The following is a 72089-nucleotide window of genomic DNA, read 5'->3' on the forward strand; positions in this document are numbered from 1 at the left end:
TCAACAACTCAGCAAGGGATAACTTGCCCTTAAGTGCACGATAGGAAACTTGCCGATGCTCACCCATTCGGTCAACCGATAACATGGACCGCGTGTCTACCTTACCCGAAGTCGATCCAGAATCCTGTGGCCCCGGGGCAGACGTGCCAACATAAGGGGGCGGAGAGCGATCTAGTAAATAAAAATCATCGTCAGGATTATTAAGGACAGGATAAAGTGACTGACGGACAGCGTATTGACCCGAGACTTGCAACCTACGCTCTTTCTCTTGTCTCTCCGTCTGTTCTCTTTCCTCCCGACGCTTCGCTTCCTGTGCTCGCACATGATCATTCTTCCGTTGCTCTTTATCAAACAGCGCTTTCTCACGTTTCTCTCGCTCACGCACTTCCTTCACCCATAATCGCACACATTCAAACATGTCTTGACGAGCACGCCGTTTACACATACACTGTTCCACATACTCAATCTTACGCATATCAAACGACCCATACAAAGGCCACCGTAACTCAGGATCCTTTCTGGTGTATTTCCTCCATACTATGCTGTACATTATGGAAGAAAGACCATGCTTCACATACATATCCCTATTAGGAGTCCCCTCTGGGGGAGCTGGAGCAGATTCCTCGAGGTTTAACCGGTTTCCAAAGCAGCAGCACCACTTACGGAGTGCGCTAAAAGCAGGCATGCTCAAAAATAATGCAAAATATGTAGTATTATCAAAAAAATGGCACTTAAACGTTGTGCCGTTCAAAGTTACACAGCTCCGGAGAAATATCTCCACATTACCTGCCTATATGTGTTGCAACGCATATATTCTCACAATAACCAATACAAGATATGAACGGTCATCACAAATCAAACTCAAATAGCCAAACCAGGCTTCAAAACTCGGAGCAAGTACCGTACAATGGTTCTTACCAATCAAGAGTCCAGATTCCAACTGCCAAGCTCCAAAATTCGCCCAAACGGCTGTCACGGCAGGACCGACAGAAGAGGTCTCAGTCGAGGACCGGCGCCACCCAGATGGTCAGCTCGGAAGGGAAGGAAGAAAACCTCGGGATGCCAGGACTAAAGTGCCTCTGGCAGTGATCACATCCCCGGCCAAATTCCTCACCTTCGTCACGACCAATCCTTCGAGCATCCGAGTCGCCGATGAGCCCCACGTGACGGGCGCCAATTGATGAATACAGGCCCCAGCTAGGCCCGCAGGACACAAGGGTTCACTCTCCTGCAATGGAATCTATAAGGAAGTTGGCACGGAAACTGCAAAGTACAAAGACAAAGTTTATTAACCCTTAAGGGTGGTCCTACAATCCATACAACACCCTTCAGTATTGCATAGAGTAGCACAAAGAACTTGCGTACACGGTCCCCTTTTATACACAACAGAGGGGCTCATAAGTGGGTGGATACAACATGAGGCAAAGAATATTACCTTTTATGGTCATTTTCGATACAGAATCAATATATGGGCGGAGCTGACACACTCCTTGAGCCCGCGAAAACATGGTCAAGCAAGGACTAACTGATAACAGATGTGGTCAAGTCTGGGCATGCGCCAGACGGACAAAGGAGCTATTTATAGACTGTTACTAGGCAGATTGCAAGAGCAACTAACACGAAGATAGGACTCTTCTCGTGCTACGCACGTGGAGGCATGACAATACAAAATGGAGTCCAGACTTTAGTCAACATAACGAAAGAGACTTGGTCCTAAAGGGGAATTCATGTCTTTAGTGAATGCTTAATCACACCGTCGTTTCAATTTACAACAACGAGCCATTGTCTCCTTTCAACAAATCAATACCCAGGCTCTATGTGAGTAGGGTTTCCTTGTCCCTTGGTTACATGTTTTACCCAGGCCCTGCAAAACCTTGAGCCTAACTTTTTTTTTAAACTTAGCATCTCCAAATTTTTAAAAAAAAAACTCCACCGGTAAATGTGCCCCCTGAAGCATAGCTAAAAACATCCCTCCTGCTCCAATATTGTCAGGAATTTTCAATAACATACGTGCATGGGGAAGTTGGAAGGCCCAAGCATAAAGCTGAATATCTGGTAGGGCAAGACCTCCCTTCTCCCTCCTGAGTCTTAGCTTTTTCCAGGCTATCCTCAGAATTTGTATCCCCAGACAAAGGAGTTGATATCCCTCTGAATTTTGTCAATTTGTAGTTTCTCAAAGTGAAGAGGAATACAGTTAAAAAAAAGTTAATTTTCGGGAGTATTGACATATTAACCAAGTTGGCTCTGCCAATGATGGAGAGGGGGAGCGAAGCCCAGGTTTTCATCAGCTTCACGCACTCTCTCGCCACCATATTCAAGTTAGTTTCAGCCATCTTAGCTATGTCTTGAACAATGTTTACCCCCAAATATCTCATTCTGGTGCTTATCTGGTGCTGATAATGATTCGCCGCCTGGTTCCAAACCATTATCTCAGTCTTAGCAGCATTAATTTCGTAACCCAAGACTAGTCCAAACTCCTGGGCTTGGCTGATGACAGCTGGAAATGCCATATCTAAATCAGCTGAAAAAATTAAAATTTCATCGGCATAGAGGGCTACCTTCCTCTACCACTCCCCATACTTGAAATGCTGATTGTTGGAACCCTCTCTAAGCCGTTGAGCGAATGGCTCAATATATAAATAAAAAAAGATAGGGGAGAGTGGGCAGCCCTGCCTGGTACCCCTAGATATATTAAAGGGCTCTGTGATACTGCCATTTACCATAAGTCTAGCTGAAGGTCTCCTATAGATAGATTGTATTGTATGACAAAACTTCTCACCAAGATTGAATTTTTTCAAGACCTCTGACATATATGTCCAATTCACCCTGTCGAAGGCCTTGGTGGCGTCTATGGTCATAGCTGCTAAGGGGATGGTGTATGCGGAAGCCAGATCAATCGCCCCAATTAGATCATATGTTAGGTGCGATAGCTGGCGGCCCTTTACGAAGCCCTTCTGGTCTGAATGCAAGATGTCCCCTGCCACTATACCCAGTCTTGCTGCCAATATAGAGGTGAAGCCTTTATAGTTGGCATTCAGTAAAGATATGGGTCTATAAGACCAACAATTAGATGCCACTTTCCCTGGTTTCAGAATCAGGACTAAAGTGGCCTCGTTCCATGAATCTGGCGGGGTCAGTCCTTCTTGCAAGATCTGATTAAAAAGATTAGTCATGGCAGGAATAACCTGGTCCCCTATTACTCTTTAAATCTCGGCTGGTAACCCATCCGGCCCTGCGGCCTTCCCGTTCTTACCATTGAAGATAGCTTTCCTTACCTCGGCACAGGAAAAAGCAGCTGCTGTTCTGGACTAAGGAAGGAAAAGCGGAATATCTTCAAGCCACCTCTTTGCACTATGGTTATCTATGCTGCCATCCTCCTGGTAAATAGATTGAAAAAAGGCCTGAAATGCGTTCTGAGTTTCCTCATCAGTAACTAAAGTGCCCTTATCATTTCTGATCTCCTTAATATAACTCCTTGCTCTGGCCAATTTACTCTTCCATGCAAGGAGTTTGCCTGCTCCTTCTCCGTACTCAAAGTGGGAGTTCTTACTGGCTTCCCATCTTCGAGTAAGCCTGATGTTCAAAATATTTTTGAGCTGGGCTTTTAATCCACTGACCTTATTTTGCTTCTCTTGCAAAATTTCAGGGGGTACTGAGCCTGAGAGATCTACCTCTGCGTCTTTCAGCCTAGCTTCAATATCCATGATCTCTTCCTTATATTTTTTGTTCCTATGACAAGACATGCTAGTAATTTGGCCACGTAAAACGGCTTTCAAAGAGTTCCATACTGAAGTTATTGAGGTAGTACCAGCGTTCACCTCCAGAAACCATTCCACTTCTTGTGAGAGAAAGGAGACTTCTTCCTCCTCCAAGAGTATGGCTCGATTAAAGGACCAAGTCCTGATTGAACTAGGGACTGGGCGTTTCAGCACCAGAAGGACCCCGGAGTGATCCGAGAGATGGGGTGCCAAGTATGCAATATTCTTAACCAGGCTCCTTAATGAGTAACTGACCAGGACAAAGTCAATTCTTGACTGATGCCTATATTTATAGTTACGATATGACACCCCTAACTGCTGCCCTGATCTATCTCTCCAGATATCTGACAAGGTGAACTGTCTCATAGCCCCAAGCAGACAACAGCTCTATTAGTTGGAGTTTTATCCCATGCAGGATTCAAGACAATATTAAAATCCCCTGCCAGGACCATCGGTTCCGGGAAGTGCAATAAATGTAAAAAAAATAGACTTCAGACTAGTGGGGTCGTCGTGGTTGGGGCAATAATATCCAATTAAGGTTAGCAAGGTCTCCATTATGGTAACTTTTACTATGACCCATCTACCATTTGGATCTTTAATCTGAGATAATATATGGGTCTGGCTGTTTTTTTAAAAATAACTGACACCCCTCTATTATGTACTGACTGACTTGTGTTTACATGGGAGCCTACCCAGCTTTGAGACTTTAGCAGAGAGATCATCTCTTCTTCCAGTAAATGAGTTTCTTGGAGGACAATGACCTGCGCTGAAGAGTCCCGTAGGTATTGCAAAATCTTATCTCTCCTTGGTCTAGTGTGCAGGCCATTGACATTCCAGGAAAGAATCTGAATAGAGCTCAGGATGGCTCTAAATTCCCCTTGTCTGCCAGAATCAAGATTTGGGATATCAACTTCAGCAACTTCAACACCTGCACACAGATCCTCTCACTATCTATGCCCCTAACCATAACTCTAGAGTTGGACATATCAATAGTGGCAAAAATGAGGATTTTTGAAAAAAAATCCCCCCACTCCCCCCTCCCCTGCCTCTGTGCCCAAACATCCCCCCACCCATGGAGAACCCTGCCCTCAGTCATCCGGACAGATGAAGTCCAGATAATTGCACCCTGGAGATTCCCACCCTCGTCTCCCCAAAGAAAACATAACCAGGAATACTGAAAGAAAAACTGGGAAAAAGCCAGCCTAGCTTTTACCTAAACAGACCTATAACCGTGCAATAAATGTGAAATGCGATGTGAGAAAAAGAAAAGAGAAAATGAAAAACCTTATCTATATTCATCTTATTCTCTATTTTGTCTTTTATTTATATCATTTTTACTTCTGTGGGACTCCCCTTATTTTTATTTTTTTTAAAGCATGATCTATTTTCTCCATAGGCTTACTGCATAGAGAAATACTTGTAGTGTTCATTTTGTTTAAAGGTAGACTATCCTAGGGAGAAACTGGGAATGGAGGCTAGAGGTAATAATATGAAGATATAGCTAGCCCTACTGTATATTTACAAGCAAGTCTTCGGCCTCCTGTACTGATCTCACGTTGTACATTTTGTTTTTAAACATGATCGTCAAGGAGGCAGGAAATTTAAGTTGGGCCGCAGCTCCTAACTTTTTAAAATCCTCCAGCTTCCTACCCAGCTCCCATTGCCTATCTAACGTAGCTCTGGCCAGGTCTGATCTAATCTGAAATAGAAAATCCTTACCCTTCAATGATTTATATTTGAGAGATAAATTGAGAATCTTCTCTTTCAATGCGTAGGTTTGGAAATTTATAAGGATTTTCCTCGGTTTAGATTGATTTGGATTTCTTCTGAAGGGGTCACGATGGATTCTCTGAATGTCCCGGCACAATTCCTCCTCTGATATCTCTAGATCAAGTGATTCTTTTAAAAGTGTGATCACAAAGGGCTTAAGATCATCTCCTTCACTCCCCTCTGGGACATTCAGTATTCACAAATTATTCCTACGGGAATTATTTTCTAATATTTCCAGCCTGTCCCGCAGGGCCTCCTCGTCTCTTTTAAGGGCTACTAGGTCAACTTTCAGGAAATCAAGCTGCTCTGTTAATGCCCCCACATTAGATTCTAATGTCTCTGTCCTTGTAGTTAAGAGGTCTACTTTCTTATCCAGCGACTCGCAGAAGCTCCTGATTTCCTATTGGTTTGCGACAGAGACCTCAAACCCTTTTTTTATGTCTACCGATAATGAAGCCAAAAGAAGCTCCAAGGAAGAAATCGAATGTGCCTCTGAATTTGGAGCCTCTGAATTCTAAGACTCTGAATTTGGAGCTGTCACTCCTCTGTTCGAGCTTCCTTCCTCCAAAGCTGGACCCTTAGGTGAGATCTGGGGGGTGTCTGAAGATTCAGCTTGAGGTGTCTGATCTACTACCCCCTTCACTGCCCCCATTGCGTTATCTCTCCCATCCAAAGCAGAACTCAAAGTATCAACCGGAGCCAAACCCCTAGCAAGTGTGTGGCCCCCCGACTTTATCTTCTCTGCTTTTAAACCATCTGGGTTAGCAGGTCCAACAGATCCAGGTTCGAGCTCAGTTATGTCTCTTTTCCCCAACTTTCCAACCTCTCCCTGTCTCACAAGGCACAGAACTTCCAGTAGGTCCTTAAAGTACGACCTTAGGGAAGGAGTGATCTTAGGCTTAGCTTCTAAGAAGGTAGCCTTAGATCTAGTTGTTTTAGTGTTCTTTTTTTTAACTTCCCCAGATAAAATGTTGAAGTATTTTTCTTTTCGGTCTTTGATTTCCTCTTAGTGCTGCTATTGCAGTAACCTTTCCTGGTACTATTATTCATAGTATTACCAGCAATTTCCGTACTTGTGTCCAGACAACCCTCCTGTCCATTCAGATGCGCCTGGTCGATGTCCTTCCCGGCAGACTTAGCCCCTGCAAACCCCCCTCCTCCCCTGTGTCTTTTGCTCTTCTTGATACACTTACTATTGCCCAAGGGAGAGGTAGAAGCAAAGGCAGAAGCAAAAGCCAGGACAGGGAAATCCAAATCAGCTGGAGTGCGTCCTACCTGAATGTGGGGCACCCCGCCAACCAACGAACCACCACAATCCTGAGGCTGCTCCACTGGGGACCCCTGCAACAGCGCACAGACTTCACCAGCATCGCCAGCACCCTTCTCACGGCCGTACTCACCGCTTTCCTCAGAGCACTCGACGCTCTCCAGTTTGGCCGCTATGCCCCTAGTGCTGCCCCTGAGGAGATCGCGGGCTGCAACTCTCCGGCTCCTCCTAAGCTCCAGTGCCGCCGTCTCCCACTGCGTTAGGCAGGGAGGGGCGGAAGGAGCGGAAACCGAGCCAGGACTGAGAGCCGTACCACCCCCAACACACATCCGCCGAAAGCTGGCCGCTGGGACAAACAGGAACGTAGCCCGGACCGGAGCCCGGACAGATCACCCAGCAGTTGCCCAACAGAGGAAGCACCGATCAAGAGGTAAAATGTCTTCCCACATTAACCCCGTAAAAACTCTCAGGGGCATATCTACAAGGCGGCGATATAAAATTATCGCCGCTTTTGCGGACGATTTTGGGCCGAAAAGCGGCGATAATTTTATCGCTTTATCAGCAAGGTCACGCTATCGCGTGAAACCTTGCCTTAGCACCAGAATTCCTAACGCCCATCTTTGCATCTCTAATGAGATGCAAAGTGGGTGTTCCTCCCCAGGATAACAGGAGAAAAGTCGCTAAGCGACATTTCTCCTATTATCAAGCCTCACGCAAAGTAGCATAGCGACAAGAAAAGTAGCATTAACCTCTGTTATCGCTACTTTCCTTATGCCTGCTTTGAAACTGACTTAGCCATGAAATCCTATGGAAGGTGGATATCATGGCTAAGTATGTGAGGCCCTATCAGCAAGCTATCAACAAACTTTGTGGGATTATCGCTGGGTTTCCAGCGATAATCTCACGATTGGCAGTTAGCGCTAGGATTTTTATCGCTTTTGAGATAAGCGCTGCTAACAGCACGCTATCTCAGCGATAAAAATCCACGCTAGCCGGCGATAATTATCCTAGCGCTAAGTGCGCTTAGCGATAATTATCGCCGGTTGTTGCTGATATGCCCCTCAGTATTCTGCGCTAAACACGGTTTCGCATGGCGTGGGGGACGGGCAGAACCTCCAAGTGCAGCGGCTGCTCAGCTTGCTGCCGCTATGATCTCCCCGGTAGTAAAGAGGAAAACCTCTCAGTATTCCGCACTAAACACGGATTCACATGGCGTGGGGGACAGGCGGCACTGGCAGAGAATCTTGAAGGTACTGTAGCCAGTACAGACAAACACATACAAAGAGAGATACAGACTGAATATCTAATAGATGTACACAAGGGAACCAAAGGGAGGTAAAATAACAAAGAAGAGGAAGGCAGAACAGGTTGACAATTTAATAGTCTAGTAGGGAAGCCATACAACTACATAATTGATTGCCAGGGATTTGGTCACAGGGCAATAGGGTTGAAATACTCGCACTGCCTATGTCAACCAAGAAAATTTTGCCTAACCCAGAAGTCAGTGAATCCCTGTCAAGTAGCAGTCCTGCCTTTCTTTCCTGCACTCCACTGTCCAGTTCCCCGAAAGCCTCAAACTCCTACCACTGCATAACTAAGAAAACTGAAAAAGTCCATGCTCACACTGCCTAATTACTAACCTGAGCCCTGACACCTAGCCCTACCCATACCCTTACTGATTTTCATTTATTTTCTAATATATAATACCACCAGTACTTTACACCCCGGGCACAAGTACTTTGATGTTAGGACTGGTGCATGCAATGCAGCCTTCTTGGTCTGTTTCTTTTTTTTTTTTTTTACTGTTTCGAAAAGGCAGCCCATGGGTGTCCACATGCACTAAGATGCATCAAAAAACATCTTAGAATAGGTTTTTTCTCTACAGATAAGAACTGAGAAGATAGTTTTCGGTGCATAACTGCTTGTGGCTCACCAACTGCCATTTTGTTTCTTTATTAATATTTTGCAATGTGCTTTACAAACAACAATTGGCAAAAAGCCAGTAGCATTGCCCGTGCAATTCAAAGGTGCAACATATTGGGTTTTACAAACCCTCTGCAAAATAGTAATTGATGCAAGAAGCAACTTTTTTACCTGAGCCAGCAGTCTTCAATGTACCAATTGTAAATATATAAAAGGTAGAATCAAACTACTGGAATTTGAATACAACACGAGACACATTTTTCTCAAGTCACATCAACAGGTATTAAGCCTACTGAGCTACTGCTCTTCCCGGGTTTACAACGCCAACTGGTAAACAGTGTTGCTATTGAAAGTGAAACTTGTAAAACTTGCAAACTTGGGACCTCATTTACAATGAATTGGCATAGGGCAGCAAACAAGTCAATTCGAAAGGGCAGGAATGAATTGTATTTACAAGATACGTTGCATTCCTGTCCTTTCTGCATGCACCAGCACACAATTTGGTGCCTAGCGCCAACGCAGGCACCCTTTTCCCATGGTGCAAGGATGTCTGTGTTGTTATGAGGATTGTTTTTGTACAGGAATTGACACCTTCCTGTACAAAAACACTCTTGGGGGATTTTTCCTCTTTCTATGTAGAAAGATGAAAAAACAAGGAGGAAAACAGATATTTCTCATCGTCAGTTTTGATGCTTTCCCAGTTTTAACGATCCTGGCAAATCTGGGATTGTGTCAAAACCCATCGGTGTTGCGTGGGAAAACCCAGCACAGCACCCATGGAATGCCCCCCTGACGCAGTGTAAGGTAACGCAGCAACTTGGGCTGCATTGTCTTACACCATATCTAAAAGGTCAGGAAAAGTCATGTAAAAGGGATTTTGCGTGATCTCGTAGACATGGGTCTGCACTCTGTGCCGCTGGAGCGTCATAAAATCTGATGCATAGGCGGCACAAGGGACTTGTAAATACACCCCTTGGTATTCCTGTGCTGCCTGCAGTTTGCAACCCGTAATCAGGCAGGTAGTCTCTGTTCACAAAATATGCACATTGATGTTTGTTGCTGCAAAACAACACCATCCACTACAAAAAAAGGAAAGTGAAATAGCCCAACCATAGAATACGATATGTAATATGATGCTAATTGGCCTCTCAGTATCAATTATCACTAATTTATGCCACCGTGCCCTGCAGATCATCGTTACTGCAACTCATACAAAACAAGAGGAGATGATAATCCGCACAGATGGCATCATTATGTGCAGCAATATTTATGGCTAAGAGCAAGTCTCAACAGGCCTAAAATGTTATCCGGTGATCACCAAATCCTGCTCAGCTTTTACATTGGACATGCTCTCGTTCATTTTTCCAGCATTAGTGCTTAGCAAAACCTTGCAGAGATTTATGGGTGCTTATGCTATAGGACAGCACAGTCATTTACTGCAAAATAATGCCTTGAAGAGGAAGGTGACTGATGAGCCCTAGTGAGGTCTGTTATGTGAGGTATTTATCAATCTTATTTTAGGGATTGCTTATCATTAAGGTGCTCGACTGTGGGGGATTGGAGGCGCTAAAACCTAGAACCGTGTACTTGAGCAAATTGTTGTTTGCCTTTTCTCTTTGTAGTTCTTTACTACAGTTCAGAATACACCACTGCATTATTCTTCTCTTACTCGTTGGAAAGAAAACGATATAAGAAACTGAAAAAATGTTAAAGTGAAAACAATATCTGTTTCCACCGAAAATTAGATTCGTCACTTAATTTGGTTCTAAAACGTCCACAAAGAATATCATATTATTAATCTATCATTTTGCAAAGGAGTTCGCTGTTAAATATGCAAACTGCTTAATAATGTAGAATTCTGAAACGCACAGTATAAGAAAAACGATGTAAATCATCATAATATAAGTAACAGCAGACGAAATCAAAAAAACATATTTGTAACTACCGATTCGCTTATTAAGGTGACCAATGTTATTGCACCTTATAATTGCTGCAGTGAGATCGTCATATTAGTAGTAACTTGTTTTCTGTAGCTCTAAATACCCCACTTTTGTCGTTTCTAAAAGGCATTACTATTACATCACGTATTACATAAAGCTCTTTTCATTTATTCGCCTTTTAAGACGCGATTTATATTATAAAACTACCCCTACAGCCTCTTAATCTGAGTCACACTTAGTTCCCGCAAGTAAGTAAAGTTTAGGTGCCCTTAATACCTGTTTTATGAATATGACTTATCATTTGTTTTCCTACCTGATTTTATATTGCGTGGCCTTTTATTCATCCCAGATTTAATGTCAACCGATGGCAGGTCATATTTGCCAATGCTTTATTCTAAAGCGTTTCCTCAATTCATAGAGGCTAATGTCTCTTATCTATTGGCCTTTGGGCCCACCCTGGAAAATCATTTTCAAATAATCACAGCTCAGACTACTTACAATTCACATGAATATGCCTGCCTACATTCATCTCTGTATATTTATAAAGATGGAGTGTGTACAATGCGCAGTTCTGATTAGCTGATGTATTGCCATTGGGAGCTCTGGGTTTTTTAATTAATTTCCAATAACAACCTATAAAGAGTAAGGTGAGAAACTCAGAGTACTGGTGTTGCTCTAACAGAGATCTCTTTGACATAATGACATTAGAGAGGTGAAACATTTTACTAGGCAGCGAAATGTTTTTAAATTCAGAAATGTTGTGTTGGGCAAATTGTTTGACATGTCATTTTGTGATTTTTAGACCTGTCATCCGACTGTTTGCCTTTTGCCTCCCACTTTTTGCTGATTCTTTTTATTGCCATTAGGACTTTGAGCACTTTATCACTGCTGCAAATGTTTCTCCCTTATTTGTGATACTGGTAAGTCCCTTGTAAAGTGGTAGACCATATACCCAGGGCCTGTACTTCAATCACTACTAGTGGGCGTGCAGCGCTCATTGTGCCACCCACACAAGTAGCCTTTCAAACGTGTCCCAGGCCAGCCACTGCAAAGCTTGTGTGTGCAGTTTACTGCCACTTCGACTTGGTATTTAAAACTACTTGCCAAGCCTTAAACTCCCCTTTTATTACACATACGTCACCCATAAGGTAGGCTCTAAGTAACCCTAAGAGCAGGGTGTTATGTAAGTAAAAGGTAGTACATGTACCTTTATGTTTTACATGTCCTGGTAGTGACAAACAGCCTATTTGGTTTTTCACTACTGTGAGGCCTACCCCACTCATAGGCAAGCATTGGGAATTCCTTAATACACTTTTAAACTGTAATTCATGATCCGAAAAGGAGTAGCTTTTTGATATTTCACATTACTCTTTTAGAAATTGCACATTTCTCTGGACTTACTGCTCTTTGAGTCTGACAGCCTGTCTCCAATACACGTATGGGCTTGATCACAGCTACACTTTCGGCATTCCCCCTAGATAGCGACAAACACAGGACGGTGAGGCTCATTTGCATTCTGAGCACTAACCTGCACTCTAATTGGTCTTCCTGGATAGGGAGGAATGGGAAGGGCTGACACTTACACTTCAAGTCTATTTTATATATTGTTTCAGCGGTCAGCCTCACAATAATTTTAAACTATAAAATGAAATTAAAAACAATAACCGTACATCTTTTAAATATATGCAGTGTGATCAACTGGGCGGCATGATAACATTTAGAAAGAATGTATCTGATATCTGAAAGTGCAGGTGCAGGGAAGATATACAGTACTATTAGCTGGGTGTTATAGTAGCATTTGGCATTATATTCAGTTCTAGAACAATCAACGCATTCATCAGAAGTGTATATAAATGCAAGTGCAAAGAAATGTTAAAACATTTACAGGTCATTCAGAGATTTACTACATAAAAAGCATATACAGTACTATCAACTAAGTGGTATAATACCGTTGAGCACTAAATTCCATTCCAGTCAGAACTGTCAGTTATTTCACCAAATGTATCAGGGTGGGTGTCATGCAGTTTGAACAGCAATGGCAGCACTGTGCATAATGGAGTGTGCCTTAGGCTCCTGGGGTTGACTGAATGGGTTAATACCTAGAGTGGTGGGCAGCTCTCTCAACTGGGGCCATGCAGCCCACAAAAATGAGGCCACCGAATTAACGAAAAATATATAATCCGACTAGATACAAAGCGCTAATGCCAATATGACACACCTAACCCTGTGAAGTTAAAAAGAGGAAGCAGCCATCACCACCATGCATAGTCGTATTTTTTACAATGCAAAAGGAAATGGCTTACGTTGTCTATCCTTCCAGACTACAATCACAATTGTCAGATCCAGTGGGGAGCCTGTGAAGACGAGTTAAATAATCCTTTATCGGCAGGATACCCAGCCTATATTTTACTTCACTTGAGTTCACTTGAGTTTGGGATAGATCACATCCAGATACCCAGTTCAAGGCAACCCATGGGCTTTAATAGAATAATTACACCAGATGGATCCGGGCCTTAGTGCCTGGCGCTTTCCTGTCTGCACGTATTCAGAATACTGATATTTGATCCGATCTGCTGTGTTCTGCCTTCTGCTACTGGAATCTGCCCAAAGGTTCTCCATTTACAACTCATATAGAATGTTCTGCACACGTGATGACCATGTATATCCCCCACATTTGTCGCTGAGGGTGGCTTCTTCAAGGATTTTCAAAAATACCGCTGCCTTAGGATTTCTGATCAGCCTAACCCAATAAAGGACAGGCCTGAGGGCTGCTACTTTCAATATAGGGGAAAAAGTGAGCTCTGCATAGAGTGCCAATAAAAGCATGTCCTGGCCTAGCCCATGCAAGGCTCTTATGAAGATTTTCTCGACTACTTGGAGATCGTACATTCATGTACCCCTAGAGTTCCACCCCATAAAGTGCAGCCATCACTGCTCTTTGTTTGTATATTTGCAGGATAACATTAATGTTTCTAGTGCCAGCCTTGTATCTAAACTTCAGGACTGCCCCAGCCAGTTGTTTCAGAACTATGGTTGCCTTCTGTATGTGACTACCCGAATGCAGGTTCAATGTGAATCGGATACCCAGGTAGTCGAACGGCTTAACGGTTTTTAGGGTCACACCTTCAATCATGGGCTTCTGCTTGAAATTGCCTTCATAGTGTTCAGTGCTCTTTCCACCTCTGGTACTAAGATGTCAATTACACACAGCCCCATACAAAGAACTTCTCACTCCAGTTGGATGCCATACGGGCATATGGGGTTAAATATGTATAGGGTACTAAAGTGACAGATCCATGTAGGAGGGCAAATATGGGTTTCTAAGGTATTTACTGCCCCCTTTTCCACCAGTGTTACCAGTAGCCAACAGCTTGTGGTATTTTTACCTTGCCAACCCTCCTTCACTTTTGCCCATAATGCCATTTAATGTAATGATTTCTTGGATTTTAGAAGGCACTTATACTCGCCCGACACACTCGTAATAACAGTTTGCTCTTGGGGGTACAGAGTCTGCGTGCTAGGGCAAATGAGACAGCTCTCTTCATTCTAGAACACTCTTCATTAAACCAGCTGACCCCTGCACTCTGTCTTCCTCCATTAGAGCTGACGGTTTTGGGAGAAATGGACTTAGAACACAGAGTCTGCAACTCATTTACCACCCCATCGTTAGCTGCTAAGATTTCCACGTCACCATACGGTGGGTTCAAGACTATGGCGCATAATTGGCCGGTATGCATTCTAGTAGGGGGAGTTCAAGTAAGTATTTCTCGCAACTCCACCTTATTCTTCTCCTGTCATTAGTTAGGGCAATCACATGTTCATAACCCCTTCCCTTGGATTTTATACAATGGTACACCCCCTTGGGCACAGCTTCAGACAGAGTGCCACATGGTGTGATCGCTCTCCACTCTTTTGACAACTGTTATTGTTATGTTTCATATAGATACCCCAATATAGGCTCAGGTAGCAACTTCACCTTTCACCTATATTCTCCCCTACTAATACACTAAATAACGGTTCTTGGGACCGACCTTTTACCTAGTTACGGTACTGCATACAGGACGTGGGGTTTCCCTGAAAACTAACCTCATCCATTATGCATGAGGCCTCAGATGGCACACAGGCTACCCCGGCATCGACTGTGGATAGTGCAGAAAAACATCTGTGCTCGATTGACCTGATCTGCGAGGTGTTGCAGGGTCCATCATCTGCGATTGCAGGCAACAGTGATGTTGTGTCTTCCAGCCAGGACACATTAACATTTGGCTTGTCATGTGCTGGGAAAATTTGGCTTTTTCAAAAACGACCACATTTGGAATTTTAAACAAGACACTTTTGCTAAATTGCATGGCTTTCAGTCACTCATTGTTCGGACTATATATACAAACTTATTTAGTACAGACTCCTATCGCATGCAATACTTTTCATTTTTTAGCATTTTTAGAAATTTTAAATTTTTAAGCACTAATTTGAATGGAGTTATTAATTGTTTGCGTACAACATTTAGCCATAGAATATTTTAGTAAGTCGAATGAGGGGTGGGTGTTATGTTTCATATAGGTACCCCAATATAGGCTCAGATAGCAACTTCACCTTTCACCTATATTATCCCCTACCATTACACTACATAAGGGTTTTTGGGACTGACCTTCTACCTAGTTATGGTACTGCATACAGAACGCGGGGTTTTCCCTGAAAATTAGCCTCATCCATTATGCATGAGGATGCTTGGAAACTCAGCAGGACTAACACCTCCTGCATATTAAATATGTACAAGGGTCCTTCCTTCCGACATGACACAGCAAGGTAAAACCCATGAGGGTACTACTCCACATCATGCTGAGGTAGTCAGAGGAGAAATGGACCTCCATGCAGACACATTGACATGAGACGCAGAGGTTTCTGCACACAGAAACTCAAGCTCGCAGTGGTCTGACATCCCTTGCGGGGTGTCCATATCAAGACACACTCTCTCACTTCAGGTAATGGTGTTGACTTTATCCTAGAGGGATTCTTGGCATTTACACCTACATGCATGTTCTGTACACTTAGGAACATCTAGTTAGGGTCGCATCATAGGAGAACTCATTTTACTGTCATGCATTTTTATATACTTGCCTGTATTTATTGTTTAACATGATGGTAGAAATCTGCCATCCTTTTACTCTGTTAGTGCTTATAATCATGTATATCTGTTACTGTTTAATCGTTGTTTCAGCACACCTATTTTACACTAGAATGACGCTGGTTCATTAATGCCTATTGATAAATGACCCCACTGTTTATTCTGTGTATCTCTCTGAGACGAAGTGAGCACGAGTGACTGAGCGAAAAGTAATATACTGTTTCCACGATCCTGAGGGAATAAGGGTTGTCATGTTCGATAGTTGCCAAGAACTATTCTGTCCTTGGTAAGAGGGGTTTCTATTGGCACTGTGAGCTAGCTGGTATACGGGCTAACATACCCGGTAGGGGTGTCCAGAATCAGTCTGACACCAATCCTACAGTGTATGTTGTCTAAATACGCAGATGCTATATAGGTTTATAGGAACTACCCAACATTGTGCCATACACACAATCCCACCCCTCTGCGTTCACTATAATATAGTTAATTAGTGACTGTCTTCTACCGTTGTCAAACATTGCCACAGCAAAACTATCAGAGGTCGCGGTTGCCGGACCAGTGCTGCTTCAACCATTACTCCACTTGCCTGTTTGCTTATTTGCCTGCAGCTGGGTTGGGACTCAGTCCCCCAGCCACCATCGATCCTGTGCGAGGGAGGAGTCTACCTCCCATAAAGCCTGCGGTTGCCTCCTGCAGTGCGGGACGTGGTTACCAGTACAGCGCTGCTTCAACCCTTACTTTGCTTGCCTGTTTGCTTGTTTGACAGCAGCTGGGGTGGGACTCGGCTCCCCAGCCACCATCGCTCCTGTGCGACGGAGGAACCTACCTCCCATAAAGCCCGCAGTTGCCTTCTGCAGCACGGGATGCGCCTGAGATGCCCTCGGTCAAAGCCCGGGCCAAGGGCATGCCCGTCTGCACCCATTCGCGGCCAATCAAGGCTGGGCCCAGAACCATTCTCTTGGTTGTTGGGCTCGGATAGAGCGCAGAGGGAGTCAATATAAAATCAACAATGGTTGTGGGAGGGCTCCTGCCCCGCTTTGGATATTGTCTGCTCGAGAGCCTGTACCAACTCTAGTTCTCACTTACAAAAGAATTACATTAATGCTATTTGGGGCTTGGACTGCAGACCGCAATTTTTGCAGACTTGTAATTTTTGGAATCCTGCACCCTTCGTTGGTCTTATGAAGGGGTGCAATAAGTGGACTCAAAACGTGGATGACAAACTGATGACTTACGGAATAAAGCCCCGGTCTCCTAAGGACTCCTAAGTATTCTTTCCTACAATTTCAGCGCCCGAAGGGACAAAATAGCACCAGACAAGCCTGAGTCTAAGAGCGCAGAAGAGGCTAGGTTGGATCATTCCCCTTACATCCCCCCGATATCTCAACTTTAAGAGATCCTCGTATGGTCAGTTGGTTGGTGAAAATAAAAGGAACAGTTACGCAACTTGTCCTGCTATATTTCCTAAGTATACAGTGCTAATAAGTCACTATGGGGAAGCAGAAAGTTTCTGAGGGCGGGATGGGTAACGCCTCTAAAAAGAAATAAAAAAAGAAAGCTTTGAGTCGCAGTCCGATAGTTAGGAGTGGGGTACTGGATCGCATAGACAGTTTATTGTCTGAATGGGAGGATCTTCTTGATCCAGTTAACATGAGTAAACCTTCAAAATCTAATTCCGAACCCGACCGTTGCAGCCTCACAATCACCAAGCAGATGCCAGCCATGTTTAAGAGGGCTATAAGTAAGTGAAAGCAGCCAGCCTATTATCCCCACTAACAGAGATACTAGTGTTTCATTGATCCCTGCGGATCTTGCTTGCAGCAATAGCTTTACAGCGCTTCAGGACCAGCCTGGCTCTCAGGATATCTCTGATAGCCCAGGGAGGATTGCAGTTGTGGAGGGTGGGGAAACTAGCACACACAAAACAAGTCAGAACTTACACCTGGGAACCAAACCCTCTCTCCAAGAATAACTCTACCCACAAACAAAGACAAGCACCCTAGTTTTCTGCAAGGAGCTGTTCCTGGTGAAGAATACCCCACAAAAGCCCCTTAAACACCAGATTATGGACTTGGTTCAGAAAGTTAAAGGTCTCAAAGCACTTGCCAGCATCCTTTCTGACTTCTTAACGTTGGCACTCTCTCAGATTCAACACTAGAAAAAACAGATGGGGAAGCAACTTGTCTGTGTCGCAGGGGCACAAGGGGCTGAGAATTGTCTGAGACAGGCAGGCGTATTAGCAGAGGGGAATGTTAGGCATGGCATAAGGGGTGGGGGCACAAATCACTCTGCATTGCGTAGCAATAGTGACCCTTTGCTATTGATTTTTTCGAGTAGGGTCGCCAATAACTGAGTAGGTCAACGACACCGTGGCAATTTTAAAATAGCTCTACCACCCCTGACAGGTCCACCTACACCGCTGGTAAAGCCATCCCACATCTTTAAAAAATACAGCTAGGGTTCTTGATGTGGGAGAAGTAGTATACTTAACTGATTTCCCAAAACTCTCGCCCAATTATTTTAAAGAAGATGAGGGTTCCTTAATAAGCAAGAGTATTCAATGGATCTGACATGTATGGGGTTGTTGATCAGTAAAAAGGGATGACGTAAAAGGGGCTGTACCCTCGGGGGGCTTCCTTGGATGTGATAGCACTAACATTCTACCAACCAGAAATAGTCAAGAACTTGGTGGTATTTGACCTATGTACCCATCACCTAACCAAATCAAATATCCGTCTCAAGCACAAGCTCCCTGAGATAACCTTATTGGCTAATGCTGCTCTCCCTTTAGCATCCCCACAAAGGAACAGCCACATACACCCTATTGCGCAATTAATCAGGCCCTGCCACTGGCACAGATAGATAGACCCTCCACTCATTCATTATTTGCAATTTTCCCGCTCAGTTTTAACAGGCGCCAGTACAAAGAGGAGTCTGACGAGATCCGTATCGGGGAACTCAGACTCTTGGGCTGGTATTTCATTAGGGATTCACCTTGCACTACACCAAATATCCCTAATGTCATGGAATATTGCTGGGCTAAGGTCTATGACTGTCTCCTCGAACTGGGACACCTATATTGAACAACATGACATTTGCCTATTTCAGGAAAAATGGTCGTAGCCCCAGTCTTTTTCCCAGGGTATGTGAATTCTTATGCCCCGGCAATCCATGGCAGTAAGGGTCGGACATCGGGGGGCTAACTATCCGGATTTGCCAGGACATTAGTCTTAAGAGGCGGGAGCTCCCGACAGAGAGCACAGACATCATTGCCATTCGGCTGTTGAACAGTCCCTAAGGCAATATGGATGTCCTTTATATATATGCAAGATGGGTTAGAGGTGGGAGGAAATCTGACATTATAGCGGCCGTAGATGAGCTTTTGGATAAATATGCAGAAAAATCTTCAATCATATTAGCTGGAGATTTTAATGTAACTTTTGAGCCATTGGACTGCAAGGATAATGACCTGGCAGCTGTATGACCTGGCAACTGAAAGCACTCTGCCTAAAAAGAGGTGTGAGGGCGGCTAATGGCAGAACCTGTTAGGAAAGGGGTTAGCACGTACAATAACAGCCAACATTGTAGCCAAATCAATTAACTCCTTGTTGAATTAAAGCTATGGCACACCCTTACGGACATGGCTGTCACAGAGCGATAGAAGAGTGATCATAAACCACTTAGCTCTACGTACCCAAGAGTAGCCTCTGCTCCGCCGACCTCGCCATGGCAGAGGTCACCTGCATCCACAGAAACAGAACGGGCGGGAGAGCTTTCTCCTACATCGTAGCCAAGACCTGAAACGAGCTCCCCGTGGACATCAGACGCTCGCCAACCCTACACACCTTCAGGAAGGACCTCTTAGACTGATCCGGAGCTGCCCCCCCAGCGCCTTGAGACCCTCATGGGTGAGTAGTGCACTATATAAACCCTGATTGATTGGTTGATATCACCTTGTGCAGCCAAATGATCCAACACATCCCCCTAACTTAACAACTACTAGATACCTACTGGTTAGCAATGATACACGGAGGCTTAAATGGTCTATTATACTGGAAAAACAAGACATTGTCTTCCATCAGCAAGGACGTGGAAGATGCGGCAGCAGAGATGGTGGCTCTCTGCAATAACTCTCAGCCATTAGGCATGATAACTATTGTCCATAATTCCTTATTTGACAGAATGTGATCTTATTTTCGAAGACCCCATAGTGGCAGGGGCTTCCATGCTAAACTCCAACACAATTGGTATAACAAAGAATGTAAGCTAGCTCGTAAACGTCTGGGGGAAGTTATTGGATCAAATAATTTGAGTATGATAAAGAATGCCAGGAAGACATATAAAACAGTGCAGTCCAAGGCAAAAAAAGAGTGGGACGAAGTTAGATGGCAGGAAATGAAATTAGCATGTTCAACGAGTAATCTCCAACATTTTTGGTCTCTTGTAAAATTGGGTAAGGGCGGACACCCCCCTCCCCCAGAAAATCATGTTGCTCCAGAATCTTGGATAAAGCACTTTGTCCTCCAGTATAGCAATATTGATGATGAAGAAAGTGAACCCTTGGCATCTGCCCCTTGCTACCCATCTGATCTGGTATTTGAGCCTGTCGATGTACTGGCCGGCCTTAACACAATAGTATTCCTGCTGATGTCTTTTTATATGACAAGGAGATGTGGGGCAGGTACATAATGCTGTTTGCAAATGCTATCGCTCAAGGCGCCCCCATCCCAGACTCTTGGAGGGGGGCGAAGATTATACCAAGTTTTAAAAAGAGTGACAGATATCTGCCCGGGAACTATAGGCCCGTTAGCCTCATTGATTCGATTCAAAAGGTGGTAGCACGTCTTGTGCTGGGAAAGGTGCAAGAGTGAACAGATGCCAATGATATTTTAACTCCTCATCAGGCTGGGTTCCGCGTGAATATAGGTACAATAGATCAAGTTTTTAGATTTATTTTAATTTGCTGGCATACAGTGGTGCTTCTTTGTTGATTTCAAATCTGCCTTCGACTTTGTCCCACGCAACTTAGGCATGCCAATGGATCAGCTATCCCTTCTAGTTCGCCTCCACGAGAACAATTTTGCACACATACGCTGGGGAACGCAAGGGAACATCAAAGATCCCTTTCCAGTTGAAAAGGTAGTGCTCCAATGGTGTGTTCTGGCCCCAACGTTGTTCTCCCTTTTTATTAATGAGATTGGCAAATTTTATCTCTTATTTCCACTGATGCCCCGTCCTAGCAGATTCCAAGGTACCAATCCTAATGTTTGCTGATGACATGCTTATCATTTAAAAAAACACCTAGTGGTTCACAGGATGCAATGGCATCTTTTGAAGATTTCTGTAAGCTTATAGGGCTAAAGATTAATACAGCTAAAAACCAAACTCAAGCTTTTTAACCAGCATGGATCCTTTAGGGCAGAATTATCATGAAGGGTGTGTCCCTAGAGCAAGTAGATGCCTTTACTTATTTAGGCATTCTTTTGGAGAAAAGGATGAAATGGAGGCCTCATATTGAAACAATGGCATTAAAACACCAACAATTAGCGGGAGCCTTAAGTGATGAATTTAGAGCATCCTTGACAAAACCAGTAAGCTCAGCACTACAGAACTAGAACGCAAAGGTGGTGAGCCCAGTTCTGTATGGGTTGGAACTATGGGGGTTCGAGAAACCGACTAAGGTAGCATATTCAGAGAATAGGTTCCTACAGACACTTACCAGTCTTCCTCAAAGTACACCTACCCTCCCATTGCTCAATAACCTAGGAAGGAATTCGCTGGTATATTTTGCCAGACATCGTCCCATATTATACTGGCGTAGAATATTGAGCACCCCTGAACTGGTCACCTTCGCAAATTGTATTAGGGATCTTATCGAGGTTGACCATTTTCATAAAATAGGCTGGCTTTGAGATATTAAAGAGACATTGATGGGCATTGGTTTATCTAATCAGTGGGAAAAAACATGCAGCACCCAGCTCTTAACCAAAGAAGTTATAAAAGGAAGATACTGGAAAATGGTGGGACAAAATATCATTCGAACGAGTGATAGTTCTACATTGACAGGGAGTTTTTTTTATCATTAAAACCCTGTCCTCGTCTTGAATACTATTGGGATATTATAACAAAACCCCTTGACCACAAACTTTATTTCCAATTTAGAGTGGGTACTCTCCCTCTAAAAACTTTCACAGCTAAATGGTCACCACTTGGAGATAACAAATGTCTTATCTGCATTGTGCATGTAGAAACCTACCGTCATATTTTGTTTGTCTGTCTCGCTTATGCAGCTTCCCGCAAGGTCTGGCTAGTGCAGACCTTCAAGAACTTGGGTACTAGACAAAGTAGTGTTGTGCATAGAATTTCATCTACGGACCCCTCTTCTTGCTACGCAATCCCATTAGCTAAATTCCTAAGTTGGATGTAGTGCATAAGGTCAATATTTGTTGCAAATAGACCAATCAAGCATGTACAGCCAACGGCCTACATTGATAACTGACGATAACCTCGGCACCGCAGTTGCTAGTCTCTTCTGAGCTCAGCTCATGTACATCTATTGTAATTTGCACATTAACTAATTTTTGCTGTCTGTTATTGTATCAATGATAGGATCTGCCTTTTTATCTAAATGATGACTTCAGATTTTATTAACCAAGACTTTGCTCCCGCTTTTATTGGGTGATACCTTTATGTTTCTTCTCTCCTTGAGCCTCGGGGCTGTCCATTTATTATAATGTGCATATTACCCCATTTGCTGGTGTTTTAATCCATATGATCTGTTTTTTAATTGCTCTGTGATGAATTGATATTGACACCTGTATGACTTTTTGGCTGTTTTCCTCTGAGTCTTGGCCCTGCCTACCTATCAAAATGCTCTTATTAGCCACAGTTGCTGTTCCCAGATGCTTTTTACCGTATGATGAAACTTTAAAATCCTTTTTTCTGATGAATTGATATCTTTTATGATTACGTATATATTTTATGGAAATCTTTTTATTGTTAATATTCTATTTTATGTACTAGTGCTTTTTATGACAAGTACTTTCGAAATAAAGCTATTTTGATTGAATACTATCAGAGGGCGTGTGGCTATTAATAAAGCACAGATGGTAGTCTATCAGAAAGTCAGTGAATGGATCACCCTTTTTGGTAGATTTAAAACTTCTTATGGCTGTTTCGGGAATACCTAGGCAACAATCTTGTAACAGTAACTCACTGTTATTGAGAGCATTGGATGGTTGTGTGCTGAAATCTTTGCAAATCATCAGCAAATACTTCCCCCTCTACTCTCTTCAAATGATTTACAGTTAACCACATCCTCCCAGACACTGCCGAGGCAAGAGCCAAAACTCCCCCATATTGCCTGGACCTCTGGGGATCAACCAGATGGAATGTATATATTTACATACACTTCAATTTGTAGTGTTCTGTCCACACACAAAGCACCTATTTACATCCAGGCTTAGCCAGGTAGAGTGGACTGGGTTGAAAGGGAAACTTGTGCACCTCAGAGAGCTCCTTTGAAGTCACCTTCTACATCAAAGGTACTTTGGGGTTTAAGCACTGGGTCTCTGTCCCCCTAAAATCAGACACTTCAAGTTCTTAAACTTAACCTCTGTTAGAAGGACAGCTATGCTGCTTAAAGGAATCAATAGGACTGCTTTTGTGGAAGGGCTGCTTTTCTGCTTGTTGCCCTGCTGACTGTTTCTCCCTGACTCTACTGGAAGGAGAGTTGGACTTTGCCTTCCCTCCAAGTGATCGCCAAGGGCTTGCTGGCTTACATCCTTTTTTCGGAAGTCTCAGGCACATATAAGACCTTTTGCAATTCTGCTGGTGCTGCTGGACTCTGCTGTCTGTGAGTCCTGCCTTTGCCTGAGATACCTTCTCCAAGTTCTGGGCCTCAGAAGTGGATTCAGGAAGAAAATGTTCAAAGGAAGACATTGTCTCCTCAAACAGATCTCAGCTAGGGTCTTATTTGACTTTCTAACACAAGTATGGCCTTGCATGAAATATTCACATGCAATATCAGGCAAGGGTATTTCCTGCAAATGCCCACCCCAAGTAATGATTGCTTTACAGGTGCATTCATGCCAATCTGGCAATATCAGCTCATTTGTCTCCTCTTTCCCTCTCACTCTTGCAACTCCATTTACTACCACATTTTTTTAAGCATGCCTGAAAATCTGTCATTGCATCAGTTCTCAAAATCATGGCAGAGTACTATGTTTGCCAAACTGATGGTCCCCCTACTCTATTTAGAGACAGGCATACCATCATGTTTAAATCGGCGGTGCCCCTGCTGGCCCTGCCAGTGCAAACCTTACAACAACAGTCTAGGGTCTGCCTGTCTAAGCACATCAGACCTTCCACCATAGTTAGAGCAGGCAGTCTGGTGTACTTTATTTCTCTTGCAGACAGCCAAGGAAAGCCTAGCGGTCCCAACCCAAAAATGTATAAAATGACCCTCCACTCTCAGGGTGTCAGGGTCATTAGTGTTTTATTTACAAAAGCAAGCTCCACTTCCACCTGAAAAATGACAGCAGCTCCTTTAACGCATGCTTTTACATTGCAGTTTTCACATCGCAACTACCATTACATCGCATGATTTTACAACGCATGCCATTACAACGCATGTTTAAAAACTACCATTCCAACGCATTCCATTACAATGCATACCATCACAACGCATAATACTTTTGGTGCAACAGTAGGGTAAGTGTTGGATATTATAGGGGTAAAAATTACTATTCCCACTCCAGTGATTGCACCAGTAGGGTAAGTGTTGGATAGTGTTGGGGTAAACATTACTATTCCCACTCCAATGAGTGCAACAGCAGGGAAAGTTTTGGATAGTGTAAGGGTAAAAATTACTATTCCCTTCTATCCCAAAACCCATACCCACCCTAAAACTAAAAAGTCTCCATTACTTACCGTATATTGCGTTGCAATGGCATGCGTTGTACAGGTATGCATTGTATTGGCATGCGTTGTAGTGAAATGCATTGTAATGGCATGCGTTGTAATGGCATGCGATGTAAAGGCATTTGCTTTGTAACAGTTGTGTTGTAAAAGCTGTGCGATGTAAAGACTGCATTGTAATGTATGTTTCCTGGCAGAGATCTCTAAATATGGCAGGCAGTAGTCTGTCAGGGTACCAGAGGTAATGACCTCCACCACCCTAACTGATGGCAGTTTGCTCGCCAAACTGTAAATGAGGCACTTGATGTTTTTGCACATTTTGCAGCAGTATATTTATACTGTGTGCTGCCCATTTTAATACTGCATGTAATACATTTTTTGAACTGTGTCAGCCTATTTTATACAGTCTGCAATATAATTTTAGGTCTGGGTTAGACAATACCACTTGATTTTACTAAAATTATATGTACAATATACTTGATGTTGAACCTGGTCCTCTCTGCAGGGTTACCCCCAAACATTCTGCCTTCATCCGTCCTGTTTTGCTGATTTGGGTTTTTGTTGGCCCTAGGACTCTACGCACTTTGCCAATGCTTGCCAGTGCTAAAGTGCTTGTGCGCTATCCCTAAAAGATGGCAAAATTGGCCAACATCTAATTTCCACATTTCATTTACTTAGAAGTGTCCAGTAAATGATACTAGTGGACCTGCCGCCCTCTTTGTGCCACCCACCAAAGTAGCCCTTTAAAATATGTCTTAGGTCTGCCACCACAGGCTGTAGTGGAGTTTTAAACTGCCATTTCAAACTGGCAAAATAAAACTTTAGCCAGGCCTAAACCTTCCTTTTTATTACTTATAAGTCAACCTTAAGTTTTATGTTTCCTGGCAGTGAAAACTCCTAAAGTAATTTTTCACTGCGGTAAGACTATCTCTGCCATAGACTAGCGCTGCATTGCCTTATTAAATTTAGTAAATGCTGACTTTAGATTGGGAGCATATAGAGATATGCTGTTTAGACTCAAATGAATTATAATTTAAAGTAATTTTAATGGTAAAGCTGAATTTTATGTCACAGTTCTGAAAATGCCACTTTTAGAAACATTTGTGTCCTTTGATAGAGTCCTGGGTCACATGACTGCTAATGGCTCTGCTGTTGGGGTTTTTGCATTCCTCCCTGAAAGTGACACAAAGGGAACTATTATATTTAATGAGTTTTATATAGCGCTGGCTAAACCCGTAGGTATCAGAGCGCTTTACATAAGGTTCCACAAAATTACACAGTACATTAGATTCGGGTAACATCAGTTGCTAGAAAAACATTTCAAGAGCATAGAAGCGAAGATGGGTAAGGGGGGTAGGGGAAGATAGGACAGGGAGACGAAGAAATATCTGCCTGAAGACCAGCTGGGTAGGTGACGGCAGGGGGGGAAATCCAAAGCCATCTCCTCTATGTGTGGGCAGGATGAGAGGGCGCTTAGCTGTACCCTGCCTCGCTCACACTTCAAAGGCTTTGCCTCCAGCACACACAAAGGAACCTGACACCAGCCTCTTGTCATGCTAGACAGTTTGAAACCTTGACAGGAAAAGGGAAGAACTTTCCAGAACCAGATGGGGGAAGGGCAGGGTGTTCTCCACATACTGAAAGGCTTACACCAGGTATATATATTAGACCTGGGGGGAGTTTGCGTGACAAAAGAAGTAGTCCAAGCTACGCGGAGTTCTGTGAGCAGCAGAGTGCATTACCTCACACTGTTCGCACTGATGTTTTTCGCTAGGTGTTTGTCCCATGCTGTAAAATCCGCGCATGCAGCATCCCTCACAGTGAAAGAGGGTGCTGCTTCTTTCTGCTGCTCGAGTAGAAGATCTACTCGAGTGTCAGCTTCCTCGGGGAAGGTTTCTCAATGCACGCTGTAGCGACCATCCATGACCGTCTGCATTGAGAAACCTCGCTTGGAAGCAGTCTAGCGTTTGATTTTCTTCGCTTGCCAACCTATTATTGGCGAGTTTGAGCTGAGTTTTTTGGAACTCCACGAGCTCCGCAGAGTGTGAAAAACTCTGCAAACTCTGCAAACGGAGTGGAGTTCACTGCCCAGGCACCAAGGGTCAGTTGGCTGGCTTTCTGTGTAAGCTGTAGGGGCACAATAAGCACCTTTCCAGCTGACCGGTTTCACTATCCCTGCATGTACCTGCATCTGGTCCTGCCTGAGCCCTGCTACTTGCCTCTACCTGGAGTGTGCCACAATTCCTAAGTGGAACCCCCCCGGTCCTAAACCTTAAACTGGCATCATAGTGTACTGCTCCCCCCATAGCTGTGTGTTATAGCAAATCCAATGCAACACAGGACCTCTCATTGCAGCCCCTTGCAGCTCCTGATTGGCAGCCTCCTCAAACTGATGCAGAGCAACTCAGCTCAATGCAGATCCTCCCATCACAGCCCTCATAGCTCCTCATTGGGAACTGGCTCAGCCCTCCCAACTCCTGAGCATAACTGATGCAGCACGACGGAACTCAGTTTATGACTTCACATTACAGCACCACGCTGCTCCTGATTGCAAGTGAAGCAGGGCAATGTGAATACTCACATCAAAGACATATGGTAAAAATCAGAGTGGGACTACCCTGGTCCCTGTATCCAGCTCATGCAGTATCACAGTCAACCTGAACTTTTGACTGTGTCTCTGTCTGGCATGACCAGATAAACACAGTAGGTATAGTGAGGTGCTTTTGGCACTATTTTTACTAAAAACTGTAAAAATTCATAACTGGTTCTACTGATTGGATTTAATATGTACTGGTGTCATTTTATTTATTTTAATGAACTCTATCTAAATTGGTGTGGGATTTTTCTTGTGTTGTGTTTTCACTTTATTATTGGTAGCGTGCTGCATAAATACTTTACACATTGAATCTAAGTTAAGCCTGTTTGCTTTTATGCCAAGCTGCCAGCGAGTTAAACACAAGTTAATTTAGAGACTTTTCGTTGTTCACCCTGGCAAGGATTGTGTTAAATATTTCAGTAGGGCTTCCACACCTCTCAACTAAAATCCTAATTTCTTACACATACGGATAAGGGATCTCAGTCATCCTCTTTATCCACTTGTCTGCTGTTGTGTCATTCACATATTTCTCCCACCCATTACAACATACAGCATGGAGCAAAGTGTAAACTTATTCTGGCCACTGGTTAACTTAACTGTGAGCGACAGCCTTCTGTTCATTACTATATGCTTCCACACCCACAAGGAGCAAATCAAGACATGCAAAATAATTAATTTCTGAAGTCACATTTAACACGGTGCAGATCAGACCTGCAGTGAGCTCATGTTTGCGAGTCAGTGAGGTTAGAAAAAATAACGAGAAACTGCCCCAGAACAGAGGATAATGCCAGATTTGTTGATGGTGCTCAGAACCGAGTGTCTTCTGAAACCCGCCTCATTGACCAAAGCCATCCCATCTGTACCACGTCACTTCCAACTTTACAAGCACTTCTCCACCAAGGCTGAAGCTTTTTTTTTTAATACTACCTTTAAATTGCCATCAGATGCAGCTAAGTATACCACAAACATATTAGAGCACTCTACATTAGACAAGGTCAGATTCAGCTTTTTTATTTTAGGCACAGAAGATTAGTTGACTTGCCCCGAATCACAGGCTTATCTTTGCCAGGACTTGAACCCGGGCCCTCATTTATGGGGTTTTGGCGTAGGGCAGAGCAGCTAGTCAAAGTGAAAGAGCAGGAAGGCACCGTATCTATCCAATATGATGCTTTCCTGTCCTTTCCCCCTGCGCTAGTGCCATTTCGGCAGCCTAACGCCAACGCATGCACCATGGTGCAAGAGTGCCTGCATTGAAATTCATGGAGGACTGTTTTTGTTCAGGAAGGTGCACCTTCCTGCACAAACACAATCCTTGCATGCTTTTTCCTCTTTCTATGTGAGCTGCAGAGGAAAGACAAAAAACAAGGAGAAATAAAGTTATTTCTCCTTGTTACGCCCCACATCAGCAGGTTTTGGCACTTTCCCAGCTTTACATGGTTTAGTAATCTGGGGAAGCTTCAAAATTCAAGGGTGATACTTGGTAAAACCCATCGCAACACCCATTGAATGCCTCCTGAGTGCAGAGTAAGGCAATGCAGTGATATACGCTGCTGCCTTGCCTTACTCAAAATCTACGAGGCCATTCAAAGCCACACAAAATGGCTTTGTGTGACCTCATAGATATAATTTCAAGGTATGTGCAGTTGGAGCGTAACAAAAAGTGACGCTCCTTGGTGCAAGGGGCTCATAAATATGTCCCTGGTTACTCTGCCCACAGCTCTGGTCGTTAGGCCACAGGTCCTCTCGGACTCGTTATACTTTTTCTCTCCTTGAAGTGTCACATTCTGTGCACCCATCATGCACTGTAATTTTCTCTAATCATGCTCTGTCAGCCTCCTCCGGCCTCTATTTGTTTGCACCCTAAATACAGTTGTAAGTCCTTTGCTATCCAGCTGCTGCATTTCATTGGAGATCCCACAATTATTGTTTTCCCCTCTGTTGCACACCACCAATCTCCCGCTCCATTGTTTTCCCCTTACTCAACAGTATTTTTTGTGTTTTGTTTCCTGGAACGAGGCCTGTGCGATGTGAGACCTTTAAGTTTTTAATTTCTGAAGCACAACTGTTGTGATATTTAGTTACAAATTCTTTTTTCATATTTTCTACATTCGCTGAAACAAGATAGGAAGCAGAAAAACAGTGCTAGGCATGTCCCAGATGCCATGTCTGCCTTATGTATTCTCAGATAATCATGATTTTATCTAGGAAGCATCTAGATGGGTGATAACACTTTTCACTTTATCGCCTGACAGCAAAAAAAAAAAGATAACTTCACTATTACATGTCGCTGTGCTTGTAGTCCCTTCTATGCACGTTCACCTCAGAAAAAGTCAGAGTCATGCCGGTTATTATGCCGTGATCCGAACCTTTCACTCCGTAATGACCTGACACCACAACCCATCTATTATTTAGCTCTATGAACTTGGAGCCATCCATGGACTCTTGTGCTTTCAAATATACTTGATGCCATGAACCTTGTGCTTCTTTGATTTGAGATTTTATAACATATGCCCACTTCTGATGTGATGCGTGCTGCGAATTGGAACTTTATACCTTCTTACAAGCAACTACATACTGATTCATTAGTCAGATATTTCTGAGCCCTGACGAAGTTCTGGCTGGCAACCGGGAACGAAACGCGTTGGCTGTGTGCCAGTTTTTTATGATCAACTTAAATAAAAGAAGTAATTTTGGATACATTTTGCCTGATAGATTGACTTCGCATCGAAGTGCACCTTCCTTATTCTTGAACATTTTGCTATTATCTGCATCCTTGGACGGCGGGTGTTGGAAGCGATTGCACCATCTTTAAAAAGACTGTACATATGGATGTGATGTGCTTAACCTTGGTCAGCCGTTTGCTCTTTTGCTGTTAGTTTTTATCTCCATGGCTGCAAGTAAATTAGAGGGGTTCATATGTTTTGAAGTTTGTCACACAGTTTGTCAGTGTGCAGATGGGAGAGCGTAAGTGTTGAGCGCATATCGGAATGTGCACATTGTCACGTGTAGAAGAGATGCTAGAGTGTGTCTTCACATATGGATGTGAATTAATACATGTGCAAATATAAGTACACTTGCATGTGAGAGCTTATTTGTAGAATTACCAGTATGACAGTGCATCTCTGACAGCATGTGGACAGATCGCAGTGTGAGAATGCATCAGTGCCACACTGTACATCAGTGAATGTGTGACAGCCAAAGAGAGTAAACAGACATGTGACTTTGTGTCTTAGCATGTATATATGTTTGTTTTATAGAGTGCATACATTTTGTTCACCAATGCTTATGCAAATATTTGCACACGAGTGGTGCAAATGCATGCTCAAGAATGAGCATATTTTCACTTCTATGCTCAGAACTTCATGTCTGTATGAGCATGCATCTACATAAATTTGTGTATATGCACTCCATGTCCTATGTATCTGCACATGCACCAATGTTTGTGCGCACAAGTGCATTTACATAGATATATGCAGATATTTGTATTTATCTGCACTTTTGTGTGCATGCTAAACATGTATAAGTACGTTCATTTGCACATATCTGTGTATTTTCATCTGTGTATGCAGATATGTCTGTGTCCACCTTATCTGAGGCATGCTTGACTTTTAGGTTTAGCGGTGACAGGAAGGGTAGTTAGGCCCCAAGGTCGTCCTTGGGAGACAACTACCCCTCCTGTTACCTCCAGTAAACAGTTGCATTGCTAAGAACTCTTCGGCTGCCACTCCCCTTTTCCCCACCACTCTGCAAACGTGGCTCCTGGCACACTACTGGATGGGGAATGAAGCCTAATTTATTCCAGAGGGACCTTGAATCCCTCCTGGTACCCCTTGTAAGTCCTACACAGTGGGATTCCTGAGAACTGGTTGGAGGCCCATGCCCTTTCTCCACCACTCTGCAAACATGACTACTACTTACAAAAAATAGATATTTATTGAAAAAAACAAAGGTTACAGGGGCATTATAGTTAGGAATTAGCATTTAAAAAACCTTAGAAATTCACTGAAAAAATTAACGTTACAGGGACACTATAGTTAGGCTCAGATTCCACTCCTACAAAACCAGTAAAATTCAGCAGTTATAGTTAGCTGAGCTAACTATAACTCATGCCCCCACAATGCACTGCTTATGACCTCACATAATATAATACTCATGACATGGTCAGTGACATCACTGATGACATCTCAAATGACATCACTGATGACATCATCCATAGAATCACTTATGCACCCACTCACACCCAATGTGCAACATTCCGTCCATCATCTTGTGTGTTTTGCTGTTCGCCCTATTTGGGAAGGGTATGCCCAGACGTGGGTCCCGTGCTCACTACGCCACTGGAGTCAAGCTATCCTAGCTGAAGAGGGGTGAAACCCCGAAACAGGTCCTAGGATGCTTGATTCCGGTCCAGGAAAGACATGGCTTGGCAGTTCGGGCTGGACTGTTCCCATGAGGCACAGGGTCAAAACTTATTTGCATATGGCCATGTCTGAACTGGGGTGGTGTGGTGAGCAAAATAACGATGGATTAAACCCAGATCTGTGACTGGGGGTGAATGTTTTGCCAATGTGCAACATTCCGTCCATCATCTTGTGTGTTTTGCTGTTCGCTCTATGTGGGAAGGGTATGCCCAGATGTGGGTCCCGTGCTCACTACTCCACTGGAGTCAAGCTATCCTGGCTGAAGAGGGGTGAAACCCCGAAACCGGTCCTAAGATGCTTGATTCCGGTCCAGGGAAGACATGGCTTGGCAGTTCGGGCTGGACTGTTCCCATGAGGCACAGGGTCAAAACTGATTTGCATATGGCCATGTCTGAACTGGGGTGGGGTGGTGAGCAAAATAACAATGGATTAAACCCAGATCTGTGACTGGGGGTGAATGGGTTGCCAATGTGCAACATTCCATCCATCATCTTGTGTGTTTTGCTGTTCGCCCTATTTGGGAAGGGTATGCCCAGACGTGGGTCCCGTGCCCACTACGCCACTGGAGTCAAGCTATCCTGGCTGAAGAGGGGTGAAACCACGAAACCGGTCCTAGGATGCTTGATTCCGGTCCAGGGAAGACATGGCTTGGCAGTTCGGGCTGGACTGTTCCCATAAGGCACAGGGTCAAAACTGATTTGCATATGGCCATGTCTGAACTGGGGTGGTGTGGGGAGAAAAATAACAATGGATTAAACCCAGATCTGTGACTGGGGGTGAATATTTTGCCAATGTGCAACATTCCGTCCATCATCTTGTGTGTTTCACTCACATCCCATAGAAACTTTCATACACCCACTACCACTTCCAACACAACCATTCACAAACCTATTCACAGACCCATACCACTACTTACACACCCACTCACTGATTCATAGATCTACACACACATCAACTCACTCACCCATACAGCCACTCATACAACCAGTCATGCACTAATACAGCCCCTGACTTATCTTCTCATTTATCCATACAGCCACTCACACACTGAGTCAGTCACCCATAGATCTACTCATACATCTAGTCACTCACCCATACGGTCAATCACACAACCATTTACTTACCCATACAGATGCACACCAACCCACTCACTTACTCATACAGATACTAACACATACTCACTGATCTACAGAATCACTGACACAAGCACACATTCACCCATACAGCCACTCTCACACTCACTAATTCACCCATAATGTCCATCATATACCCCATCCCTCACCTACACTGCCTTTCTCATACCCAGTTGCTCACCATTATACAACTGACACATCCAATCACCCACACAGCCATACACATATCCACTCACCCTTACAGTCCCTCACAGACACACTCACTAACCCATACAGCCACTGACTTACCCACTCACTCATCCATACAGGAAGTCACACATCCCCTCACCCCCCCACACAGACCCTGAGACAGCCAAACAGGTTCTCAGACAACCAGTCACCCATACAGCCACTCACATACCCACTCACACACCCATATAGCCACTTATACACCAACTGACAGACTAATCCAAATATTCACACAACCGGTCACTCACCCATACATTCACTGAGATACCTAATCACTCACTTCTACAGTCTGTCACACAGCCACTGAATCATCCATGCAGGCACTCATATACCCACTGATTCACCAATAGACCTTGATGTATATATATTTAACACTCAAACATTTTAAAAACACTCACAGTCACTGGAAGATGTCAGTGATGTCATCAGTGATGTCATTGACCATGTCATGAGTGATGTAATGTGTGAGGTCATAAGTGCATTGTGGGGGCATACGTTATGGTTTGCTCAACTAACTATAACTGCTGAATTTCAATGGTTTTGTTCGAGTGAAACCTGAGCCTAACTATAAAGGCCCTGCAACCTTTGTTTTTTTTCAGTGAATATTTATATATATATATATATATATATATATAGCTCTTGGGAGTGATTCCAGATTGATTCAATGGTTGCAGAAGAAGGTGGTATTGAACAGTTAATCAATCTATCACTCCAACACGCAATCCTAACAAAAGGGCCAAAAAGATGTTGCAGTGGCAGGACACGCAGAAAACACATTAGGCCTGATTCAGAAAGGTAAACTTAAACTTACAATTCTGATAGTAGTATCCTTATAACTGCAGAATCTCCACACATAAAAAGATAGGACAGTCCTATCTGTTGGATGGCGGTTTATTAGTAGTGATTAGTAGAGACCCACTGCTAGTAATAAGGCCAGATCACAATTAAAGGTTCAGGCAACGTCTCAATCAATTATTTCCTTCCTCAACCCTTGGTAGCTGACAACAAGCAGGCAGCCTTAACTTAGGAGACAGGTGTGTAAAGCATTTAGAAACATCAATACATTAAATAAGTAAGACACATAGCACAATAAAAATCCAACACCAATTTATAAAAAAGGTTCTATTTTTAAGATGAATAGACACCAAAAATAACAAAAATCCAATATAGGGAACCAGAGATATGAATTTTTAATGAATAAACACTTTCTAGTGCTTAATAAACAAAAGTGCCAACTTGAGACATCTGGTCACACTTGACCGTGATAATCAAAGTTTGAGGCTGACTTCATCGGAGCCCTTGTCAGATAGACTAAGTGGGAGGCCACGGTCTAAATGTTACCTTCACACTTAGAATTTTTTTTTGTTCCATTTCTCTCGATGTCAAGCGAGGCTTTTCTTCAGGATAGATCCACATTGACATCATTGGCTTGGCACAGCGCGAGGTCACGGTCAACTCCTGGAAGTCTTGAGCTCCGGAGCTTTCAGCTGGACGAACTTGAAATTCAGGCTGAGACACGGTTCGACGTCCCCAGCTTGACTCTCGACATCGGGGCGATCACCTCATGGAGTTTTTTTCAAAGGTTGCTCCAAACTTCTGAAATGTCTTCCTGAAGTTCTGCTTCTGGGTTCAAAGTATCTAAAACACAAAGCCAAGGGTCTAGAAGCTCCGAAATGGTCCTTGTTATTGTGGAACTACAATTTCAACAATGCAATTGGCCAAATCCTTAAAAGTCCACTAGACATACTCCAGGCTGTGGACTTCTTGGTGGATATGATGCAGGTGGGCTCTGTTAACCTGTAGGTTGCAGAGAGTCCACTCCTTAACTCTTGTGAAGGCCTTATGACTGTAGTACCAGATTGTTCAGCAGGTACAGTCCTTCAGAGTGCAGCCTTTAGGGTGCAGATCAGGGTTCCAGCTGGTCAGTCCTTCTTCTCCTTGTTGTTTCAGGCAGCAGATCTAAGTTGCTTGGCAACTCTTCCATATTTATGCTGTGTTACTGGGCATCAAGCATTGGGGCATCCCTGACCAATGGGATGCAGGGTGTCAACCAGGTGTATGGCCACTTCCTCCAAAGTGTGGCATATTCTTGTCTCAGAAAGCACTATTCTGCCAAAATCCAAAATGGAGACAGTCTCTCCTGAAGAGATAGATGTGGCTAAGCCAGCCCATTAGCATGGCTAAGATTCTATAACACTCCCATTCCAGGACCTTCACTAATCTAATTACAGGGGCTCCTGTGTGGCCCTGGGTGCAGGATGTGGGGGTGAACCTGTGCTATTACATAGTGGCATTGGCCACCCCCCATCCTGCCTTCTACTTCAGCAGTTTTAGTTCTCCTCCCACAGGAAATTCTTTGTCTCTCTAACAGGCTACTTCATACCTCATTAAGACAGCTTAGATAAGCTTGGCAGTTGCTGGCCAATCAGGAGACGGCAGCTGGAAGGCTGGAATTTGGCTTACAGAAAATAACATTCTATAACTTATTTTCTCTAATAGTTATTGTGAATGTAACAGTGGCAAGTCGTTGGATTTATCATAAAAATCATTTTAATTCCTTAAATGACATCTCTAGCTTGATCCTTACAATATTTACACTTATATAAATTATTCCAGTTTTAGCCTATGGATCTATTTTTCTACAATGGGGAAAAATGAAAGTGGACATATTGCCCTCAGCAGGGCTTATAAAACATACTTCATAATGTCCCTGCTTCCAATGATAAGGCACCCTATCCCTGGGGCACCTAGGGGAGATCTTAAGGGGGGATTTATATGTACAAATGAGTTAGTTTGAGACCTTTTAATCCAAAGTCAATTTTGCATACCCATTTAATGTAAAGGCAGCCTGAAAAGCAGTGCTGCCTTTACAATGACAGAAGGCAACACAGTAGTGCACACTTAAGTGCATTAAGTCTATTGGTGTCTAAACCTATATGGTCTATTATATACTAGGGACTTGCAGTTAGACTGTCAATACCAATTGTAATTAAAGCTAATTGCCAATACTTTACAGTCAGAACACTGGACCTGGGTCTGGTATGCAGAGCACAGGGCACAGTCAGAGTCATTTACCACCAGTAGCAAGCAAAAAAACGGGGCTGACCAGGGCAAAAAGGATGAATTTCTCACACTATCTTTTTATATAGTGGAGACTCTGCTGTCATAATAATTCTAATAGTAAAAGGCCATTGTGAATAGAAAACTATCATAAACCTCCACAAACATGTAAGGTTACCTCTGTGAATCAGGCCTATTAAGTATACACACTATACGGACATATGGACGCGGTCAAAGGATGAGAGCATACAGATTGCATGTTAGCACTAGTCCTCCATGCCTTATGGTATATGCAATTCACAAAAGCATTTGTACTCACAGTTCTTGCATTTTTTGCCCTCAAATATATATGGATACAAAACCCTTAGCACACAACAAAAATAATAACATAATATTCTTTATATCAGGAATAAGGCAGCAGCAGTTTTTGAAAGAATTTTCTGATGCGAGACTTGTTCTTAACAGTTTTCTTGTTGGTCCTTTTTAATATAATCAGAACTATGATTTGGGAGATAAGCCAATGCCAAATGCCAACACGTGTTTCGTCGCCTTTTCAAATTTACATGCGACTTTTTCAAGGCTGTATTGGCTTCTAATCAGAAAGATAACGTGTGGTGATAATTCCAACCCACACGATCCTGCGGCGTGAGTCGTCAAGCTAGAATAGGTATGGATACGGTATGCATTCATCTGTCAACTGGGTAACGTGTCCTCATCTGTATAGGAAGTATCACTCTCACGCCGAAATCCTCGAGTACGAGGCTGTTTCTATCGTATCCTAGTCTATTTAATAAGTCTTATTGGCATTGGCTTATCTCCCGAATCACAGTTCGGATAATATTAAAAAGGGCCTACAAGAAAACTGTTAAGAACAAGTCTCGCATCAGAAAATTCTTTAAAAAATTGCTGCTGCCTTATTCCTGATATAAAGAATATTATGTTATTATTTTTGTTGTGTGCTAAGGGTTTTGTGTCTATATGTTGACTGTAGCTTTTGCCACGGTCGTGTTAGAAGAGTTGGTGGTTCTCTTCTCCTCTTTTAGCACCACACCTAACACTCATCCCGATTAGATATTTGGAGTGAAATTATCCAGGAGCGCCTTCCCTATTTTAACCAAATACCACTTCCGTTGTAATTACTCAAATATATATGTGCTACCCAGTAGTGAAAAAAAGGATGCTGAAGACCCTGGTACAAGAAAGAAAAAAGGTCAGTTTGACTGCTATTGAAATAGAGCAATACAGCCATGACCACCATCATGGAATTACAGCAACAATCTTCCCCGATGCTTGGCCAGCTCTACATGCAACAGCAATGACCATCCACAACACCCGACCTGCAATTCATTCTACAGCAATGACTGTCTGTGATGCTCAGCCTCCTCCTCACATCCTCCCCAAGTGCCAATGTAACTCTTCAAGATGGACTTTGAAGGTAACTTTTCAGTTGGACCAACCTACTCCCTGTTTCAGTGCGCTCCTTTGATGTCAGTCTAAAAATGTGACTTTACCCTAGTCTAGCTCAACCCAATGACCATGAGTGGTACTTTGTTCTTTTTGGTGCTATTTTCACTAAAAACGTTGAAAGTAAATATCTTCATTTCTACTTTTACTAAATTGGTTTGGGATTCTTCTTGTGTTGTGTTTACACTGTATTACTGTTTGTGCGCTGCATACGTACTTTACACATTGCATCTAAGTTAAGCCTTACTGCTTTGAAGGATTGTTATTGTTGCCTGAGTGGGGCTCCCGCTCAGCCCAACCAATAACCCCCATTTCCTACTCTAGACCTTTCGACACATTGCTTTCAGACATACCTAAATCCACATTGGCTTCTCTAAATTATATTCAAAATGTAGCAAGTTATCTCATAAATGATGCCAAAAATTAAAGCTCCTTACTTCAATTTTATGAGAAGTGCAGTGATAGCTCATAGGGCAGAACTGCCTTGAAAATAAATTGCTTCACTGTTAAAGTAATTTATCTTTACCTTCTGAGCTGTTTGACAAAATGACAAACTTATAATGTAGAAATACTCAGCAGTTACAAATATACCCTCCTTCTGGAGCTAGCAAAACTCCCAAAGACTAAAGGAATGAAACAGGCACAAAGACTATGGATCAAACTATCGCAAGATATAGATTTAAATTTACATTTGTTGCTATTTTGAAAAATGAAAATCTGACCATTTTACAATGCAGCTAGAATTCTAGAACTGATTTCTGTCTTCTGCTCTCACAGTATGCAATTTTAGTGTGATTCACATTATCTCTTAGTTGTGAAATATTCTATGGTGAATGTGGCAAAGTCCACGCTACAAAAATACCTTAATAAATAGTAAAAAAAGAATATGCACATGATGCGATGGAGAATGGGATGTTTTGCTAAGGGAGGCTTTCTGATTATAGGACAGTAGAGTTTTTTGAGTTGTCGAAGAACCTGGAGTATAGGACTACTTTGCGCATATATATATACACACACGCACACACACACACGCACATACACACACACACACACACACACACACACACACACACACACGCACGCACGCACGCACACACACACACATACACGTGTTACCATCCTTGTGGGGACTATGTGTGGATACCTGCCTTGTGGGGACTAACCTTTCCCAATGTTTTTAAAACATACTAATAACAGAAAAGTATCAAGAAAAAATTCATGATACAGGATCCTGCTTCAAATTTGCAAATATATTCTTATTTAATCACGCGCACAGAACCATCCTTGTGGGGACCTGAACACGTGCTACCATCCTTGTGAGGACCTAGTCCATACCACCATTTGTGATTGAATACAGTCATAGCACATGGCTAAATGTTTAATTTATCAACATAATACACAAACAACATTATAATCTATTCATATATGAATCTCTGCATGTATACTAGGGGTAGAGACAAAAAACAGATTATGTTAATGTGTCAGAATTTATCACATCATGATTACCCAAAGACAATTAAGACTGTATTTAACTCATTTATTAGTGCTTAAAATCTTAGGAGACAAGGGAACTAACACATAACTAAATTAACATATGGGACCAAGGAATATGATGTTCAAGTCCCCACAAAGATAGTGTGTTATTATAGTGTTGTTCAAGTCCCCACAAAGATAGTGTGTGAAGATGATTGTGTTTAAGTCCCCACTGAAATAGTGTGCAAATTCAAAGCTTAAATCCCATTGTAAAGAGTGTGAACATGATGATGTTCACGTCCACGCAGAGATTATGTGTAATTAGAGGAGTGCTCAAGTCCCCACAGAGATGGTATGTTATTATATTGATGTTCAAGTCCCCACAGAGATGGTGTGTTATTATATTGATATTCAAGTCCCCACACAGATAGTGTGTTATTATAGTGTTGTTCAAGTCCCCACACAGATAGTGTGTTATTATAGTGTTGTTCAAGTCCCCGCACAGATAGTGTGTTATTATAGTGTTGTTAAAGTCCCCGCAAAGATAGTGTGTTATTATAGTAATGTTCGGATCTCCACAGAGATACTGTGTTATTATTGTAATGTTCAGATCTCCACAGAGATTGTGTGTGAAGACGATTGTGTTTAAGTTCCCACTGAAATAGTGTGTAAATTCAAAGCTTAAATCCCATTATAAAGAGTGTGAAACCAATGATGTTCAAGTACACACAGAGGTTGTGTGTAATTAGAGGAGTGTTCAAGTCCTCACAGAGATAGTAAGTTATTATTGTGATGTGCAAGTCCCCACAGATATAGTGTGTTATTATAGTGATGTTCAGGTCCCCACATAGATAGTGTGTAAAGATGATTGTGTTTTAGTCCCCACTAAAATATTGTGTAAAGGCAAAGCTTAAATCCCCATACAAAAAATGTGAAGCTAATGATTTTCATGTCAAAACAGATGTTGTGTGTAATACAGTAAACCTCAAGTTTCCACAGAGATGGCATGCTATTATAGTGATGATCATATCCCCACAAAGACAGTGTGCTACTATTGTGTTGCTCAAGTCCCCACCAAGATAGTGTGTGAAGATGATTGTTTTTAAGTTCCCACCGTCATAATGTGTAAAGTCAAAGCTTAAATCTCATTACAGAGAGTATTAAAAGAAATGGTGTTTAAGTCCACACACAGGTTGTACGTAATTATAGGAATGTTAAAGTTCCCACTGAAATGGTATACTGAGGGCAATGATTATTTCTGTGTAGGAAGGTGTCCCTTCCTGCACATAAACAATCTTTAATTCGTGTTTTGTAACTTCTATGTATGCTGTTTAAGGCAGCACACATAGAAGTTGCAACTAGTCAGTTTTTTTATGATTGTTTATGCGCAGGAAGGGACACTTTCCTGCACATAAACAATCAATGGCATTTTACTGTGTCTATGTGTGCTGCACAACGCAGCTCACATGGAAACAGCAAAAACAAGGTGAAATAAAGCAGTTTTCCTTGTTTTGCCAGGCAAAGACCAGGTTTTTTGGTCTTAATTTTGGCGCAGCCACATATTTATGCCACCCTTGTAAATATGGGGCAGTGTCAAAATTAATGGGTGTTACAGTGGTATGCCCACCACAACACCCATTGCCCACTCCTTTCACGCTAAGCATAGCGTGAACTGGTGCCTTATTTACAAGGCAGCGTTAAACCACATTAAGTGGCTTAATGCTGCCTTGTAAATAAGGCGAATCCCGTATCACCACCATAACGTCACTAAAAGTGACTTTCTGGTGGCGATAGGGGCTTGTAAATATGCCCCTACAGTAGATGGAGTCGCATTCCAGGGTTACATCCCAAACAGCAGACAACCTCCTCTAACTGACAGGCCCAGTGCTTACCCTCACCACCCCAGGGTCCCAGTTGGGGTCTCAGGCACCCACCCATAGGGTCACAACTTCAGAAGCTCGATACACCCTCGAGGTCACGCTCACACCTTTGCATTTCTGCTTTACCATCAAGAGCATGGGCTCTCCTCCCATCTATGATGCCTTTGCTCTCAATCCACATCCCAAATAGGACTTAACTTACTTTGTTTTGTTCTGACTTGGTAAGGGGTGCAGTATGTGTGTGGCGGTGATAGCGGGTGTGTGGAGGCAGGTGAAGTGGTGATGCAAGCAGGCAAAGGGGCCCCCTGTGGCCTGGGGTGCAGCTCGGCAGCAGCATTCGTAGCAGCGTACAGGGTTCAGAAGGTGAAGTTTGCCAGCAGTGTAGCTACGGGAGGTGTTTGTACCAGGGTTCCTAGCACTGGGCACAGCCATATAGATGAGTGACAGAGTGGAGTGTTGTAGAGTGGAAATCAGTTGAGTGGAGTGAGGTAAAGTGCAGTGGGGTAGATTGTAGTTGCATACAGTGCTATGCCGTAATGTGGAGTGGCTTAGAGTGAAGTGTGGTAGAGTGGAATGTTGTACAATAGAATAGCATAGAGTGCAGTGATGTAGAGAACAGTGACATGGAGTGACATACAATGGAGTAGTGTACAGTGGAGTGGTGTAGAGTAGAAAAATTTAGAGTTTACTGGCATACAGTGTAGTGACAGTGGAGTGGCATATAGTGAATAAGTAGAATGGCGTAGAGTGGATTGTTGTGTCCTACAGTGGAATAGCATAGAGTGTAGTAGAGTAGAGTGGCATAGAGTGGAGTGGCATAGAGTAGCGTGATGTAGAATGGAGTGGTTTACAATGTAACATCATACAGTGGATTGTCAGAGTGGAGTGGCGGACAGTGGAGTGGCATAAAGTGGAGTGACGTCCACTGGAATAGCATACAGTACAGTGGTGTATAGTGCAGTGGCACACAGTGAAGTGCCATTGAGTACAACAGCATAGACTGTAGTATTGTAGAGTGGCAATATGTACAGTGAAATATAGTATAGTGGAGTAGTGTAGAGTGGAGGGGCATACAGTGGAGTGGTATAGACTGGGGTGTGATAGAATGGAGTGGTGTAGAGTAGAGTGTAAGAGCATACAGTGAAGTGGTGTAGAGTGGAGTGGCATAGGGTGGAGTAGAGTGGTGTACACTGGATTAGCGTAGAGTGTAGGGTGGAGTGATGTACAGTGGAGTGGCATAGAGGGGAGTTTGGTAACTGAAACAGACATAGCATGAACGTGTGAAAACAGATGAAGATTTAATGTGTGTGGAATACACTTTGTGAGGTGTAAATGGTACATTTTGGTAGTATGTATGAATAGTGTAAGTAGTGTTAAAGTTATACGTTTTATAAAAATTAGTTATTTATTTACCGAGGGTACACCGTGGTAAGTTTGCGGTTTACCGAGGTAAGTTTGAGACATACCATGGTACATGCGGATGAGAAGTCAGTATGTCATTGGCTAATGCCTGTGTTTACCAAAGATAAAAGGCCGAACCACGCACGTGTGGAATTCACCCGCACAGCGGGGGAATTCCGACCGCGCCCAAAGGGTTAAGGGAGCACTGCACATTGTTTTACTTTTTTTTTACAATGCAGTAATTTGTAGGTATTACCACAGTACTGTGTAGACGTTTTTGCACATATTTTAATATTTTAACAATATAAAATACACTGTAAAACACTACATTTGTAAAATACAGTGTATTACAGTGTATTTTTTATTTTTGTAAATTTATTTTAAGTACTGCTGCACTCCTGAGACAGTACTATGGTAACATTGTAAATATTTTTTGTAATATATAAATATTTTTCCCTACCTATGGCCACTTTCATAAAGTGGTAATAGGTAGGGGAAATATCAAACCTAATACTTGCCTATATCTGATGGACAGCCAAAGTGTACCTAAAAACAATATGGCATCTTTTAACTTTTGTAAAGACAATCATTAGCCAATCATAATATGATTTGTCATCGTTATATACCGCAGTACTTCTACAAAATACTGCAAAATGTTTCCAAAATACGACAACTACAGATATCACCGAGTTAAAATAGCTTACAACTTAAAACATACTTCCCATAAATACCTGTAGTCCCCAAAAGAATCATCTGTGCACAATAATGTGTAATTCTGACAAATTTAATTCAAATCTGTCCAGCCGTCTTCACTATATGCACGAGTCTATGGAAAATGCATTGGTGCACAAGCACGTTATTGATGAATCTCTGCAAAACGTTTCATACTCCACCAATTGAGAAAGAGGAATAGGTCTGCATATTTTCATGGAGATTCATCAAATGGGAGCAATTATTAATGTTCAAAATCCAAGGAATTCCTGTCTCTAGTAACCCTTCCTATAACTAGAGTGGATACAGTAATCCACTAGTTGCAGTTATCTAAATTAACTAACTTTTACCATAAAGTAACTATAACTCATGACACCTTCATACACTCCTTCTACCCTTCCATATTGCATCACTGATTACATTTTCAATGACTGCATTGATAACATCCCTAATGATATCTGAAATAACATACTTGATAACAAAACTGTGCATGACGAGGGTTCGTCATAGTTACTTTAGGTCATGAGTTTTAGTAACTTGAGATAACTAAAACAGTAACAGGTGGATTTCAGTGGTCGCTTGCTCAAAGTAGAGCACAACTGCTTTTACAGAGAGGGAGTTGCATATTAGCAGTAAAAGCAATGCCGGCTCCCCGCAGGAGGCGGGTAGCTGGCAGGGACAGTGGAGGGGACCAGGGCACTCACACTGGAGGTTAGGCCCTGGGGGATGCGTTCCCCGGGAGGCCTCTCCTCCCCTTATTCTTTTTTATTTTTAAATGTAAAGGCCGGGCCCTGGGGATAGGGTCCCCGGGCCAAAATCAGCCTGGGGGGGGCTGCTCAGCTATCTATCTATCTATCTATCGATCTATCTATCTATCTATCTATCTATCTATCTATCTATCTATCTATCTATCTATCTATCTATCTATCTATCTATCTATCTATCTATCTATCTATCTATCTGTCTGTCTTTGGAAATCTATCTAGCTATCTGTCTTTGGAAATCTATCTATCTATCTGCACAACCTTATCTATTTACCTGTATAACCCTATCCAAGTATATAATCTTATCTTCCTATACAACTCCTCCTATATATTGATCTATCTATACAGCCCTATCTAGCAATCTGTCTGTACAACTCAATCTATTTATACAACTCTTTATATCTATCTATGTAACTCTATACATACAACTCTATCTATACAGCTTTCTACCTGTACAACTCTTTTTATCTACACAACTCTAACTACCAATTCCCTATTTTTACAACGCTCTCTATCTATACAACTCTTTGCATACAAATCTATCTATCTATCCATCTATCTTTCTATTCATCTATCAACCTCTAACTTTACTACTCTATATATACAATTCTATTGTTGTATATAACTGTACCTGTACACCTCTATTTATACAACTATATCTATAGAACTTTATACAGCTATACAATTCTATCCATAAAACTATCTACACAACTCTATCTGTATATACACAACTCTATCTTTACAAATCCATTTATCTATACAATCCAATCTATATATACAAACTCTGTCTATACAACTCTATCACAACTCAATCTATACAAATCTATGAATATCTATCTAGCTATCTCTATCTATACAACCCTATCTATCTATACAATCCTATCTATCTATACAACTCTATCTATCTATACAACTCTATCTATACAACCCTAGCTATACAACACTATCACAACTCTAGCTGTGTACCTAAATACAAATCTATACAGCTCTATTTGACTATCTGTAGAACCCTATCTATCTACCTGTATAACCCTATCTAATTATATAACCCTAACTACCTATGCAAATCTATCTATGGATTGATCCATCTATACAACCCTATCTATCTATACAACTCAATCTATCTATACAACTCTTTCTGTCTATACAACCATTTGTATCTATACAACCCTATCTACCTATACAACTATGGGCCAGATGTACGACCCATTTTTGCATGCGCAAATGGGTTTGCGAACCCGTTTGCACATGCAAAAACATCATGGGCATGTACAAAGCCTATTTAGCGAGTCACAATTTATTTGCGACTCACTAAATTGGTTTTGCGACTAGCTATTTGGAAGGTGCGTTCCCTTCCAAATAGCAAGTCTCAAAACCATGTACTAATGTTTTGCTACCGCAATTGCGGTCGCAAAACACTGGAATTACCACCTACTTCAAGTAGGTTGTAAATTTCGCAAATGGGAAGGGGACCCCTTTGCAAATGCATGCAAAAATCCCAGGGACCACTGCCTGCCCTTAAAAAATCAACCGAAAACATTTCATTTTTTTTCAAATGCATCCTGTTTTCCTTTAAGGAAAACGGGCTGCATTTTTTAAAAAAACTGCTTTATTTAAAAGCAGTCCCAGACACGGTGGTCTGCTGAGCCCAGCAGGCCACCACCATGGGAGGGCCTGTCATTCCAAATGGGCTCACAGATTGCGAGAAGCTCATTAATATTAATGAGCCTCTCAATTTGCGACCCCATTGGGAATCGCAAATAGTGTTAAACACACTGTTGTACATTTTATTTTGCACCTCGCAATTTGTGAATTGTAATTAGTCGCGAATTGCGAGGCGCAAAATAAAATGGTCGTACATCTGGCTCTATATTCTTATAACTCTTTCTAGCTATAAAACTTTATGTAGATATCTCTGTCCATCTATCTATCTAACTCTATTTATCTATGCATCTCCATTTATCTATCTATCTATCTATCTATCTATCTATCTATCTATCTATCTATCTATCTATCTATCTATCTATCTATCTATCTAACTCTATCTATACCACCCTGTCCATACAACTCTCTCTCTCTATACAACCCTATCTATATATACATAGCTCTTTCTATACAACTCTATCTAACAATACACATTTATACAACTCTATCAATCTATCAAACCCTATGTATCTGTCTTTGCAAGCCTGTCTATACATTTGGCTTTGCAAGCATCCTTATCTGTCTGTCTTTATAAGCCTCTCTATTTGAAGAATGTTTCAAAAAACCTTTTGGTGTTTCTAAAAGTTTATGTGTAACATAGCTACTTATAGGAGGTTTCAACCAGACTTCAGCCATTAGTCTATTGTTGTGTCATTTACATTTTCATCCACTGTTAAATTATGCATCATGTTGCAATTGGCCAGCACACTTCAGCTACTGGCTGGGCTGACTTTACTGTGAGATACAGCATGCTGCCCTTTCATGAGGAACAGATGAACACACAAAGCAGTCCCCTTCTGTGTCAGGGGCTACTATAGTAATTTGTGTTTTTTTTAAACCCCCAAAAATTGTTGCCTTGAGCCACTGATGATTATTGATGAGAGCCCCGCTGCTTCCCCAATAATAAAGTTCAGCACAAACCATGACAGAACAAAGCAAGAACTGTAACCAAAAGTAGCAGAAAAAGTCTTGAACCGCCAACTCTCCTCCTCTTTGGAGGTGAATCATCTCCTTGGTGACACACAGTTTTGTTTCGGGGCAAATCATAGCACTGAATCTGGCCTGCTTACAGCCACTGAGGAAATTTGCTCATATCTCGACCTCGGAGGCAATGCAGTTCTGATTCTGTTGGATCTTTCTGCAGCCTTTGATACGGTCAACCATGAATTACTGATTAACCATATGAGGGAATTAGGGTTGGTAGACCTAGCATTGGCGCTGCTTAAATCCTTCCTTTAAGGATGGCAACAAGTTGTGCCACTTGGTGATTCTGACTCAGGATCTTTTTGCCTGCCATGTGGGGTCCCTCAGGGATCTTCCCTGTTCCCCACCTTGTTTAATCTTTACTTCATCCTACTCGCCATTTTGATAAAATATTTTGGGCTGTCATCGGCGTCCCATGCCGATGACACTCCGATTATAGTGTCCCTGGCTAAAGATGTGCTGCTGGCGCCACATTTACCAACTGTATGAGTGCAGTGAGCAAATGGATGGCCAGTCATTGCTTGAGGCTTAATTCTTCCAAAACCGAAGTAATCCAATTTGGGAACGATTCAGTCATTTGGTCTCCCCTCTGGTGGCCATCCGTTATGGGTATTGCACCCCAGCCAATTTAAAAACCTCAGGTTTCATCTTAGACAGTGAACTAAAATACAAAGATCTAATCAACCAAATCACCGCACCTTGTTTTTGTTGTCTCTGAACTTTAAAGTAAATGTTTTCCGCCTGATTTACTGAAAGAAGTGGTCATCGCAACTAGACTACTGCTAAAGCCTATTAGGCTCTCAAAAGGTCTGCTTAAAAAATTGCAGACCATTCAGAATGCATCAGCCCGATTTCTTCTGGGAATCCCTAAACATCAGCCAGGGCCTCTATTAGACAACTTCATTGGCTTCCGGTCTGCCATCGGATCACTTTTAAGGCTCTTTGTTTAGCCTACATAACTCTTCATGGAAAAGCCCCTGCCTTCTTTACGAAGAATTTTGATCAGTATATTCCAGGCAGAACACTGCGATCTGGCTCTGCCAACCTGTTCAAGGTTGCCTCCTTTAAGCGTGCTGCATGGGGGGGGGGGGCGGGGGGGGGGTAGAAGCTTCTTCAGGCTTACAGCCCGTCAGTGGAATTGTTTGCCACTCTGAAAATGGCACCCTCACTCATGGTTTCAAGGAAAAGCCTTAAAATCTGGTTATTTAATAAATGATTCTCGCGCATTTTGCTTTTGTTTGCTCCCTACAGTTCTGTCTAGCGCCAAGACGCCTCCGGGTATTTGTGCGCTTTACAAATCATAAATCATAAGAACTGCAATAGCCAAAAGGCTAGCAGCCTATTGTCTTTGCTAATGCTTGCCTGTTTTGAAACTAACTTTGGAGTTTGCTGATAAATCATCACAAAAATTTGGCCAAGAAATGAAGTGCCCTAAAACATGTAAATTTCTATAGGATGTTTTAGGAATTGATACAGTAAAAAACAGCTGAATTGAATTACACCATATTCGGCAAAAAAGTTAGAACTTTACAGTGAAAGCTTGCTTTTGATTATTTAGTATAAATCAGGGCAGCCTTTAGAGAAACTCGCATTGAAAGAGGTGATCAGCGTGGTCGTGAAGGGGCTATAAGGTGTCTGCCACATGGTGCAGATATTGACAGGGGGCACCTCAGCCCCCAACCGGAGGCCGCAGTGTTAATGGGGGGTCATGCTAGGGCCCCCCAAAGTTGCTTTCTGGCTTGCTTTCCATGTCAGAAAGCCCCACGTGGAAAGCCTCTCAGAAACTGATATTGCAATACCTACGGCGGAAACATCATCCATAGGGATTACGCTCAGGCCTCCGACTGGCCGATGGGCTCCTAAAGCCCATCAGAATCCAGCTGTAATGACTGTCCAGTTTCACTTTCAACTGCCTTCATCTTAATGCGGCAGTCGAAAGTTAAACTCGCGATGAGACTCATCGTAATGAGGCCCCAATTGTCTTGACTGTGGCTAATGTCACAATGTGCAAGTACAGAGAAAGTTAGCTTGGCAGTGGTGCTACAGTTTTGTTGAGGGGTAGAGACACATTCTAAAAATGTGTGCATGTTATAAATTGCCTTTTGAAAGTTTTCAGTGATTTGGGGACAAGTCATTGAGGGCCATATGTATGATTTGATTCTGGATTTGATTCTGGAATTTATATAGCGCACGATTGCCCGGCAGCGTCAAGGCACTTTACGGAGGAGATTGCCGGAGATAGTGCATTAATTTAAAAAAAGTCATGTCTTTAGCAATTTTCTGAAACCAAGCAGTGTTGGGCAGCTTTTGATATTTGACAGAAGCGAGTTCCACAGCCTCACAGTACCCAGGACAAAGCTTCTTCCTCCCCAGCTTACTTTCTTGAATATTGGTGTTTGGAGGAGTTTGCTCTGTGCTGAGTGTAGGTGCCTTGATGGATGGTAACAGGTGAAGTGTTGCTTCATGAACGTTGGCCCATTTCCGTGGACCGCTTTGTATGCTAGACATAGTACTTTAAAGTCTATCCTTTTCTAGACAGGAAGCCAGTGGAGTTTTTCCAAACCTTCGGAGATGGTTTGGAATTTGGGAACATCTAGCAGCAATCTGGCGGCAGCGTTCTGTGATTGCTGAAGTTTAATCATATGTTGTTTCTGAAGGCCTAAGTATAGTGCATTTCCATAGTCCAGTTTAGCCAAGGCGTTTTTACTGCTTCAGGGGGAATGAAGGAGCGCACTGTATGGATTGATTGTACTGGAACATTTTCCCATGGACATAGAATGGGTAAAACCCTTTGATGCATCTGCCCTGAGTCCTCTAACGGTAGCCACAATATTTTCTTTTATTTTGTGGCAGCCAAACAAATCCTTTCGGATCCTCTAACTTTCTTTGTGAATTCAAATGGCTGAATGGAGAAAAAAACTTACTTAGCCAATTTGTATTGCCTATTTTTTTAATTCAACATTATCGACAGCTCCTCAGTGGTTCAGCTAGTACTATCTTTTTCTTAAATTTAACCCTTTCAACCCCAACACAAGCCTCTCTTTACATACTATTTTCTCAACATATGAACATGTAGAAGAATGTGTTAAGCGGACCTGAAACCCAAACAGAACCACTGGGTCAACAGGGCCCAACATGTTGACGTTCTCCATCAGTGGATCTATTAGAAACCCCATCAAAATCTGAAGAGGTGGTACCTCAAGTGGAGAATAGCCTAGAATGTGGGGGGGTGGGACCGGGTCAGGAGGTGTAAGTGGTATATACCGTGGTGGATGCCTTCGCAATCCAATGTATCACACAGACCAAAAGTCAACAAAAGGAGAAACTAGTGAGTGCAGATCCGAGGCCACAGGTCCTGCAAAAGAAAATTTACGGTTAGCATGGCAGTGAGTTCCAGCAGAAGATGGAAGTTCTGTACAAACAGCACCAAAGGCAGTCGAGCATCACTCACAGAGAGCTGGGTGGATTCCTGCTTCATGTTCTGCAAGTGGGATATATTGTCACCTTTTGCAGTTCATAGGGCCTTCGCCGTACCAAGACGGTGAAAAACACACATTCCACATATGCTCCAAGTCAGGCACCATCCATCCAGATTCTCCAGAGAAGCAATTGGAAATGTGACATGATTATATATATATATGGTTTTTAGGAAACGTTTGTCGCCTCATTGCACCATTCATTTAGTTTTTTCTAGAAATAACCCCCCCGACGAAGGGCAGGATGTTGCCCAAAATGAATTGGGGCTAAATAAACATACAATTGTTGTTTCTCAAACATTTGTATTGTGGATACACACAGAAGAAAACTACATTGCATGAAGTAATGAAAGCACAACCCCTCATGTCTTGAAATAAAATGGATTAAAATGTTTCCATTTGAATTTCAGGCAGTGCATTCTGAGGGACACTTGCCAGTTTGGCAGGTGCAACAATTTTATTATAGAGAAATCCCCACAGGGATGCTGTGTGATCAAACTGAAGCCTTTCATGGATGCTTTGTCATCATACTGTCCCCACAGAGATGCCATTTGATTATATAGAAGTCCCCACAGGGATGGTGTGTGATCATATAGAAGTCCCCACAGGGATGGTGTGTGATCGTATAGAAGTCCCCACAGGGATGGTGTGTGATCGTATAGAAGTCCCCACAGGGATGGTGTGTGATCGTATAGAAGTCCCCACAGGGATGGTGTGTGATCATATAGAAGCCCCCACAGGGATGGTGTGTGATCAAACTGAAACCTGCCCAGGGATGACATGGTTATATTGAAGCCCCCAGGGTTGGTGTGTGATCATACTGAAATCTTCAGAATGTTTTGTGTTATTGTAATAATGTCCTCACAGGGATGGGGTATGTTCCTACTGAAGTGCCTGCAGGATTCTATGTTATCATTTTTGAATGCCCCACAGGGATACTGTGTGATCATATTAAGGCCTAAACAGGGACAAGGTGTGAATATATTGATGTTGTCACTAGGATGTTGTTTGATTATAGTAAAATCATCACAGGCATGGTGTGTTATTATTTAGAAGTCTACACAAAGGTGGTGTATCATAGTGAATACACCATAGTGATGCTGTGCAATCAAATTGAAGCTACCACAGACATGGTGTCCGAGTATACTGAGATCCTCTCAGGATTCTTTGTTATCATCTTGAAGTCCCCACAGAGATGCTGTGTGATCATTCTGAAGTCCTCACAGATATGGTGAATGACCATATAAACGTCCCCACAGGGATGGTGAGTGATCATATCGAGGCCCCCACACGGAGAGTGTGTGATCATATTAAGGTCCAAGCAGGGACAAGGTGAGAATATATTGATGCTGTCACTTGGATATTGTGTAATCATATTGACATTTTCGCAGGCATGGTGTGTTAGTGTATTGAGGTCTGCACAGTGGTGGTGTTTCATAGTGAATACCCCATAAAGATGATGTGTAATCATATTGAAGCTATCACAGACATGGTGTCCAATTATACTGAGTTCTTTGCAGGGTTCGGTTTTATTATCTTGACGTCCCAACATAGACAATTTAGAAGCCCCTCCACAGGGATAGTGTCTGATCATATTAAGCTAGCAGAGATATGGTGGGAATAGATTGATGTTGAAACTTGTATGTTGTGTGATCATATTGAAGTCCTCACAGGCATGGTGTTTTATTGTATTGAAGTCTGCTCAGTGGTGATTTGTCATAGTAAGTACCCCTTAGTGATGATTTGCAATCATATTGACTCTCTCAGGGACATAGTGTCTGATTATACTGAGGTCTTTTCAGGGTTCTGTGTTACCATCTTCAAGTCACCACAAAGATGGTGTATGATCATACTGAAGTTCCCACAGAAATGTTGTGTGATCACACTAAAACCTGTACAAGGATGCTGTACAATAATATTGAAGTTAGGTCTCTAAGTCATTTTAATTATGCTGGAGTAATCTGAGTGATTTTGGTAAATCCGCATTACACTTTGATGTGGAATTAGCAATAATAATGCGATTACATCTGCTAGCATGCTAGCATGATGAGGAGTTATTTGGGGGGGAAAATACTACCACAAGAGCACATTTAACAAGTGTGAGTGGCTGCTTGCACTGCTGGTTATATTGTGTTGCATTTAGCATTCAACCACATAAAGCATTTCTGTGTCCATTTTGGATGCAAGTGTTCATTTTGTGCTTACCAACTCATGATAAATACCATCAGTAAGTTGGGGGAAAATCCTACCCCAAATCCACATTTAACAAGCAGCTGCTCTTTCATGCTGTTCATATTCTGTTGCAATTAGTGCTATTTCTTAGTGCAATAGCATCCTCACATCCATTTTGGAAGTGAGGGGGCATCTGGTACATATTAAAAATGATCTGAAGAATTTGTCCTTTCATTCCCCATGACTCACATAAAACAGTTGTTACGGCATTGACCCTGTCCAGACTGGACTACGGCAATGCTCTGAATGCAGGGATTCAAGCCCAACATCTAACAACTTTAGCATCTCCAGAACGCAGCAGCAAGGTTAGTGCTGGATATTCCCAGATCCGAACCAGTCTCTCACAGACTAAGGGCCCTCCACTGGTTACCGGTGGAAAAAAGGATTATGTTCAAGACTTTGTGTCTGGCATATAAGGCCCTTCATGGCTCAGGACCTCAGTTCTTGAGAACACACCTGAAATGGTATGTACCAGCAAGAAGTCTGAGATCTGCGCATGCAAAACTTCTACAAGTACCTAAATTCAAGCAGGCTAGGTGGGGAGGGAGAAGCTTTCTGTTGAGGCCAGCCAAAATATGGAAACTCCTCCCTATTACAATAAAAAGTAGCCCTTCGCTTCTGTCTCTCAGAAAGGCAGTAAAAATCTGGCTCTTTCTCTGCTAAGCCAGAATTTCACCTCAGCCATAACCCGTAGCGTATCGAACATTAGGACCAAGATGCCTCTGGGCAATCGCACGTTTAATAAGTATTCAAATCAAATCATTTTTGTTTTAAGAAAATAGCACCAATTGGAAAATTACTCTTCTTGCGTAAGTCTGCATAATAGCGCTGAATTTTTTTAAACCTGCACAGGGATGACATGGTTCTATTGATGCTCTCACAAGGATGGTGTGTGCTCATATTGAAGTCCTGAGAGGGTTTTGTGGTACAGTAATTATGTCCTCGCATGGGATGTGCATGTTCATATTGAAGTGCCTACATGATTCTATGTTATCATTATGAATTTCTCACAGTGAGAGTGTACTATCATATTTAGGCCCAAACAGGGAAGAGATATAAATGTATTGACATTGTCACTTGGATGTTGTTTAATCATATTGAAGTGTTCACCGGCATGGCTATTATTGTGTTGAAATCTGCACAGTGATCATGTGTCAAAGTATTTCTAACAGTAATCATACTGAAGTTAGCACATACATGCTGTATGATAATACAGAGATCCTGTCAGAGTTCTGTGTTATCATATTGAAGTCCCCACAGAGACTGTTTGTAATCATATAGAAGTCTCCATAGGGATGGTGTGTGATCATATCAAGGTCCAAGCAAGGACAATATGTGAATATATTGATGTTGTCATTTGAATGTTGTGTTATCATATAGAAGTTACATCTGGAAATGATTTTAATTACGCCGCAGTAATCAAAGTAATTTTGATAAATCCTCATTACTCTTTACGTGGAATTACAGATAATAATGTAAATACACCTGCTTGTGCAATTAAGAGTAATTTGAGGGGAAAATCCTACCACAAGAGCACATTTAGCAAGCGTGAGCAGCTGCTCACGCTGCTAGATATGTTCTGTAGCATTTCAAGCTATTTTCCTTTCTTTAAAAAAATATCTCTACTGCATGTTACAAGATGCTGGTGTGATTTACATAGTTAACTCATCTACCATACATTATTTTAACTCTGTGTTAGGAGACCAAGGTCAGATATTATGCAATCAATTGTGGTCCCATATCCCCAGGATATATGTACATTGGGGTCCCCGCCCTCCCGCACAGCCCAACTCCTGAGTAAGACCAGGTGCTTGGCCTAATAGGGATCTAGTATTTGTCCATAGTGGGCCAGTGACACACGTTTTGGTCCCCTTGGTTATCCTGTCTACTAACAGTACAGCAAAAGGTACAGTGTATTCACCTCTTAAAATTAAGTTTCACTCAACAATAAAGAGAAAAGGTAATACAAGGAAAAGATAACAAAATGTATATACCCGTCCTCCCACCCGCCTTGTGTAAGTGTCTCTATGGTTGTGACCCAGTTCACCACTCTTCTATATTCAATGCCTATTTTGCTCCTCATTGAAGGCTACACTATAGATGGAGAGTGTACTGCTTGTTGTCACCCGAGGACAGTCACTGGGTGGTGCCCACACCTAGATAGATATCTGATTGTCCTGCTAAGGGTGATGACCAAGGGCATTTTAGAGCTATTTTCCTAGCGCAAAATGCATCCTTTTCCATTTTGGACGTGAGGGTTTATTTTGTGCTAAGAAACTAGTGCTAAATACCAGTAGTAATTTGGGGGAAAAGCCGACCCCAAGTGCACATTTAGCAAGCAGCTGCTCACGCTCACTATTCATGTTCTGTTGTATTTAGAGCTATTTCTTAGTGCAAAATGTGATCCTTGTGTCCTTTTTGGATGTGAGGGGGCATTTTAGCTCCAAGAGAAAACGGACACATGCAAAATGACTCTTCTCACGTATTTCCATGTGATCTTGCATAATATTTTGGTAAGTCTGCTTGATTACGCTACAGGGAATTCCAAGAGGTATGTGTATGATCATATTAGGGCTAGGGGTGGGCGGAATTTGCGTAATCGCGTTACGCAAATCTCTGCAAAACAGTAAAAATCTCCGAACATGCAGAAATTCCGCGAACACGCGGAATTGCTTGTTCGCGATGCTTTTTTCCTGTTCACAGTTGCTGTTTGCGTGCTCGGGGAGAAATATCTGGCGAACACGCATTTTGAGAACGCGAACAAGAAAAAATGTCGCGAAGTCGCGGAAAGCAGAATTTTGGGCAATTTCGCGTTCTCCGCGGAACGCGAAATTACCGAAAATCCGCAAATTCCGCGAGCGGAACGGAATTTACCGCCCAGGCCTAATTAGAGCACAAACTGAGATGAGGTGTGAATTTATTGATGTTGTCACTTGGATGTTGTGTGATCATATTGAAGTCCTCGCAGGTATTGTGCGTTATTGTATTGACGTCTGTACAGTGGTGGTGTGTCGTAGTGAATACCGCATAGTGATGATGTGTAATCATTTTGAAGCTCTCATGGGCATAGTGTCTGATTATAATAAGATCCTCTCTGGGTTCTGTGTTATCATCTTGAAGTCACCACAGAGACAGTGTGATCATATTGAAGTCCTCACAGTGATAATGTATGATCATATTGAAACCTTAATTTGAATGTTTTGGGTTCATGCTAAAATCTTCACAAGGTTGAGGTTTGATCGTATTGAAGTCCTCAATTGCATGGTGTGTGGTCATATTGAACTCTTAGAGGATTTTGTGTTATCATAATGATGTTCTCACAGAGATGGTGTGCTACCATAAAGAAGCACTCACATGCATGGAGTATGGTCATATTGAAGGGCCCTTTGTTATCATCTTGCATTTCCCACAGGGATAGTGTGTGATCAAATTAAGGCCCAAACAGAGATGAGTTGTGACTATATTGAAGTCTGTGAAATATTGTGTGATTATATTGTAGTCCTCACAGGCAAGGTGTGTTATTGTATTGAAGTCCGCACAGGGGCGGAAGTGTCATCGTAAAACCCCCACAATGATTAATTGTAATCACATTGAAGCTATCACAGACATGGTGTCCAGTTATACTGAGACACTCTCAGGGTTCTGTGCTATCATCTTGAAGTGCCCACAGAGCTGGTGTGTGATTATATACAAGTCTCCACAGGGACGGTGTGGGATCATATTGAAGTACTCACTCACAGTTATAGTGTATGTTCATACAGAGGGCCGCACAGGGATGGTGTGTGATTATATAGAAACCCCCACAGGGATAGTGTGTATTCATATGAAGGTCCAAGCAAAGACAAGGTGTGAATATATTAATGTTGTCACATGGATGTTGTGTAATTATTTTGAAATTCCACCTGGAAAAATTACGCCGGCGTAGTCGGAATAATTTTTCCAAATTTTCGGTAACTTCCTTGCTTGCATAATTGAAAGTAATTTGTTTTTTTGTTTTGTTAAAACAAATGATCAATGATGAGAGTTATTTCAGCAAAACAAAAAATCAATGGCCCTGACATGGTGGAAGATTTCTTTTGTTTTATGGTCAGGATATGTTGACTGACCACGTAGTGAATGGGCCATTGGTCAAAGGTTTCCAGTTTGCAAAGGTTTACCATATAGTCTTCTAAGGTGCACCTGCTGAGAGCTTGTTCAAATAGTGGGAAACCTGCATTCACCTGTTATGTTCTTTAGGCAGGCTGTGCTTCAGCAATACGTACGAAGTGACAGTGCTGTTTCTTGATTTGTGATTAAAAAAAACACAGTTTGAGTAAAATTACACTCAACTGTGGAATAAATGTTGAAAGAGATAGTGGAAAACGTCAAGGGAAAATAACCATGCTGGATGTCAACACACATAAATATGTTTTATTGAGATGCAGTGCTACTTGCTGGGTTTAATTCCTAAAAACCTCAGAGCAGGCAGAAGGCTAAATAGTTAAGTCCCAAATCAATAAATCTAGATGGAGGTAAAAATGAAATGCCAGGAGCCGGGGTCTACTTAATGCTAGTTGCATTTTGTTGACTTGCAGGGGCATATTTACAATAAAGTGGCGAAGTGTGTTAGTCAAGAAGGCTAATGACAATCTTCATCAGTTTAGAAACGCAGGGCTGCACCATATTTACTAGAATATGGTGCAGCCCTGCGTTTGCCTACTGTGCTAACATTAGCTGCCTAGTGCCAACGCAGGCACCCTTGCATCATAGTGCAAGGGAGCCTGTGTTGAGGGGGAAGATGTTTATGTGCAAGAAGGCCCCCGTTCCTGCACTTAAACAATCTTTAAATGCCTTTTTGTAACTTCTATGCATGCTGCTTAATACAGAACACATAGAAGTTGCAAAACAGCAATTTATTTTAATGATTGTTTACTTGCAGGAAGGGGGCTCTTCCTGCACATAAACAATCATAGGCAGTTCACCGTTTCTATGTGTGCTGCACAAACAGCAAAACTATCAGAAATAAATAACTTCTCCCCATTTCGCCTGTTTAAGACCAGGTTTTCCCTGGTCTTAATTTTGATGCTGCCTCAAATTTACGCTACCCCTGTAAATAGGGGGCAGCATCAAAATCAATTAAGTGTTGTGGTAGCACACCCACAGTAACACCCATTGCCCTCCCCTGTCACGCTAAATACAGCATGAAAGGGTTCCTTATTTATAAGGCCAGTTCCCTATCGCCATCACAACGTCACTGAAAGTTACGTTGTGGTGGCAATATCCCTTTCTCTGTGGGACCCGTGAAAGTTTGAAAGAAATTCCCCCAGCATTAACTATGAAGCGCACTGCGGTGATTTCCGTCCCTGGTCATCACGCAGATAGGAGCAAGAGCAGCAGCTCTATCTGAGAAGCAGGCAATCAGAAATCGCTGACCACTAACATGAAGCCCTGATGAGAGTCCCGGTACCAGAGGACTGGGTCTTGAAATGCGTCGGCACTTTTTTTTCAACACGGAGGAATTTGAATAAACTTTTTGTGAGGGTTTTGCATTAAATCGTATGCCCACACTCTAAATTTTTCCCGTGTTTGGCACGTTTGGCTCCAAAAGCAAGATAGCCATAGGATCACTCTTATGTTATGATGCAAAAGTCCGTTATTGTATATAAATGTGTTTGTATATAAGCATTTCATGCGTTGTCTATTGTGAATTGTTATAAGTATTTTTCATGTTTTGTATGTTAATTTGAAAAATGTGTGTCACTTCTCATGCAATCAAAATCTTTTTGATAAACAAATAATTGCAAAGAATAGGAATGGTTTAATAAAAATTCCATTCAAGCAGAAAAGATAGGGGTCTGTTTGTTGCTCGAAAATAATAAGAGCAGAAGGTCAAACCGAGCCAGGTTCCCCCTTTTTTTGTACGGCCCTACCTGCCTCTGGTCCTTTTGGGCCTACCCCCCCCCTGACCTCCCCCCCCAGTTTTTGTAACCAATAGACTGCGGCATTGTACATATTCTATGGTTCTGTACAGCCCTTCACACATACTGACACAAAATTTGGGAATATTCAAAAGGAACAATGACTTTACATGCCAATAGATGTCGCAAAAATAGATGTGCTCTTCGCAGAGGGATATCTCATAACATTCCAGGAATCGAAGTCTGTCCCTAATAACTATATGTAGATACCTGAGATGCACACTCAACGAGGAGGGGTGTGGGTAAGGTCTATGCCTTTTCTGGGCATGTATACACAGAAAGTTTCTTGAGCCCTGACAGGATTGGTGGGTGTAGAAGGAAGTTGAGGCCTCAATGTGTCAAGTCTGTTCATTGAACGAAACCTGTTTCCAGAGGTTTCACCCATGGCTTTTGGCACTTTCCAGGAGTTACTAACACTGGTAAACCTTGGAATGCGTCAAAATTCTACTTCTCCCCAGGTGAGGCGCAATGAGGGGAAATATATTTATTTATCCTTGTTTTTTCTTCTTTCTAACAACTCTCAGGATTGTTTTTGTGCAGGAAGGTGCCTCTTCCTGCACAAAAGCAATCCTGCTTACAATGCAGGCACCCTTGCACGATGGTGCATGGGTGCCTTTGCTGGTGCTAGGCAGTCCATCGTGCGCCAGCGCTGGGAAATGACAGGAATGCCCTGTATAATGTTAAGTACAGCGCATTCCTGCCCTTTCCTTATCAAGCAGTGCAGTGCAGCGCAGCAAGGTGGCTTGCTGCGTTGCATCGCATGATTTGTTGATCAATGTGCCCCTTAATGAGAGTGTGTAACGCCTCTTGTAACTCATACCACATCAGTATTGAAAGTGTGTACTTTGCAGAATCAAGCGAATACATTGTAAATGGCATACTCACAGCCTGTGAAATAATGTCCGCCTTCACGAAATTAAAAAAGCAAATTATGCGCACATGAGTACAAGATGTGTGAACTATGCATCTAAAGTGAAATTTTGCATCAGATTCTGAGGCTTTATTTCTAGTATTTTTACCATTTAACATACATTGATACAAATTACAATGTTGCAGAAGGTGCAGTGGTTTAAGAAACGCAACTACGAGTTCAGTAAGTGATAATAAAATTATTTACCAGCATAATAGTGTGTATTTTGTGCATGCATGCCCCAGAACACCATTTTATGAATGCTGTTCATTGAAGATCTTACATTTATTTTGGCAACTTTTATACAGCGCAAAATCGACCTAAAGGTATTGGAGCGCATTACATGAGCAGCACTTACATTACACAAGCACATTTTTTTTTCAAGCACTGGGAGATTAGGTGATTTGCCCAGAATCACTGGATCTGATGCTGAGACTCAAACCACGATCTCCAGTTCCAACGTTAGCAGCTCTGGCCATAGGCCACATCCTCCCCATTAAAGGAGCTAGTGTAAAACAAATGTTGAATTAAAAAGAAAATAAAAGCACAAAAGCACAAGTGTACTTATCGGAATGTCTTGTTTTTTGTTTTAAACTGTGTTTTCAATTTTGGGTGTCGTAAGTGTTCACATTATTGGGCCTCTGGAAGCACCTCCTTCCATCAGAAAAAAGCCCTGACAATCGGTACAAAATGTAATTATTATTATTAACGTGTTTCAATGTAGCACTCAGGCGCTGAATACATCTGAGATAGCTTTTGCGGTTATTCTAAAATATGAGACCTGTTGAAAAAAGTACTGTGTTTAGAACAGTGGCAGTGAAATACCCCTAATTTCAGGAAAATGCTTGTAATGCAAACATGAGAATGTTTGTCGATTTAAAACCAAACAGGTTCATGACAAAGAACACGCTTTTCGCGCCTTTAGTGAAAGGCATGAAAGTGTTTCATGTTGTGTTGCATCCTGAAGAGGATAAAAGAAAGGCCTTCCTTCCAGACATCAAGCGGAATACTCTCTGCCTTGGACAGAAACTCAACTTCAGAATGGCAGAGTTGCAAATGCGCGTCTCTGTGCATAACAAAAGGGTCATTAGCATCGCAAGAGACCCGTGCGGCCGGAAACCCCTGAAGTCTGCTACCTTCCCAGACTGGGGGATGGGTTTGCTCCTAACACACCTGCCTTCAAGTAAGCAGCATGGGAAAGCTCTGATATGCGGCCAGTAGTGCAGAAAGGATGGGGCTGAGGCGTGCAGACAAAGGCTGTCTGTGAGCAGAAACTCCATCTCCAAATAAATTTGCAATTGTAACAATCACGCAGCGTTTATTATTTTAAAGGCCAGAACCAACTTTAAAGTGCACATTATTTTATTTGTAATTAAATAGCTGCATCTCTGCCATGACTTTGTGAAGGAGGAAAGGCCTCAGATCTCGAGCCCTTCACAAAGTAAACGCTTGGAGTTGTGTTTTCTCGAGTTGTTCATTTAATTGAAATGGAGAGATGTGGGGAAGGAGAAAGTGACAGAGCTGCAAAATAAAACATATAAAGGGGAGACCACGGAGAGGCATGACGTAAGAAGGACACGGACTGTTTGGGGATTGCTTTTTGAAGAGGGATAAAATGTAGAAAGTATGAAGAACTGTCTAAAATTAGAGAAATATGTATAAGGCTTTAGTGAAACTTCAGAGAAGGAAGAGAATTACCGGAATGGCGTGAGGAATATGTAGGGAAGTTCAGATGGATAGATTTGGGATGATGTGAAATGGGTAAGAGGCGCCTTACATACAACATTTTTAAACGCACAGGCCACCATCTCTGTGATTGTAGCCAATCATAATGGGTTGCAATTTGCGACCTAGCTCAGGCATACTAATAAGATAGGTCAAATTCCAACCCACTGTGATTCTGTATGATGTGAACTGACCTATTAGTACATTGGTTGGTTCGCAAAATACAGATGCATTCGGTGAAATTCAATGTGCAAACTGCAACCCCTTTTACCAGATTTAATAAATTATCAAGCGGCGCAGTGCAGCAGTTGCAAATGCTGCGTTACGTGAGAAGGAGCGAGCAGGACAGAGCAGGAAAGCACCACATTTACAGAAGTATGGCACTCTCCCTAGCACCAGCGCAGAAATATGCTTCTGTGCACAATGCATACACCTTTGCACCATAGTGCAAGGGTGTCTGCGTGAGTCTAGCATATGTTTTGTACTAGAAAGATACCCTTTTAGTACAAAATACTATGCTTAGACTAACTTTAAAACTTTTTCCACCTTGTATGTTTGCTGTACAGTGCAGCAAACATGCAAAGTCGGAAAAAAAAGAAATAAAAGCATTTCTCAGTGATAGCACCTGGTTGAAGTGGCCACTATTTTTCGACGCAAAACCCTCTCTACTTTTTTAAGTAAATAGGGTTTTGTGTCAGAAACCTTGGGTGGTTGCATGGGAACACCCATGCACCACCAATGGAATGCTCCATTGCCAATAAATAAGCTGCTTTGCACTAATTTAAAGTGATTTTCCAGTGCAAAACAAGATTTGCCCTGGAAAGATTTAGCGTTGATTTGCATCACTTTTGAGATGCAAACACAGCTCTAAATCTTAGTAAATATACCCCCAAGTATTCTTAAATAACGAATCATAAAAGTTTATTTAAGACTCTGGACCCATAGTACATAACATTTTGCTATTTCTAAATAGGAACTGGAAAAATTACTTTTTGTACATGAGGCCCTTAAAGTAGCACAAGCAAATGAAAACTATCAAGACAAGATACGATTCAATTTACATTTCTCTGGGTGGGAGGAGGGTAGAGGTGGTGGAAGGATGCATATTTTCCCGTAATGGGTATTATTTGAGTAACTTAAGGCTCAGTTTCTGACTTGATATGTATAGAGTTTTCCAAGACTCTGTTGCATGAAAGTTGCCAAATGAAAATATTCCCATATTCCATACTATGACTAGTTTTAGGGCAACACACTAGCGTATACCAAAATATTATGAATGGAATATTTGAATTCATCTCAGCCACTGGTAATTACTCTGGCCGCATCCCAGTCAATGGATTTTTTGTACACTATGCCACCTTGGACACATCCATATGCAAATCAGCCTTGACCCTGCTCCAATGGGAACAGTCTATCCCAAACTGCTAGGCCCAGACCCTTCGTGACCCGGGAACACAAGCAACCCAGGACCAGTTTTCGCTCTAGTAAGGGATCATCAGACAGGTATAGCTTGGTTCCAGTGATGCAGTGTGTATTGGACCCACAACTTTGTATAATGTAACAGGTGCTCATGTAAAGTGCTCCAATACCCTCAGAGCAGACAGCACTGAAAAGCCTTTTGGAAGGGATATGTAGGAACTGTTGATATACCAGAAATGGCATTGGGACACCACCTAGAGTGATTTAAATAGATATTGCTATAAAAAAAAATGCCTGAAGGGCTGTCACATATGTTTCATTCAAAAGAGGGCACAGGGCACCTTCTCTCAATTTGCCTCAGGGTAAATCTAGAGGCTCATTTGTGCCAAGCACCTGAATCGAATTAAGTCTTGCCACTTGAGATGGACTTTCCATTCTTTATAATTTAGACTCATGGGCCGATTCTGATCCGGGTCAGAAAGCACTACGACTAAGCCGGATCCGGAGTGTTTTCCTACCGAACCGGAGTCCTGCAGTCCGACCGAGCGAGTACGATGCGGCCGTATGCTGCTGGACTCGGTTCGGTCGAACTCCCATAGAAGTCAATGGGAGCTGGTCGTACGACGCGTACATGGGCTCCCATTGACTGAATGGGTACGTCGCGGACAAGTGCGTCCCTTACAGTGGGTACGCGTCGGTGCCATCCGCACCGTACATGCCTGTGTTGGGGAGATCCATGGGTCTCCCCCTGTGTGCGAGTCATAGGGCTGCGGGTGACAGGGTGTCCGACGCGGACCCCTCAAAGGCAACCACCCGGACAATTTGCGAGCCGGACACTCCGGCTCGCACAGGCTGTCCGACGCGTGCATCGTACTGGCTCGGTCATGAATCGCATCCATTGCACGCCACGGTTAGCTACGACCGAGACGTACGGAGTGGTTCGGACCCGGAAACTACTCGGTCGGTGAATTTCATGTAGCTCGCATCGTACTTGCTCGCTCGTACAGCTGTACGAGTCGGCCGGAAAACACGCGTACGGCTCGTAGTTTTTCCGTCCTGATCGTGTTCGGTGCCCTTTCGGTCCGGATCGGAATCGGCCCCATAGTATGTAACAGTGAACAGCACTTAATAACATCAATATCCAGTCTGTACTTTATGTTGTTAAAAAAGGACTTTATTTAACTGGAATATAAATAGAACAGAAATACCTAAGATAAGCAATGAAATATAGAAGGAGATAGTATTTTATTTGGTCGGGCGGGAACACCAAAAATGTTTTTAAATGGGTTACAGTCACTGCTGCTGTACATGGAGAGGATATTGGAAATCAGTAAGGAGTTCCATGATCCTGTTTAGCAGAATATGGCTAAAATCCAAATTCCTTTGTAAGCCATTCAAATTACAAGGTGATTTGCAATATCCTTTTAACATACAGCAGAGAGGACTTTATGGCTTATAATACATGGTCACACCATCACTCGTCTCACAAACCACTTAAATTCTCGTTATCTTGCTCTTTCAAATAAAAGATAATCTGCTTGCAAACATGATGTATTACAACGAAATCTGTAGTATGGAATTTAGCACACCATAAAGGAGTTAGTAACTTGCAGCCAAAAAGTATTCAAGCCAGTTTATTGTATTTCAATTGCTTTATATAGCTCTTACTACCACTGACTAAATATTGAAGTGTTTTGTGCAGGTAGCACACTATTTCAGTACTCAAGGTCTGTGGTTAGTCTGGTGGTCATTAGGGATTGTTAGTTATTTTTGATTAGTGCGGCTAGTGTTGTGCTCTCAAGAAACTCTTGCATGCGTTTCCTCCAGTGTTTTGTGGTAGATTAAGTTATTAGGAGGGAGGTGTGATCAATAATGTGAGTTCATGTTAATGGAAAGCGGAATGAATATTTCCTTTGTTTACAACTTTATGCTTCCTTTTTTCTAATGTGAGGTACTGTGTTATGCCCAATTTTTATACCTTGGGTTGGTCAGGTGAGATTTGGAGGAGGGATGATCTCTGTGATTTGCAACTATTGTTCTTTATGTATTTTTGAGACGGACACATGACTGATATATTTGTAGGGTGATCTGGTTCTCCCCTGATGTTACTAAGGGGGGTGTTTATAAAGTGATTGTGCTTTAGTTCTCCCTTAATTTTAAAGGGTCTTTCAGTGTCGTCTGTTTATAGGCAGAGTGGTCAGAATGTATGAGGGTACTCGTTGTGAAAGAGATCATATAGTTTCTCTGATTTATTATGTTGGGGAAACCTCAATCTTAACCACTCTTTGGAAGTCTATGTGATTCTCAGCAGCTCTAATCATTTCATGAAGGGAGTTCCATTATTTGGTGGCTTGAATGGAGAAGGTAGCATCACCTACACTTTTCTTCTGGGCAGGCATTAGTAAACACAGTATCAGCTTATGATGTAAGCTCCCTGGATGGAAATATTTGTTGTATTTTGATCAGAGGAAATTCATTTCTTTGCTTTTTATTGCTCTGTGAGTGATGCACCACAGCTTACAAAAGTATATTTTTTGTCAGTTTTGTAGAGGCATGACCACTTACTTCTCATTGAGGTCGTCTACCTACAAATGGTTCACTTTAGGGTGAAGACAGGGCCTATTTGGAACTTTGCCACCTAATAGTGGTCTGGGTGTCTGGAGAGAGTGGACTCTGTGAAGACCTTTGAACAAAGCAAAGGTTTTACGTTCTACGGGCTAGGCAAACCACATCTCATAGATTGCGCATGAAAGATCCCCTACGTAAAAAAACCAGGGCTGTGTGTTGTAGCGGGGGTTGGCCAGCCATGTCTCATTGATTATGAACAAGAGATTGTCTACGTAAAAATATATTTGCTTATTTTTGCTTGCTTATTTTAAATAAATATTGTTTATAAATGTATTTATTTTAGAAAATAGTTCTACCTTTTTGATATCTGTAATGAATATATTTAACGTTAATGTTAAATATATTTAATCTGTTTTTAAATATTGTTTATTTTTTATATTTACATTTAAAAAAATATTTAAATATTATTTATTTGTTTCTCTGCTATCCAACACTTTCCTTACTGTTGCACTCACTGGAGTGGGAATAGTAATTTTTACTCCTCCGCCATCCAGCACTTTCTCTACTGTTGCACTCACTGGAGTGGGAACAGTAATTTTTACTCATATGCTATCCAGCTCTTTTCCTACTGTTGCACTCACTGGAGTGGGAATAGTAATTTTTCTTCCTCCGCCATCCAGCACTTTCCCTACTGTTGCACTTACTGGAGACGGTAATAGTAATTTTTACTCATCTGCTATCCAGCTCTTTCCCTACTGTTGCACTCACTGGGGTGGAATAGTAATTTTTACCCCTCCGCTATCCAGCACTTTCCCTACTGTTGCACTCACTGGAGTGGGAGTATTAATTTTTAACCCTCCGCCATCCAGCACTTTCCCTACTGTTGCACTCACTGGAGTGGGACCAGTAATTTTCACTCATCCGCTAGCCAGCTCTTTCCCTACTGTTGCAGTAACTGGAGTGGGAATAGTCATTTTTACCGCTCCGCCATCCAGTACTTTCCTTACTGTTGCACTCAATGGAGTGGGAATAGTAATTTTTATTCCTCCGCCATCCAGCACTTTCCCTACTGTTGCACTCACTGGAGTGGGAATAGTAATTTTTACCCATCCGCTATCCAGCACTTTCCCTACTGTTGCACTCACTGGAGTGGGAATAGTAATTTTTACCCCTCTGCTATCCAGCACTTTCCTTACTGTTGCACTCACTGGACTGAGAATAGTAATTTTACTCATCCGCTATCCAGCTCTTTTCCTACTGTTGTACTCACTGGAGTGGGAATAGTAATTTTTACTCATCCGCTATCCAGCACTTTCCCAACTGTTGCACTCACTGGAGTGGGAATAGTAATTTTTAGTTAACTGTTTGAATTTATTTTAAAATGGGTATTTTTTTATTTTAAATTATTGATATATGTATATTTTTTTTATATTTAAAAGTTAAAAAATGAAATAAAGATAATAGTTAATAAATTATATTTAAGTAAATATATGTATATGTAGACATTTTTATGTTTGTGTGTTTATATGTTTTTAATTAAATTTGTTATATTTAGTTAAAATGTATATTAAATTTATTTTGTTAAAAATAATATTTGATATATTTATTTTATGTAATATATATATTTAAGTCGATATTTTGTACATCTATATTTTTTACTACAATATTTTTTCTTTGATATTCTTGTACTTACCTGTTTAAATATAGGGAGTCGATATTTTTGTGCTCTATGGGGCCTATTACGATGGACGGACTATGTCCGCCCGCCACCGCATCGGGGCACAGGACTGACCGCCGATGTTGCGGCGGTTCCGCCATTCAAATTAGGATGCGCCCGCCACACTGGCGGGCGCATCCCGCATTTTTTACATTGCGGCGGGCGGTGCTGTAAGCGCCACCCGCCGCAATGTAAAAAAGGCATGTTGTGCATTTGCATGCACAATGTGACCGGCACCGCCCGGTGCCTGCCACCTTGTGCATGCATATGTAGGGGAGTACCATAGGTACCCCCCATGTGCACCCCCCAACACCCTGGGGGCCCGCAATGGGCCCCCAACAGCAGGAACGGCCTGCCTGTCCATGGCGGCAATGCCGCCATGGAAAGGCTGCTTTCTGCCAGCATCGTAATAGGGATGGCAGTGTCTTGCAGACGCGGCCACCATGTTATGCTCCTTTTCCGCCGGTCTAATATGGCGGGGGGTCTTTCAGGTATAGATGGCGGGCTCAGCGGGGGCGATCCACCCGCCATCCTAATTGGCCCCTATATTTTTGCATCGATATTTTTGTATATCGATATTTTGTACATCGATATTTCATCAGTGAACCTCAAATCTGCATATGCATAGTGTGTGATTATAGGGATGTTCAAGTTTTCCAAAGATTGTGTGTGCTTATAGGTACGATCAAGACCTCGAAGAGACGGTGTGAGAAGGTAATGATGATCAAATTCCCACAAAGAAAGAGCATGTAAATACTGTGTAGATAATGATGTTTAAGTCCCCAAAGAAATTAAGCGATTACATGAAAGTTCAAGACCTCACAGCCATTGTGTGTGAAGATAATCATGTTCAAGTCGCCACAAAGATAGCGGTTGATGATCATGCTCAAGTCTCCACTAAAATGCTGTTCTAGTGTCATTGAGATACTGTGGTCCTGATTCATAAAGGTCAAATTAAACTTTTGTTTAAGCTTACAAATTTTTGCAATTCACAAAGTCATTTTACGAGTAGTATCTTTACGGCTGTAGAGTCTCTAAACTCGTGGCAGGGACTCTGCACATAAAAAGATAAGGAGTTGTAAAGATACTACTTGTAAAATTGCTTTGTGAATTGCAAAATGTCATAAACATACACAAAAATGTAAGTTTACCTTTGTGAATCAGGACATGTGTGATTATGGGAATATTCAAGGCCTCCCACAGATTGTGTGTGAAGTTAATCATATTCAAGTCCCCACAAAGATAGTATGTGAATATAATAGTCAAATCTCCCCACAGAGATAGTATGTGGTTACTGGGTGTTCAAGCAGTCACAAAGATAGTGTGTGTTTATTATTATGTTCAAGTCCCTACAGAGATAGTGTGCAACAATAGTAGTCTTCGAGTCCCCACAGTGACAGTGTTTAAAGATGATCTTCATGTCCTTACATAGATAGCATGTGAAGGTACAATTGTTCATGTTCAAACATGCATTATAGGTATGTTCAACCCCGCACATACTTAGTGCCTCATTATGATGTTGGTCGGAAACTACATTACCCGACTCCTTGTCGGATTCGGTTCTAACTAACTCGTGGTCGGTGGTTCTGCCCGACCAATTACGATGCTTCCAGACACCGTTCGGAAGGACTCCCATTGACTTCAATGAGAACCTGTGTTCCGACTGACAACACAGGCTCCTATTGGGAAAATGGGTGTCTGTGGAAAACCTTGCTCCCTGTTGCGGGCATCCCATGGAGCCTGCCACACTGTGCATGGTTTCTCAGGGGGTCCCTTGGATATCCCCTCTAGCCCAAACCGGAGGACTCAGGATAAAGGGAGGCGTGCTAGGGGCCCCCAAAGTCAGTTTCCAACAGCCTTTTTGGGTCAGACAGACCTAGTCGGAAAGGCTGTTGGAATCTGACATCGTAATTGGTCAGGCAGAAACGCTGACAGTTGAACAGTAAGAATCAGTTCCGACCGACTTGGATTCTCCAAATGCTGGTCGGAACAGATTCAGAAGTCACCTTTCGATCGCGGGCATCGTAATCGGTCCGTCAGAATTGTTTCTGACTGAGCTGGACGGATGGGTCCCAACACGGTCTAGGGGAATCCGACTGTCGGTCAGACGCCTTCAGACCGACATCGTAATGAGGATAGTGTGTGATTATAGGAATGTTTAAGATCTCAAAGAGATTGTGTGTGAAGGTAATCATGTTCAAGTCACCTCAACTATTGTGTGTGAAGATTATGATGTTTAAGTGCCCACACAAATAGTGTGTGATTATAGGACGGTTCAAGAGCTCACACAGATTGTGTCTTATTCAAGTCCCCACAAAGAAAGTGTGTGAATATAATGTTCAAATCTCCCCATAAATAATGTGTAGTTAATAACATGTTCAAGTCCCCACAGAGATAAGGTGTAGTTATTGGGCAGTTCAGCCACTCTTGAGAAGTCTTCCCTGACTGGCTGCAAATCCACAAACACACCTGTTGTGAATGATCACAGTTCAGTGGACAGTCTAAGACTCTTCTTACTCAAGTTACATGCTTAAAGAGTCCAGAAAGCATATCATGCTGAAGGGAGCAGTGTGCCTGTTTTGAATTAACCCAGAATGTCTATGTGGGCATGCAATAACTTGATAAGTACAAGTTAGTGAATAAGCTGGAGCTAGCACAGCTCAGAAACAGGGGTGTTGTGTTGCTTCAGCAGCTACAGCGGGAGCTGTAGTTATTTTGCTCCTATTCTGTCCTGAGCAGACTAAATGTCGTAATTAATGCAATAAAGGAATTCTGCCTCAACAGAAAAGCAAACAGGAGAAAGTAAGAACAAAGGATGAGTAAAAAGGAAAAGGAAAGAAAGAAGGAATATTTAAAGGAAGGATGGGTGAAAGGAAGGAAGATGGGTGTATGAGTAGGTGGATGAATGAGTGGGTTGATGGATGAGTGGGTGAAAGGATGCATGAAATGAATGGATAGTTGGATGGACAGGTGAAAGGATCGCAGAGTAAATGGCTGGATGGATGAGAGAGCACATTCATAGGTGGATGAACATGTGAAAGGATGGCAGAGGTAAGACATGGATGGATGGCAAAGTGATGGATGGATAGATAAATGGAAGGATAGGTGAAAGAACGGCAGAGTAAATAGCTGGATGGATGAGAGAGTGAATGGATAGGTGGATGAACATCTGAAAGGATGGCAGAGGTAAGACATGGATGGATGGCAGCGTAAAGCAATGGATAGGTGAATGGACAGGTGAAATGATGGCAAAGTAAAGGTATTGCTGGATGGATGAATGAATAGGTAGATGGGCAGGTGAAAGGATGACAGATTAAAGTGATGGATGGATAGATCGATCACTGAGTGGATGAATTTAGTTATGTAAGGCAGAGTGGATGAATGAGTGAATGGATGACAGAGTAGATGGGTGGCTGAATGGATGACAGAGTGGATGGATGACAGAGTGGATAGATAGATGGATGGATGGATGATGAATGGTTGAGTGGGTAGATGAATGGCACAGTGGATGGATGGATGATGATGAATGGCTAGATGGATGGCTGAGTGAGTATATAGATGGTAGAGTGGATGGGTGGATGGCAGAGAGGATACATGGAAGAGTGAATGGATGGACGGTAGAGTGGATAATGGATGGATGGCAGAGTGGATGAAGGAATGGATGGCAGAATGGAGAGAGGGATGACAGAGTGGGTGGATGGATGGATGCATGGCAGAGTGGATGAATAGCAAAGTGGATAGATGGATGGCAGACTGGATAGATGTATGGCTTGATGGATGTAATGGGAAAGAATGAATGATGGATGAAAGAATGAATGACTGACACATTGTAAAGGTGAAATAGTGGATATCAAAAGGTGGTAGGGTGAAAGGATGCTTGGATGGAGGTAACAAGGGAGCTCAGCTAGGGCGGGTTGGGCTCACTTACTTGATGCCATCAAAGCTTTAGTTCAAAATCGGGAAGTATATTCATTTTCTGGCTACTCTCTAGTTCAGAAACATGGAGCTGTGGTGCCACCCAGTGATCTAGATAAACTAAACATGGGACAGTGCTATATAATAATTTGTAATCTTCCATTGCACTCCCTTGGACAAACAGTAAAAATAGTACAGCACCATATTTTCAAAGAGTCGCATGCCAATGATGTCTGTTTTGTGTGATTCTAAGCATTGCATGACAGTGATAAGGAAAGCTAGTAGTGCCTTTTGTGAAATTTATATATAATGAAGCTCTCCAGTACAAATTTTAACACAATGTCAAGTAAGCTGTGTCAAGTGGATATTTTTGCAGAAATTACATGTGTGTCAGGAAATATCCTAGGCTTTTCCGTATACCCATTGTTTGCTCCTGGTTTCATTTGGTGGTATAACTTCATGCAAAGGCAGGACACATTAGTTGAGTAGATCTGGCTTTGTGCGTATTCCAGTTGTCTTTGAACTGTTCCCACCCTGATAGTGGGTTTGTGCACCACAGGGCAGAAACTTTGGTGCTGCACTCACGTCAACGTTTGACACAAAAATCATTTTATGTGGCAAAGTTGATTGAATCCCTCTCAATGCCACATGAGTACATGATCAAAATGTGAATAAATCATGGTTGTATTTATATAATATACTATCTACAGCTTAGCCACTAACTTAGACTATTTCCATGCAAGGGTATGAGCTGTAGGTAATGTAGTGCAATTACATTCCAAAACAGACACACATCTACTGTTTTCTGCCCGCACCCATATCCATGCTATGGCTCTTTCTTCTTAGATGTATACCATTAATTTTCTAGGCTTACCCAAAATATTAAAACGTGCTGCCCTCCTTAAATGACAGTATATTTACAGCAACATTCATGCTTCAATTCCAATATAAGTATGGTAGATTCCTTGCTAAAGGTAGGCCTCCAAATGTTATAAACACTCTTTATAGTCTGCAGTTAAGCGAATCCCACAATCTCTGCTCCCAACTGCTGACCAATATGATCATAGACAACATATTATGCCAAAAAAAATTCACTTCTAAACAAGAGACTTTTCACCCCCTTAATGTGATATACTTGTCCATTCTTTATGCACCCTATGTCTGCGGTGAAAGCCTTTCTTCTCTTGGGTGGAGTATGAGGCTCTCCAGGATTGAGTAATTTTTTTTTATACAGTATAAGTGTATAGTCATAGTAAGGGCTCTGAGTAGCTAATATGATTCATCTGTGTACAGCATTATGTGCTCTGAACATTTTGATATTGATGTAGGTAATGCCGTGAGCAAATGTCTTTGATCAGTGAAGCCCTCTGTTTTGGATCCTTCATTTCCTGTCTAGTTGCCTTCAAGGTCTTAGGTCAGGCACAACACATACTGCTTCTCTTCCCGAAGGTGTGCTCTTACTAGCAGGGCCCATCTCCCACTATGGGAGTAGAATCAACTTAAGAAGGTTCAGGTGCACCGGCCTATTCACTTGTTAATGGGAAATTTGTTATGTGTGAGGGTCATTGCCCTGAAGCTCTGCCTGAGTTTCTTCTCAAGGCAGATGATAGTAACATTGCCAATTGAAGGAAAGAGGAAGGAATATCAAC

Source organism: Triturus cristatus, chromosome 1_2 (genome assembly GCF_964204655.1).
Source record: "Triturus cristatus chromosome 1_2, aTriCri1.1, whole genome shotgun sequence".
Lineage (NCBI taxonomy): Eukaryota > Metazoa > Chordata > Amphibia > Caudata > Salamandridae > Triturus > Triturus cristatus.